At 34.0% G+C, this 62459-nt stretch overlaps 5 protein-coding genes and 1 non-coding gene across 6 annotated transcripts; 2 read left to right on the top strand and 4 right to left on the bottom strand.

Annotated features, from left to right (window-relative positions):
* The first annotated feature begins 2385 nt into the window (after positions 1 to 2385).
* Positions 2386 to 3345, top strand: LOC130947596 (dehydrin DHN3-like). Its single transcript, XM_057876298.1, has one exon. It carries the CDS (start codon positions 2506 to 2508, stop codon positions 3061 to 3063), a length of 558 nt encoding a protein of 185 aa, XP_057732281.1. The 5' UTR covers positions 2386 to 2505; the 3' UTR covers positions 3064 to 3345.
* A 5176-nt stretch (positions 3346 to 8521) lies between these two features.
* On the top strand, positions 8522 to 9578 carry LOC130949051 (protein ALP1-like). The gene is made up of 3 exons (XM_057877882.1): positions 8522 to 8750; positions 8836 to 9058; positions 9142 to 9578. The coding sequence occupies exons 1-3, from the start codon at positions 8535 to 8537 to the stop codon at positions 9576 to 9578; spliced, it is 876 nt and encodes a 291-aa protein (XP_057733865.1). The 5' UTR covers positions 8522 to 8534.
* A 10483-nt stretch (positions 9579 to 20061) lies between these two features.
* On the bottom strand, positions 20062 to 20169 carry LOC130953202 (small nucleolar RNA R71). The gene has a single exon (XR_009075375.1). It is a non-coding gene; the product is annotated as a small nucleolar RNA R71 (small nucleolar RNA).
* Positions 20170 to 35058: 14889 nt separating this feature from the next.
* On the bottom strand, positions 35059 to 36200 carry LOC130951732 (heavy metal-associated isoprenylated plant protein 36-like). The gene is made up of 3 exons (XM_057880440.1): positions 35933 to 36200; positions 35761 to 35842; positions 35059 to 35401 (listed from the first exon to the last, which is right to left on the bottom strand). Exons 1-3 carry the CDS (start codon positions 35942 to 35944, stop codon positions 35157 to 35159), a joined length of 339 nt encoding a protein of 112 aa, XP_057736423.1. The 5' UTR covers positions 35945 to 36200; the 3' UTR covers positions 35059 to 35156.
* A 2191-nt stretch (positions 36201 to 38391) lies between these two features.
* LOC130950583 (uncharacterized) lies at positions 38392 to 39223 on the bottom strand. Its single transcript, XM_057879118.1, has one exon. It carries the CDS (start codon positions 39117 to 39119, stop codon positions 38553 to 38555), a length of 567 nt encoding a protein of 188 aa, XP_057735101.1. The 5' UTR covers positions 39120 to 39223; the 3' UTR covers positions 38392 to 38552.
* A 13506-nt stretch (positions 39224 to 52729) lies between these two features.
* On the bottom strand, positions 52730 to 53852 carry LOC130951734 (uncharacterized). The gene has a single exon (XM_057880442.1). It carries the CDS (start codon positions 53650 to 53652, stop codon positions 52981 to 52983), a length of 672 nt encoding a protein of 223 aa, XP_057736425.1. The 5' UTR covers positions 53653 to 53852; the 3' UTR covers positions 52730 to 52980.
* Positions 53853 to 62459: the final 8607 nt, after the last annotated feature.

Here is a 62459-nt window from a genome sequence, read left to right as displayed (position 1 = left end):
ACTAGTTTGAACATCTGGGTTGTAAGAGTTAATGTTAAATATTAACCTCTTTTAAAATAATATACAATATATTAGAATACATAATAGTATTTATTTTTATAAATATATATATCTATAATAGTGTATGTTTAAAATTCTAAATACTAGCTTCAGTTATTCAAATTATACTTATAAATTATAATATTTAGGACAAATTATTTAAATAAATTAAAATATAACTAAAATTATTCAATTATAATTTTTTGTAACTCTTTTTTTTATTAAATCGCTACATTCTATAACGATTTACAAAACATAAAAAAAATTGCGATAATTTAGTACAAATTAGGAAGAGAAGCTGATTAACTAAAAACCGTTACAGCAGTTTCTAAAAGAAAATAAATATGCATAAATTATTGAAGGTGCATTGACAAAATAAAATATGTTAATTCTTTAATTTAGAACTTATTTAAAATTAAGTTAAATATGTAACTTTGTAAAAATAAAAAATTATGTCATCCTCCCTTTAAAAAATGGCACTCAATTTATACTTTATATTTGTCCTCCATTGCTATATATAGAAAATTTAGCTATGTATAATCCACTGCTCCTTTTCACAGATTTCATAAACCCTTATTTTTGCATAAATTCTTATACCTCCAGCGGTTTATACATGTTTATTCTCCTTTAAAAATTGTTACACTCTGTGCGGTTTCTAATCAACCAGCTTGTCTCCTTAATCACCTGTAACGATTTACATAGAATTATAAAAAAATTACTTAGATAAAAAGTTGTAAAAGAAATTATAATTGAATAATTTTGATTACATTTCAAATTATTTAAATAACTTATCCTAATATTTATATACATATTGATGACTAGATATATTTTATTATATTAGATATTAACTTGAAATAATTATACAAATTAAAATAAATGATGTAAATATTGAATAAATACAGTCTAATAATGTATAAAGAATAATAATTTCAATAGTTAATTTTATTTTTATATAATAACATATATATATATATTTAAAATGTGCTCTAAAAATTAGTATAAAAAAATTACCATTTGAAAATAATTTATTAAAATATACAAATTAAGTAATTATTTTAAATTTTATATACTTATTTTTTTAATTAATTAAATATTTATAACATTAATAAAAGAAAAAATATTAACCATTTAATTTGTGTAATGTATAAAATTTTTTTGTTATTCATGTATAAGCCCTTTTGCAAATAATTTAAGAAAACAAAGAATAAAATAAATTTACGGAATAGTATGCACGAAAGATGAAAAATATACTAAAAAATATTTTGAATAATTAATTTTACTTATTTATAAAAGTTGATTTATTTTTTTTTAAATTTAGTTAAAATGTGTTTAAAAGTTATCACTTGATTTCTATATATACTAACTAAATTAATTCTTTCAATAAATATATATTAACTTTTTTATAAATAAATTATACATAATATAATAAAATAGATTAAATATAAGACTCGTGCGTAATATAAATTATACATTAAGAATTTAATAATATAGGTAAATGTCACTTAGTTAGTGTTTGTTATTTGTGTAATTTAAATATAAACTATTTTTATTACAGTTTTAGTTTTTTTTAAAGTATATGAGAGTAACAGTATAATAATATTTATTAAAAATATATAATAATTAAGTGAAATTCATTAATATAGACTAAAAAAATAAAATTATTTTAGTTTCTATAAATAAAAAATAAAATAATCTTATACAATATATAATAAATTTTTATTACAAATTTTTTTAAATTAAAAATAATAACTATTAATATTAATAGATGGATACCAACAAATATTTAAAGGAGAATAAAATAATATTTGGGACACTAGCTGTGCATCAAAAGAAAAAAATCTTCTATCTCGGTGAGACAGATGTCTGAGTATCGCTTGTTCAATGTACCCATCCCCCTTACAAGTGACACAAAATCCAAAGTCCACTGACTATTTAACACCATGAAATGACATTTATACCCCAATATCCCTCCCTATGCATTTCATGACTCATAACTAACCAAGCAAAGCATGATTCAAAAAGTCTAACGCTTCAGCCTTATCCATTTCCATTTCTCTATTTCTGCTTTCTCTTTTGAGTTCTGAGTTTTGGATATTCAGCTCAATCCCCGAAATACCCTCCCTTACCCTTTTATCCTCAACCGTCAACACACAAAAAACCGCCGCGTCACCACCTCCATTGATAACGACAACAAGCTTTCGGTCACATGCCCCAACACGTGTCCTCTACGTGGCACTTCAAGCATTTAACCACTTGTATGTACGTGTCACACCGCTCCAAATTCCAAAATTGCTCTAACCGACTTTCAGATTTACTTACCAGATTTTTTTCTTTCCATGTTCACCTTTTCTCTATATAAACGCCATGCACACCAACGCTTCGAATCATATCCAAAATTGCAGTTTTCAACAATAGCAGAAAAAAAAACAAGCATTTACATTTTCGTTTCGTTATCAATCTGTAACAATGTCTCAGGAATATCGTGATCAAGCTCGTGGAAGAACCGACGAGTATGGCAACACTATGAGGCAAACTGATGAGTACGGAAACCCAGTTCAACAAGGTGGAGGCACCACCGGTTATGGCACCACAACTGAATCCGGCAAGATGTACGGCAGTGGTGGTGGCGCTCATGGCCATGGAACGGGCCTTGGAGGGGACACTACTGGCATGGCCACCGGGGGTTACGGAACCGCCGGCATGGGCACCGGTATGGGCACCGGTATGGGTACCGGTGGTGGTTATGGAACCACCGGTACCGGTGAATATGGAAGCACTGGCACTGGTGCTGCTGGTGGATATGGCACCACCGGTGGATCTTATGGAACCACCGGTGGAGGCGAGTATGCAAGCAGTGGAGGAATGGGTGGAACGACAGGGATGGGGTACGGAAGCACCGAGACCGGGCAAGGAGGGCATCATGGTCAACATGATCAGTCTCATGGAGGTGAGAAGAAAGGGATAATGGATAAGATCAAGGAGAAGCTCCCTGGTGGTCATGGTGGTGGACACCATGACAGTTAGATCTATATATATTATACATGCATACACATACGTGTATATCATGCATGCATATGTTAGCATGTTGCTTTTTCAAGTTATGTAATAATAATTTGATGCATGTGTAAGCTACGAGTGATGGATGTTATGTAAATAGTGTGTAGGTGTTATACATGCATTCAGTGGGATATATGAATGTAGGCCCTCAGTTTGTAGTAGGTGCTCTACTTCATTATGTTTGTGCTTTTTTATATGTATGAATGAATGTGATATGCAGTTAATAATAATAAATTATAGTTTAATTTCTGTTCTTTTTGTCTCTTAATCGGCTTCTACTTGGGCAGAATAAGTCTTACTTAATTCACAAAGTAATTAATCAATCAGGATGCAATACGATTTATTCGAGAAACTAACGGTATTGTTACACCGTGAATTTGGCCTTAATTATTAGTAAGATTGAACTTTCGTACCTTACGTTGGCAAGTATCTGTTGAGTGAGCACTCTGCATCAACACACTGTTAAAGTCTCATAGCGCCCACTTCCGTGCTTCCATAATAATGGTCAGTCTACAGTTTTTTGTTTACAAATACATCCATTCCAAATGTATGATAATGTGTTTTGTTCTGGATACACAAAAGGTATCCTTTTAATTTTAATATTTTTTTTTACTGTCTGAAAAATATGGCTGTCCATCACGGTATCACCTTATTCCATCCATCTTATTGTGTAATATCGGTTCTCAACAGACAATCGATACTTGTCGCTATTTTGAGCTTTGATTTGTTAATAAGAGAGTTATTTGTTGATTCATAATTATTCTTTAATCAACAAGAAAAACAGACTCGGGTGCAGTGTAAGCGTGAAACTTACATATTCTTTCAATTTTAATTATTATTGATTGAAAAAGTATAAGAAGTCAAGTAGTCAACAGAAGCCTTATGTTTTTTTTAGAGGTGGGCAATTAGCTACATAAAACTGCTAGATCAGGGAGGCTACATTAAACAAACAATAGGGGCCAATAGTTTTATTAGCCAAATATTTTTAGTCATTTTATTTTTTCAGTAGTATTAGAAAGAATAATTTAAAAATATTTTACTTAACTTAATATTTATAATTTTAATATTTAATATTAAAAAATATATATTTATTATATTTATTTTAAAAATAATTAATAAATAACAAATAACAATTTTAAATTGAACCGATTTTTATTATCTTTTAAATAAATATTTTAGAGAAAGTATGAGGAGCCAATGGAATATTTGTACAATATGTACAATGGAGGTTTAAGGAGTATTAGAGATATAATTATTAGGGTGTGTGTGGTTGGAGGTAATACAAGTGTATTCCCAGGAATGTTGAGATGGGAATATCTTATTCCCATGTTTGGTTCAAGAGTTAAAAATTTATTCCTGGGTATATTTTATTTCCTGGAATCAAAATCCCACCCATTTCATTCCCATCTTCCCCATGGTTATCTTTAATTCCAATGGGAATGGAATGTATATCACAATGCAAAAATACTAAAATGTCCTTCAACTCTAACCCTCTTTCTTCAGATTTTTCACTCATTTCACAAAAAACTAAACCCTAGCAGAGCAACTCCTCCATGAAAACGAAATTCTAGCCAAAATTTTCCCCAAATTCATGGAGGCTCCACCGACGTCGGCGCCGCCTCGCCGCTGATCTGGATTCGCACAACTACCGAGCTCCTTATTCTAGAAGGAAGATTCACTATCAACTGTTCGCGTTCGTGTTCATCATCACATCTCACCTCCGTTCGTGTTCGCGTTTGTGTTCGTGCTCGTGCTCGCGTCTGGTCTCTCTCCTTCGTCTGAGCTCGGTTGCTCGCGCATCTCTCACCTCCGTCTCTGCTCGAGTTGTGCTTCCTGTTCGTGTCGTCTCCCTCACCCCTCTCCCTCCTCGCATCTTCCTGTTTCTGGTGATCTTTTTCAAGCACAGGTTTGTTCTAGGTTTGAAATATTGAAATTAGAATGTACTTGGAATTGAAATTGTAATGTGTTTTATTGTTTCAATGAAATTGGAATTGAAACAATTTTCTAGATCCATTTCAATTCGTCTAAATAATTGTTCTAGGTTTGTTCTAGATTTTTTCAACCTTATGTATGTACTTGGAATTGGAATGTGATTTCAGTTTTTAATTTGTTTGGAATTGGAATGTGATTTGAGTTTCAATTCTGACCTCTTTGATTATAGTATCCTTAATTCTCTTGTTACACATTTCATATAAAATACCAGTGATGAATTGTTGATAGATAAAACACAGTTATGAATTGAATTGAAACTTGATATATGCTCTGTGCCTGTTGTTTGGCTGCATTATCTAAGGAATATTTTGTTTGGCTGCATTATCTAAGGAATATTTTGTATGACTGCATTATCTAAGGTCTGTGCCTGTTGTTAGGATGCTTTAAAATTTACTTCAATTTCTTTATCAAGTTGAAAAGATCTAATGCTGGGGAAGCTAGACTAGATCCTCCTTGTTCTAGCTTTCCAAATGATTAATAGTTGAATTAGTTCGATAATTTGTTATTATTTTTTTGTTCTATTTTTATTTACATTGTGTTTCATGTCATAGATAGCTTGGTTCTCTCATTTATTTGTATAGCACTTGCTGCTATAGAATTCTTTCTGATGGAATACTTATAATTTAATCCTACAAGAAGGTACAGAATTAGATGTTGAAACTAATTGGGTTATGAGTATGATAAGAGGCCTAAAGAAATGATAGGGTCATGGGTTATCAGTACTTTTGTGCTGTTATGCTGCGGGTTGGTATTGGAATTTGTTAATATCTCACTTTTTCGGTTATGGTTTACTCTCTTGTGAATGTAGATGGAGTGTACTCCCTTTTTTATGCATTCGATGGAATTTTCTTTTCCTAGGTTAAGGCTGTGTATGACTGCATTATCTAAGGAATATTTTGATGCTGCATTAACTTAGTGTTGACAACTTGACATGAAGGCCATATTTCATGTTATATAGTATATCTTTGTAGTTTCTTTTGTAAAATATTGTTTTGTTTGAAATTGATTTTGTGAACATGAGCTGGAGCAAAAGCTTGTTTTGTATTAGATTTTATGTTAAGAAACTTGCAATTGATTTTGGTTAATAAGTATCATGCATTTGAAACTTACCATGAAACTAGTTTTCCAAAATAGAGCTACATTTTATGGCCTCTTTACACTTCTCAAGCAGGGATTTAGATGCAAATGTTTGATTGAAATTAATTAAAACAAAATTAGTTTAAGAATCATGTCACCTACTCTAAATGGGAGTTTATGATTGACCATAAAACCAAACAAGCAATAAATATGCTTCAATTGAACGAACGGTTTTAAACAAAATCTGATGCATTTAGCTTCTATTATGTCTGTTCTGTTCTCTTCTATAATCAAATGAATTCTCTCATTTGTGTATATCAAAATTCTAGTGTCTTCTTTTTTTACCTTTTCATATCGGTTTAGTGCCTTAGTGGTAACTGATGAGAGCATGAGCAGCTTAATTGCTATTAAAAACTTGATGCTATCTAATTTTGTTCAAATCATGGTTGGTGTGCTTTTTGAAATGTTTTTATGAAACTGCGCATAAAAATCCACAGTCAACCCGGTTTATGTCATATGTTCACTTGCTAAATCTCCATCAATTTTCAATACAGTCTGTTCAAACAGACCACAATAGGATGATCCATGTAGAGGCACTTTGAGATCAATAGCTTCTGTTTGAGAGAGTGCTAGATTATTAACATTTGTGCAACTGTAAATGTTTCTGTTAGAAATATGTAATCAAAAGTGTTTATTAGTTTATCTTGATTAGATTAGCATCATTTACTGATTATTAGGCAAGAAGTTAGTTTATATTATCTTAGATGACTATATTTTTTTTACGTTAGCCATAAATAGCAGAGCATGTGTGTAGTCTAACTCTATTTTAAATTATTCTCAATTAACATGATACTTAGTACTTTATGTATTATTCATATTCTTGAAAATTTGTTGTTCATTCTTCATACTTCACACTTCAGTTGATATAGTTTATCTGAGAAGCAACAGTATTTTCAATTTCCAGGAATATAGACACATATCTTCAAGAAGAATTTCTTTTTTTTATTCATCCAAACCTCAGCCTCATCAGTTTACCATTTTGGCCCGCAGCACTCCTACTTACCCCGGTTGCAGCATCAGTGATAGTGTTGAGAACTTCTTTAAAGACCTTTATCCTTCTATATACCTTTATCCTTCTTGGTGAGTACCGCGTTGAGATTTTAGTTTTTGTAAATTTATATTTTACTCTTCTTTAAGGGGTTCAAAATTTTGTGGCTTTGATTCTGTTCTACTTATTTGTTCACTCAAGATTTTTTAGTATTTCCTAAGAATTATAGTATGAATAACATAAACTCGTGTAATCAGCAACTTCAGGAAAATACAAAATTACTTATTACTCCTATATTCAGAGTATAATATTAAATAACTAATTAACAACTTTCTAATAATAGTAGGTAGTAACCTCAGAGACAGTTGTAATCTGACTTTGAAGTTTACCATAATTGACTAAGTTATATAGGTTTACTAAAAGTTCCGTTGCCTTTATGCTTGTATAGAAATTATTGATTGATATTTCATGTTTGGCCTAATTAATGCTTCTCCTCTTTCTACTTGAACGGATGTTCTCTGTTCATGTACATGATGTTCTGTCCATGCTCCATATTTCATGATTTGATTTGTCAAAATGTGATTTATTTTATGTTGAAGCTTACATTTGCAGCAACATAAAAACTTCTTTTTCATACATTCCATGTTTTATGATTCTGTTTTGTCAAGTTGTAACTTGTCTATTGTTGGAACTTTACTTATATTTGGAGCAACACGGAAATGTCTTTTTCATATGTTCTTATCTTTGGGGGTAAGAATTAAATAAATTGACAGTATTTTTCAGGTTATTCATTTTGTTATCAGCACCAATTTATGTTAGAATGACATGAGATTTCTGAGTGAGTTTTGCCGATCAATGCTCATGTATTATATTGTTTACATTGGTAAGGCTAGTCTATAAATCAAGTGTTTTCATAGACTTCCTCTCCTCCCTCTTTTCGCAGGTTCATAGTGTTTACATAGAATAAATAAATAGTTAAGTCTTCTAGTTAAATATTTTATTTTATTTTTTTTTTGCAGAATGGATCCCAAACAGAAGATAAAAGTTATTGCCTGCTTGATTTTACATTTCGAATTAATGAATGACCTTATGGTTAAGTTGTTGATGATTTGCTATATTTTGATTATATTGCAATTGAAAAAAAAAGAAAAAAAAATGGAATGATAGTTATAGTAGGCAAGTAATAAGAGATGTTAGTGTTGATAGAATTATTTATTTTAGTGATCTAGCATGTATAGAAAACACAAGAATGGATAGATGTGCTTTTCATGTATTGTGTAACATGCTTAAAAGGGTTGGAAGGTTAGAACCAAGTAGGAATATGGGTGTGGAAGAAATGGTTGCCATGTTTTTACATATTATAGCACATGACGTCAAAATTAGAGTAATAAAGAGACAATTTGTGAGATCTGAAGAAACAATTAGTAGGAGGTTTAATGATGTATTGCTTGCTATTTTGAGATGTCATAATCTCTTACTGAAGAAACCTCAACCATTTAGCCAGGATAGAATGGATGAACGATGGAAATGGTTTAAGGTAATTTATTTTGCTAATGTTATTAAATCTCATATGGTTGGTGTTCTTTAGGATTGAGTTAATTGATCTTTATTTTGGATTTTAGGATTGCCTAGGAGCCTTAGATGGTACTCATATCAAAGTCAATGTCCTTGAGGCTGACAAGCCTAGATATCGAAACAGAAAAGGTGACATAACAACCAATGTGCTTGGAGTGGTTGCTCCCGATATGCAATTTATCTACGTACTGGCGGGTTGGGAGGGTTCAGCTGCGGATTCTAGGGTATTGCGAGATGCACTATTTCGCAATGGGTTTAGTGTTCCCCAAGGTATTTTATTGAGACTTTAATATGTTATCAAAGTAACCATTTGATCTTTCATTAATTTTGTTCAATTGTGTATGTCACACTAGGTCATTATTACTTATGTGATGCTGGATATATGAATTGTGAAGGATTTTTGGCACCTTATAGAGGACAAAAATATCATTTGAGTGAGTTTAATCCACATAATCAACCTAGTACAGCTCAAGAGTTTTTTAATATGAAACACTCACAAGCTAGGAATGTCATTGAAAGGGCATTTGGAGTATTGAAAGCAAGATGGGGAAGATCATTTTATCCTATTAAGACTCAAGGAAGAATTATAACTGCTTGTTGCCTTTTGCATAATCATATTAGAAGAGTGATGGTTGTGGATCCTATTGATGAGATAGAAGATCAAAATATACTTGGAGTAGATGGTGAGACGATCCACCATATTGAAACGAGTGATGTTTGGGGTAGATGGAGAGATCAACTTGCACAAGAAATGTGGAACCAATGGAGGAGAAGACATCACGCTCGATAATTGTAATAATTTTTCTCTGTGTGAGGTTGTTTGTCGTAACATTGATTTCATTTTGTTTGTGTTTGTGTTCTTGTCTAAGAGTTGTGCATGTATGCTTATTAGTGCAAGTAATTTTTTACTTTTGAGACTTCTTTGTAACTTTCATTTGGGTAATAGTAATGTTTTTTTAGTGAATTTAATTGTGATAATGTTAATTTTAATTAAATATATTTGTTATTAGGGGTATTTTAGTAAATTTGAAAAGATTAGAATCGATAATAATTTTAATTAAATATATTTTTATTAAGAGTATTTTAGTAAATTTTTTATTAGAAGTATTTTTGTAAATTCAAAATGTAAAAAAAGTAATAATTTTAATTAAACATATTATTAAGTGAAATTTAGAATCAATAATAATTTAAGTAAAGATATTTGATATTGGGGGTATTTTGATAAATTTAAAAAAAATAGAATCAATAATAATTTTATTTGAACATATTTAATATTAAGGGTATTTTAGTAAATTTAAAAAAATTAGAATCAATAAATAATTTTAGCTAAAGTATTTGATATTAGGGGTATTTTAGTAAATTCAAAAAAAATTAGAATCAATAATAATTTTAGCTAAACATATTTATTATTAGGAGTATTTTAGTAAATTTATTATTAGAGATATTTTGTAAATTAAAAAAACAGTGTAAAAAATAATATTTAATAGCTTTATATTTAATTTTTAGTCATTAATAATTTAATTTGAATGAGTAAGGATAATTTTGACATATTACATAATATGACCAAGAAATTTAAACTCAACCAAACAAAAATTTATTCATTCCTAGGATTATTACATAACATTCCAAGACATTAAATTTTATAAACAAACATAGGTATCTTCTATTCCAAGTAATCTTATTCCTAGGTATTATATTCCTAGGAATAACATTCCTAGTAATAAAATTTAATCTTTGAACCACACACACCCTTAGGGATTTATTAGGAATAATAACCATCCGAATACTAGGTAATAATAATAACCATTCGAATACTAGGTAATAAATGTTATCTTTTTTCATCAAGATATTTATTATCCCTAGTATTCGGATGATTATTCTAGATAATATGGGAGATGTTCATTTTGTAATTCATAGCCTATTGTATAAATAAGCCATTGTCTCCCCAATGAAATTCATATTTTTATTATTTTTATATTATTAAAAGTTAAAATTTAATATTTAAAATTTAAATTATAGAGTTTAAAATATAGTGTTGGCTTAATATTAATCAAAATTAATTGTGTGTCATATAATATTGCTCACATTAAAATCATCGTATGGGAGATTTTTTCTGATGATAATAAAAAACTATTCAACAAAAGTTGAACAAGTGAGGAATGGGGTTAAATTTAAAAACAACTTTGTTATTAGATATACTTTAAAATTATAAAAATATTATTCTTACACTAAAATTAATCAGTAAAATTTGTGATCAATATATTTATGTATAAATACATATTTAATTTAATTTATTTTTATTGTATATTTATATTTAAATATGTATTTTATACTGATAACTGACTTTAGTGATTGATTTTGGTATACACATAGCATAATCGTTAAAATTAACTACTAAAATTAGTCATTAATATAAAATACATATTAAAATATAAAATACACTTTAAAATATTTGAAAGTGAATATTACAAAGACATCTAAAATTAAAAATAATAGAACACTCAAAATTTGAATAAAAAAATTTAACGTGAAATAAAATTAAATTCAATTTATAGATTTAAGGTTTAAAATTTAAAATTTAACTCAGGATAAGGTGGTAGAGAAGGATGTAAAAATCGGAATAATCGCTTTAATAAAATAATAATTGAATAGTTTGGAATAAGTTTGAAAACTTAGAAATAATAATTATAAAATATAAAGGTGAAATTTGAATTCAATGAATTTTTTTAAGTGGAAAGATGTATCTTTTATGGAGAATTTTTTGTAAAAATGCGTATCGTCACTTAAGCTGGCAGTACCGGTTCTAGTCTGACGGGTAGCGCGCATTGAGAAAAATAAGATTTTAAAAATTGAATTTATTATTTTGAAAGGTCAAAAATAATTTAGAATTGAAAACCGGGTACTAATCTTAAAAGTTTTGTCCCAAAGTGAATCAAACAGACCTAAAACGCTAACGGGTTTGATCGGATCCAAACCGAATCCAAAGCCTAACATATATATGTATGTTTAATGAGATTTAAGCTCATTTTTTGGCCCTAAACTAAGAAGGGTGCATAGCTTTGAGAGAGAAGGAAGCAAAAGGATTGGTCACTATTCACAACTACCTTTTGGTGACCATAACTTGAGTTACGGAGTTTCGATTGACGAGCCGTTTGCGGTCACGCAAAACTCTCGTCAATCTCTTTTTTTCTATCTAAGCAAAGTTGATAACAACTTAAAACTCACACTCTAGTTTCTGCCTTAATGAAATCCGCAATTTTACGTTTGGTTTTTGAGTAGATTTTGTGGTTTTGTTTGTTTAGGGTTGATCTAGCATTGGAATATTGTTGGATTTTTCCCATAATCTCGTTGGGTAAGGTAAAGTCTCACTGAACCTTTGTGTTTAGTTATTTTTGTAAACCCTAGGTTTGATGTTGGTATGTTGTATGATGTTAGATTTAGTTTTGGTATTTGTTGGAGTTGGTTTGAGGCTTTTGGATTGAGTTTGGTGTTTTGAGTTGCGTGAGTATCAGCCAAGGTATGATTTTGGTTTCTTTTATATAATATGTAATGTTTCTAGACACTTAAACTAGTTGACCTTAAGATAGGATTGAATGATGGTTGTGTATAATTAATTATATGAGAAATTATGTTTGATGATGAAGAGGATGCATGGAATGTTAGAATGTGTGATATATGAAATATGATGAATATATGATAAATATTGATGTTGAATATGATTTTGATGGGTGGTGATTAATATTGAGGATGATATTGGGTTTTAAATATTGTGGTTGGTGTTAATATTAAATGGTGGTGAATGAGGTTAATCAAGAGTTAAATTGCATGAAAATTGATAAGGTTGAGATATTGATTTATGAATTGGGAATTTTTGTTGAATTATGGTGGAAAGATTGAGTTAAATGGGTGTTAAGTTGATTGAAGTGCAATGAAACGGTAAAGTGTAGTATGTGGTAGTGTTTTGTATTGAATTGGGTATGCTTTGGTTTGGTTTGGTTACGGAATTTGGAAATTGAGAACTTTGATGTTTTGTGTAAAACTTATTTTTTTTGTGAAATTGATGGATCATAACTTGAGCCTCTATTTTTTAAATTGGTTGGAAATTATTTTAATTAAAGATTATTTCAAGAGCTTTAAAATGATATAAAGTTTAAAGAAAAATGAGTTTTCTAGAAGAAGTTATGAACGTTTAAAGTTTGGTGTTTAAAACTGAAAATTCTGCAACTTGACATTTTTCTACAATCTGAGGTACATGCGTACGCGGGCACCCCCATACGCGGGTGTGCGCCTCTGCCAGGCATTCTTGTATACACGGCCTATTCATGCGTACTCGGGATGGGCCAAAACTTGGTGTATGCATACGCACAGAGGGACGTATGTACACACAAACGTTGTTTTACCTGGTGTATGTACGCACATATGGGCGTGCATACGCACAGTCCTTATTTTGCTGAAAAATAGTTTTTTTTTTTCACTTTTCAAGTGTTCTCTAATTTTCTAAACTTCTTTATCTACTGTTTAAGATTGCTAACTAGTAATTAGGCCTTAAGACAAATAGAGATAGGTTAGTGAATTAAATTAGTAAATTATGTATGAATTTAGAAGACGGTGACTTAGGTCTAGTATATCAGTTGGATGGAGTTGACGTGCGAAATGATGAAGAACCGGATTGATGATGAACTTGTGATATTGAGGCTGGATGATGGGATTAACTATGTGATTGTTATATGCATTGTTCTCCGTTGTAGAGGCTGTGGCAGTCTCCTACCTATGTTCGGATGTGAGGGCTGTGGCAGTCTCCCACTTATCGAGGTAGCGGTGCCGGCATAGGGTCTATAGTAGTTTCCGGCCTACGTTGAGATATGAGGATTGAATCTGGGCTTCCTACTCACATCTCTCTCTGGTTGCAAGGTGGTAGGGCACTCTCCCTCAAAACGTTTCCATCTGAATGGAAAATGTGGTAGGGCACTCATCCCTCGAAATTATTCCTCCTGAGTATGCGCAACAGAGAGACTAATCTGGGAGTTGCCGACCGGATTTTGTGTTGGGTTTGGCACTATAATCGACATGTGATATCACAGCCAATATGACAAGCATTCATCATATGCATCTCTTATGTACTTGTTTGCTTTAATTACTTGCAATTTGCCTAAATGTATAATATGCCTACTTGCTTCTTAAAGTACTTGCTATACATGAATATTACCTGTGTATTACTTGTTTGAATAAACTTGTGATTATCTGGTGCTGAGGAGGTCAGATAGGAGGCGGCGATGGAATCGCACGGAGGTTAGATTGGTGAAGGCTGTGGAATATAGTGGTGTGATTAGTATTAGTTAGAAATCCTCTAAGTTTAGATAACCCTGTTTATGGTTTATGATTTCAGTTATTTATTTTATTAAACTTGAATATGCGTATCGATGTGAAATTTTAGAATTGTCTTTGGCATTCTGGAACCTTATATCTTACATATTGGGCACTATTACCATATTGAGAACCTCCGTTTCTCATACCATGTGTCGTTGTTTTTAAGATGTAGGTCGCAACACACCTCAGTGAGTTTGTGGATATGGTGACAGAGTGGAGGATGATCTTTCTTATGTTTTATTTTACTTTATTTTTGTTGTAGTATTTTTTCACTTTTTGTATATTTAACGTTGTTGCCTTAGAAGCTTTATTTCTAAAAAATTTTGAGAGATAGGTTGTTGCTGTTTTAAACTTTCAAAACTCTTTTGTATTTCAATTTGATTAGCCAGCCTAAACTCTGCAGGCTGTGACTAGTCCTCTTTTTGGTATATATATATATATATATATATATATATATATATATATATATATATATATATATATATCTTATTAATTTAATTATTACCTTGTGTATCCTGCAGCTATCTACAAGATTTTATATGTATTATGTCTTGTTCTATTCGTACCTACGCTATTAGTCAATTGTATGAACGCTTAGTGCTTTGTAATTTCGCTTTATGTGATTTTGAGTTTTATTCCTTCTTCGAACTTCTAGTTATATAAATTCTTGGATATATATTATATATTATAAGTTTTAGAATTGTCATGACACTTTGTTATCCTTCACTTTACGGTTAGAGATAAGGTTTAAGGTAATGGGATGTTACAAATGAAGTACTTGCCCTCACAAATATTTAAAAAATATATATGTAAATATATATGTTTGTCTCTTTGTTAAATTGTGTTTGTTCCAAAAATAAAATATAAATTTTTTTCTTGAGCTTTATGTTATTAAAAAATTATTTTGTTAAACTTAACATATAATAATAATTGTTTTGTTAAATTTGATCTAGTATAAAAATAAAATAATTAATCTACTCAATAAAAAATAATAAATAGTGATAATTAACTTTACGGTACTAGCTAATTAATTAATAATCAAATCGAAGTTTAATTTTTTAATTAAATATGATTTTAATTATTAATGATATTTTTAAAAATTAGTTAAAACTAAAAACATATTACATATGTATTAATATATTAATATTTTTTATTAAAATAGTCCTTTTGTACTAATTATTTTGGTTAAAAATTATTTATACCGTAAATTCTATAACAAATGGACTTTATAATTGAGCAGGAGATAACGAATAATTAAATAATTGTTATAGAAAATATATAAAAAAATAACATTTATTCGTGTTAAAAATAAAGAAAACAATTACAAATTATCTTTTTACTATTTTAGATTAATATAATTTTTATAAGCTAATCAATTTATTAGAAATTTAATATTGATGGTTATCAGTGGCTAAGAGAAGAGGGGTTGAATCTTAACTCTTTTTTGTTGAGAGTTACTTTCTGCCCTTTGAAATAGCTTCAAGAGATTTTTCTTCTTTTTGTCTCGTAACTAGTCAAGAGACATTTTCTTTTTGTCTCGTAACCAGTCAGGAGATATTTTTCAATTTTGTCTCTTATGCAACAGAATCAGAAATGGAGTAGAAGAGAGAGAAAGAATCACACCAAGAAGTATGCTAGTTCAGCTGCTAAGTGCAATACAGCCTACATTCAGTCTCCATCACGGCAATGATGAAATTTCACTATAATCATCTTGATTACATACACCAATTCTCTCTAAGTGTAATGCAGCCTACATTCAGTCTCCATCACAACAATGATGAAATTTCACTATAATTGTTCATACCCTGGGTCAAGCTGTCCGACCCAGGATGTTTAGCGACAAGCCGACCGACCTCTTCAGGTCAGACTATCCGACCTCTTCTCAAAGAGCTCGGCCAAATCGCCAAAGGAGCCCAAAGCAGGCCCAAAACGAAGGAACACAGCCCAATCTAAAGGCAGCCAAAGCCCAGAAAGATAAAGGCGGTTTCCCTTGAAGATAAGATGACCTCACTTAAAGATAAGATAAAGATAAGATAAGATAAGATAACTAACTTATCTTATCCACAGGAGGCCATATCTCACCATTATAAATACACTGGAGCACCCAGGTATAACTGATGAGCGGATAATTTGTACGCTTTTTGGCATTGTTTTTAGTATGTTTTTAGTATGATCTAGTTAGTTTTTAGTATATTTTTATTAGTTTTTAGTTAAAATTCACTTTTCTGGACTTTACTATGAGTTTGTGTGTTTTTCTGTGATTTCAGGTATTTTCTGGCTGAAATTGAGGGACCTGAGCAAAAATCTGATCCAGAGACTGAAAAGGACTGCAGATGCTGTTGGATTCTGACCTCCCTGCACTCGAAGTGGATTTTATGGAGCTACAGAAGCCCAATTGGCGCGCTCTCAACGGCGTTGGAAAGTAGACATCCTGGGCTTTCCAGCAATATATGATAGTCCATACTTTGCCCAAGATTTGATGGCCCAAACCGGCGTTCAAAGTCACCCTCAGAATTCCCAGCGTTAAACGCCGGAACTGGCACAAGAATGGGAGTTAAACGCCCAAACTGGCACCAAAGCTGGCGTTTAACTCCAAGAAGGGTCTCTACACGAAAATGCTTCAATGCTCAGCCCAAGCACACACCAAGTGGGCCCGGAAGTGGATTTTTATGTCATTTACTCATTCCTAAGCTACTAGTTCTCTATAAATAGGACCTTTTACTATTGTATTATCATCTTTCAATCTTAGGAGCTTTTTGATCATGCTTTGATGATTGAACCCTCTTTGGGGGAGGCTGGCCATTCGGCCATGCCTAGACCTTGTTCTTATGTATTTTCAACGGTGGAGTTTCTACACACCATAGATTAAGGTGTGGAGCTCTGCTGTACCTCGAGTATTAATGCAATTACTATTATTCTTCTATTCAATTCCGCTTGTTCTTTGTCCAAGATATCACTTGTTCTTCAACTTGATGAATGTGATGATCCGTGACACTCATCATCATTCTCACTTATGAACAAAGTGACTGACAACCACTTCTGTTCTACAAGCAACAAGGCTCTAGTGAATATCTCTTTGATTCCTGATACACGATGCATGGTTGATCGCCTGACAACCGAGTGCTCGCCTGACAAACGAGCCAGCCATTCCGTGAGATCAGAGTCCTCGTGGTATAGGCTAGAACTGATGGCGGCATTCAAGAGAATCCGGAAGGTCTAACCTTGTCTGTGGTGTTCTGAGTAGGATTCAATGATTGAATGACTGTGACGTGCTTCAAACTCCTAGCAGGCGGGGCGTTAGTGACAGACGCAAAAGAATCACTGGATTCTATTCCGGCCTGACCGAGAACCGACAGATGATTAGCCATATGCTGTGACAGAGCATAGGAACGTTTTCACTGAGAGGATGTGAGGTAGCCACTGACAACGGTGAAACCCTTGCATAAGCTTGCCATGGAAAGGAGTAAGAAGGATTGGATGAAGACAGTAGGAAAGCAGAGAGACGGAAGGGAAGGCATCTTCATACGCTTATCTGAAGTTCCTACCAATGAATTACATAAGTACCTCTATCTTTATCTTTATGCTTTATTCGTATATCACTATACCCATTTGAGTCTGCTGACTAAGATTTACAAGGTGACCATAGCTTGCTTCATACCAACAATCTCCGTGGGATCGACCCTTACTCGCGTAAGGTTTATTACTTGGACGACCCAGTGCACTTGCTGGTTAGTTGTGCAAAGTTGTGTTTATGCCATGGTATTGAGCACCAAGTTCTTGGGGCCATTACTAGGGATTATTTGAGTTGTGAAAAGTAGTAATCACAATTTCGCACACCAAGTTTTTGGCGCCGTTGCCGGGGATTGTTCGAGTATGGACAACTGACGGTTCATCTTGTTGCTTAGATTAGGTATTTTTCTTCAGAGTTCTTAAGAATGAATTCTAGTGTTTCAAGGTGATGTTCTTATCATCACCAAAGCTGATTGATTTTCATCAATTTAGCTCTTGAATGCAATGTCCTGCTGAAGCTTGGCTGGCCATGTCTAATTCCTTTAGACTGAAGCTTTAGACTAACATTGCATGATTCCTGGAATTCTCATTAAGAATTTTGATACCTTTATTTTCTTTTCCATATAATTTTCGAAAAAGCACAAAAAAATTACAAAATTATAAAAACCAAAAATATTTTATGTTTCTTGTCTGAGTCTAGTGTCTCATCTTAAGTTTGGTGTCAATTGCATGCATTCATTCATGTGTCTTAAGGATCTTCAAGTAATTCTTGATTATTTCTTACTCTGATCTTTAAATTCTCTTGACTTGAGTGTTTTGTGTGTCTCATATACATTCTCATTAGTGTCAGTAGTATACAAACTGCTAAGTTTGGTGTCTTGCATGCATTGTTATTTGATTTTAGTTGCATTTTGATTATTAAAAATTCAAAAATATTTTTAATTTGTGTCTTCTCAAGTCAATAATACAGGGAATTGAAGATTCAGAACATACAGCAGAGGAATTGCACAGAAAAAGCTGGGCGTTCAAAACGCCCAGTGAAGAAGGACAGACTGGCGTTTAAACGCCAGCCAGGGTACCTGGTTGGGCGTTTAACGCCCAAAATGGTATAGTTTTGGGCGTTAAACGCCAGAATGTGCACCATTCTGGGCGTTTAACGCCAGGATGGCACAAGGGGGAGGATTTTGTTTTCAAATCAATTTTTTTTTTCAAGTTTTCAAAGTTTTTCAAAATCAAATCTTTTTCAAATCATATCTTTTCAATCATATGTTTTCAAAATTGATTTCTTTCTATTTTCAAAGATACTTGCTACCGATTAATGATTTGACTCAACATTTCAAGTATGTTGCCTTTTCTGTTGAGAAAGGTTTAATGTTTGGATCATATCTTTTCTTGATAGCCAAGTCACTATTTTTTTTTTTAAAATCAAATCTTTTTAAAATGTTTTTCAATTCATATCTTCTCAATCACATTTTTTTCTAAAAACCAATCATATCTTCTTAACCTCATCTTTTTCAAAATAGTTTTCAATCAAATCTTTTTGATTTCTAATCTCAAATCTTTTGCAAAAATCACTTGATTTCTTTCCCACTTTTATTTTCGAAAATCAATTAGTGTTTTTCAAAATGTTTTCAAAGTCATTTACTTAATTTTCGAAAATTACTTCCTTTCTTCTAACATCCTTCTATTTATGGACTAACACTATTCCTTAATGAAAAATTCGAACTCCTTCTTCTTTGATAAGTTCGAATTTTCTACTTCTGTCTTCTACTTTTCTTTTCTTCTGACACCTCAAGGAATCTCTATACTGTGACATAGAGGATTCCATATTTTCTTGTTCTCTTCTCTTTCATATGAGCAGGAGCAGAGACAAAGGCATTCTTGTTGAAGCTGATCCTGAACCTGAAAGGACCCTGAAGCGAAAGCTAAGAGAAGCTAAGGCACAATTCTCTATAGAGGACCTAACAGAAATCTTCAAAGAAGAAGAAGACATGGCAGCCGAAAACAACAACAATGCAAACAATGCAAGGAAGGTGCTGGGTGACTTTACTGCACCTACTCCCGATTTTTATGGGAGAAGCATCTCTATCCCTGCCATTGGAGCAAACAACTTTGAGCTTAAGCCTCAATTAGTTTCTCTAATGCAACAGAATTGCAAGTTCCATGGACTTCCATTGGAAGATCCTCATCAGTTTTTAGCTGAATTCTTGCAAATCTGTGACACTGTCAAGACTAATGGGGTTGACCTTGAGGTCTATAGACTTATGCTATTCCCTTTTGCTGTAAGAGATAGAGCTAGGACATGGTTGGATTCACAACCCAAAGAAAGCCTGGACTCATGGGAAAAGCTAGTCAATGCCTTCTTGGCAAAGTTCTTTCCACCTCAAAAATTGAGTAAGCTTAGAGTGGAAGTCCAAACCTTTAGACAAAAGGATGGAAAATCCCTCTATGAAGCTTGGGAAAGATACAAACAATTGATCAGAAAATGTCCTTCTGACATGCTTTCTGAATGGAGCATCATAGGTATTTTCTTTGATGGTCTCTCTGAACTGTCCAAGATGTCTTTGGATAGCTCTGCTGGAGGATCTCTTCATTTGAAGAAGACGCCTACAGAAGCTCAAGAGCTTATTGAAATGGTTGCAAATAACCAATTCATGTACACTTCTGAAAGGAATCCTGTGAACAATGGGACTAATCAGAAGAAAGGAGTTCTTGAGATTGATACTCTGAATGCCATATTGGCTCAGAATAAAATATTGACTCAACAAGTCAATTTGATTTCTCAAAGTCTGTCTGGAATGCAAAATGCACCAAGCAGTACTAAGGATGCTTCATCTGAAGAAGAAGCGTATGATCCTGAGAACCCTTCAATGGAAGAGGTGAATTACCTAGGAGAACCCTATGGAAACACCTATAATTCTTCATGGAGAAATCATCCAAATTTCTCATGGAAGGATCAACAAAGACCTCAACAAGGTTTCAACAACAATAATGGTGGAAGAAACAGGTTTAGCAATGGCAAGCCTTTTCCATCATCTTCTCAGCAACAGACAGAGAATTCTAAGCAGAACCCCTCTGACTTAGCAACTATGGTCTCTGATCTAATCAAAACCACTCAAAGTTTCATGACTGAAACAAGGTCCTCCATTAGGAATTTGGAGGCACAAGTGGGACAGCTGAGCAAGAAAGTTACTGAACTCCCTCCTAGTACTCTCCCAAGCAATACAGAAGAAAATCCAAAAGGAGAGTACAAGGCCATCAACATGGCCGAATTTGGAGAGGAAGGAGAGGAAGTGAACGCCACTGAGGAAGACCTCATTGGGCGTGCACTGACCTCCATTGAGTTCCCCAATGAGGAACCATGGGAATCTGAAGCTCAAAATGAGACCATAGAGATTCCATTGGACTTACTTCTGCCTTTCATGAGCTCTGATGAGTATTCTTCCTCTGAAGAGGATGAGTATGTCACTGAAGAGTAAGTTGCTAAATACCTTGGAGCAATTATGAAGCTAAATGACAAGTTATTTGGAAATGAGACTTGGGAGAATGAACCTCCTTTGCTCACCAAAGAACTGGATGACTTGTCTAGGCAAAAATTACCTCAAAAGAGACAAGATCCTGGGAAGTTTTCAATACCTTGTACCATAGACACCATGACCTTCAAGAAGGCTCTGTGTGACTTAGGGTCAAGTGTAAACCTCATGCCTCTCTCTGTAATGGAGAAGCTAGGGATCTTTGAGGTGCAAGCTGCAAGAATCTCATTAGAGATGGCAGACAACTCAAGAAAACAAGCTCATGGACTTGTAGAGGATGTTTTGGTGAAGATTGAAGACCATTACATCCCTGCTGATTTCATAGTCCTAGAGACTGGGAAGTGCATGGATGAAACCATCATCCTTGGCAGACCCTTCCTAGCCACAGCAAAGGCTGTGATTGATGTTGATAGAGGCGAACTGATCATTCAAGTGAATGAAGAATCCTTTGTGTTTAAGGCTCAAGGATATCTCTCTGTCACCATGGAGAGGAAGCATGAAGAGCTTCTCTCAAATCAGAGTCAAACAGAGCCCCCACAGTCAAACTCTAAGTTTGGTGTTGGGAGGCCACAACCAAACTCTAAGTTTGGTGTTGAACCCCCACATTCAAACTCTAAGTTTGGTGTTGGGAGGTTCCAACATTGCTCTGAGAAAATGTGAGGCTCCATGAGAGCCATCTGTCAAGCTACTGACATTAAAAAAGCGCTTGTTGGGAGGCAACCCAATGTTATATTTTACATATTTTCCTTTGTTATTTTATTTTATTTTGTAGGTTGATGATCATGAGAAGTCACAAAATCAATTGAAAAAGCAAAAACAGAATGAAAAACAGGAAGAAAAACAGCACACCCTGGAGGAAGAACTTACTGGCGTTTAAACGCCAGTAAGGCTAGCAGGTGGGCGTTTAACGCCCAGTCTGGCACCATTCTGGGCGTTTAACGCCAGAAAGGGGCACCAGACTGGCGTTAAACGCCAGAAAAGGGCAAGAACCTGGCGTTAAACGCCAGAAATGGGCACCAGCCCGGCGTTTAACGCCAGAATTGGCTCAAAACGTGATTTTGCATGCCATTTGGTGCAGGGATGACTTTTCCTTGACACCACAGGATCTGTGGACCCCACAGGATCCCCACCAACCCCACCACTCTCTCTCTTCTTCACTCATTCACCAATCACCTCAACACCTCTTCACCAAAAACCCTTCACCTATCAAATCCCATCTTCCTCTTCACCACTCACATCCATCCTTCATAAAACCCCACCTACCTCACCATTCAAATTCAAACCACTTTCCCACCCAAACCCACCCTCACTTGACCGAACCTTACCCTTCCCCCTCCCCTATATATACCCTTCTTCACCCCTTCATTTTCATACAACCTAAACACCACTTCTCCCCCTCTTTGGCCGAACACAAAAGCCATTCCCTTCTTCCTCATTTCTTCTTCTTCTACTCTCTTCTTTCTTCTTTTGCTCGAGGACGAGCAAACCTTTTAAGTTTGGTGTGGTAAAAGCGTTGCTTTTTCGTTTTTCCATAACCATTTATGGCATCCAAGGCCGGAGAAACCTCTAGAAAGAGGAAAGGGAAGGCAAAAGCTTCTACCTCCGAGTCATGGGAGATGGAGAGATTCATCTCAAGGGTGCATCAAGACCACTTCTATGAAGTTGTGGCCTTGAAGAAGGTGATCCCCGAGGTCCCTTTTTCACTCAAAAAGGGTGAATATCCGGAGATCCGACATGAGATCCAAAGAAGAGGTTGGGAAGTTCTTACCAACCCCATTCAACAAGTCGGAATCTTAATGGTTCAAGAGTTCTATGCCAATGCATGGATCACCAAGAACCATGATCAAAGTGTGAACCCGGTTCCAAAGAATTATCTTACTATGGTTCGGGGGAAATACTTGGATTTTAGTCCGGAAAATGTAAGGTTGGCATTCAACTTGCCCATGATGCAAGGAGATGAACATCCTTACACTAGAAGGGTCAACTTTGATCAAAGGTTGGACCAAGTCCTCACTGACATTTGTGAAGAGGGCGCCCAATGGAAGAGAGATTCAAGAGGGAAGCCGGTTCAATTGAGAAGGCATGACCTCAAACCCATGGCTAGAGGATGGTTGGAGTTTATCCAACGCTCAATCATTCCCACTAGCAACCGGTCCGAAGTTACTCTAGACCGGGCCATCATGATTCATAGCATCATGATTGGAGAAGAAGTGGAAGTTCATGAGGTTATAGCCCAAGAACTCTATAAGGTGGCGGACAAGTCCTCTACCTTAGCAAGGTTAGCCTTTCCTCATCTCATTTGTCACCTCTGTTATTCAGTTGGAGTTGACATAGAGGGAGACATCCCCATTGATGAGGATAAGCCCATCACTAAGAAAAGGATGGAGCACACAAGAGACCCCTCTCATCATGAGATCCCTGAAATGCCTCAAGGGATGCACTTTCATCCACAAAACTATTGGGAGCAACTAAACACCTCCCTAGGAGAACTGAGTTCCAACATGAGACAACTAAGGGTGGAGCATCAAGAACACTCCATCATCCTCCATGAAATTAGAGAAGATCAAAGAATCATGAGAGAGGAGCAACAAAGACAAGGAAGAGACATTGAGAAGCTCAAGCACTCCATAGGATCTTCAAGAGGAAGAAAGAGCCGCCATCACTAAGGTGGACCCGTTCTTTAATCTCCTTGTCCTTTATTTCCTGTTTTTTTCGAAAATTAATGCTTATGTTTGTCCATGTTTGTGTCTTGTGATCATTAGTGTCTTAGTGTCTATGCCTTAAAGTTATGAATTTCCTATGAATCCATCACCTTTCTTAAATAAACAAATGTTCTTAAATTGAAAAAGAAAAAGAATTGCATGAATTTTGAATTTTATAGCAGTTTAATTATTTTGATGTGGTAGCATTACTTTTGTCTTCTGAATGTATGCTTAAACAGTGCATATGTCTTTTGAATTTGTGGTTCATGAATGTTGGCTCTTGAAAGAATGATGAAAAAGGAGACATGTTACTGAGGATCTGAAAAATCATTAAAAATGATTCTTGAAGCAAGAAAAAGCAGTGAATACAAAAAAAAACCAAAAAAAAAAGAGAAAAGGAAAGAGAAAAAGAAAGAAAAAGAAAGAATAAAGTTGTGATCCAAGGCAAAAAGAGTGTGCTTAAGAACCCTTGACACCTCTAGTTGGGGACTCTAGCAAAGCTGAGTCACAATCTGAAAAGGTTCACCCAATTATGTGTCTGTGGCATGTATGTATCCGGTGGTAATACTGGAAGACAGAGTGCTTTGGGCCACGGCCAAGACTCATAAAGTAGCTGTGTTCAAGAATCATCATACTTAACTAGGAGAATCAATAACACTATCTGGATTCTGAGTTCCTAAAGAAGCCAATCATTCTGAGTTGCAAAGGATAGAGTGAGATGCCAAAACTGTTCAGAGGCAAAAAGCTAAAAGCCCCGCTCATCTAATTAATACTGATCTTCATAGATGTTTTTGGAATTCATTGCATATTCTCTTCTTTTTATCTTATTTGATTTTTAGTTGCTTGGGGACAAGCAACAATTTAAGTTTGGTGTTGTGATGAGCGGATAATTTGTACGCTTTTTGGCATTGTTTTTAGTATGTTTTTAGTATGATCTAGTTAGTTTTTAGTATATTTTTATTAGTTTTTAGTTAAAATTCACTTTTCTGGACTTTACTATGAGTTTGTGTTTTTCTGTGATTTCAGGTATTTTCTGGCTGAAATTGAGGGACCTGAGCAAAAATCTGATCCAGAGACTGAAAAGGACTGCAGATGCTGTTGGATTCTGACCTCCCTGCACTCGAAGTGGATTTTATGGAGCTACAGAAGCCCAATTGGCGCGCTCTCAACGGCGTTGGAAAGTAGACATCCTGGGCTTTCCAGCAATATATGATAGTCCATACTTTGCCCAAGATTTGATGGCCCAAACCGGCGTTCAAAGTCACCCTCAGAATTCCCAGCGTTAAACGCCGGAACTGGCACAAGAATGGGAGTTAAACGCCCAAACTGGCACCAAAGCTGGCATTTAACTCCAAGAAGGGTCTCTACACGAAAATGCTTCAATGCTCAGCCCAAGCACACACCAAGTGGGCCCGGAAGTGGATTTTTATGTCATTTACTCATTCCTAAGCTACTAGTTCTCTATAAATAGGACCTTTTACTATTGTATTATCATCTTTCAATCTTAGGAGCTTTTTGATCATGCTTTGATGATTGAACCCTCTTTGGGGGAGGCTGGCCATTCGGCCATGCCTAGACCTTGTTCTTATGTATTTTCAACGGTGGAGTTTCTACACACCATAGATTAAGGTGTGGAGCTCTGCTGTACCTCGAGTATTAATGCAATTACTATTGTTCTTCTATTCAATTCCGCTTGTTCTTTGTCCAAGATATCACTTGTTCTTCAACTTGATGAATGTGATGATCCGTGACACTCATCATCATTCTCACTTATGAACAAAGTGACTGACAACCACTTCTGTTCTACAAGCAACAAGGCTCTAGTGAATATCTCTTTGATTCCTGATACACGATGCATGGTTGATCGCCTGACAACCGAGTGCTCGCCTGACAAACGAGCCAGCCATTCCGTGAGATCAGAGTCCTCGTGGTATAGGCTAGAACTGATGGCGGCATTCAAGAGAATCCGGAAGGTCTAACCTTGTCTGTGGTGTTCTGAGTAGGATTCAATGATTGAATGACTGTGACGTGCTTCAAACTCCTAGCAGGCGGGGCGTTAGTGACAGACGCAAAAGAATCACTGGATTCTATTCCGGCCTGACCGAGAACCGACAGATGATTAGCCATATGCTGTGACAGAGCATAGGAACGTTTTCACTGAGAGGATGGGAGGTAGCCACTGACAACGGTGAAACCCTTGCATAAGCTTGCCATGGAAAGGAGTAAGAAGGATTGGATGAAGACAGTAGGAAAGCAGAGAGACGGAAGGGAAGGCATCTTCATACGCTTATCTGAAGTTCCTACCAATGAATTACATAAGTACCTCTATCTTTATCTTTATGCTTTATTCGTATATCACTATACCCATTTGAGTCTGCCTGACTAAGATTTACAAGGTGACCATAGCTTGCTTCATACCAACAATCTCCGTGGGATCGACCCTTACTCGCGTAAGGTTTATTACTTGGACGACCCAGTGCACTTGCTGGTTAGTTGTGCAAAGTTGTGTTTATGCCATGGTATTGAGCACCAAGTTCTTGGGGCCATTACTAGGGATTATTTGAGTTGTGAAAAGTAGTGATCACAATTTCGCACACCAATAATTCATACTCTGATTCTACATAAAACCTGTTTAATACCCATGCTAACTTAAGCATCGGAGTCTCTTGCAGGTACCCCCCACCCTCCGGTGACGAAGGATCAACAGTTCAGCCAGTCCAACAAGTCGGACACAACAGTTCCGACCAGTACAGAAGATCTCGTCCGAGATCGATCTACAGTTTCAGGTAACCCTCGGAACATTGGCGCCGTTGCCGGGGAACCTGGAAGTCATCCCATCACCATGGCGGACAACCATGACAACGACCACGATTCTGATCCAGAAAACAGGACGTCGCATAAAAACGCGGACGCCACCCCCAAAAGCACACCCCAAAACAGGGGAGATAAGCAACCTCCAAACACAGAAATCATGGAAGCACTACAAGCTCAACAAAACTGCCTCCAACAACTCAAAAAAGAAGTCGAGCATCAACGGGAAGCCAAGAAAGACCTTCGAAGGGAAACTAGGCGACGCCACAAAGATAGCCCCCACAAAGATAGCCAACGAAGATAGTCCCCACAAAGATCAAGACCCATTCACCAAAGAGATCATGAAAGCTAAAGGTCCCAAGGGACTTCAAAGCTCCCAACATGACTCCGTACGACGGCACATCAGATCCAAGCTATCATCTTAGCAATTTCAAAAGCAGGATGTATCCCACGGAGGCCTCAGATGCAATCTGTTATTCTCCATCCAGAAGGACAAAGCCAAACACGCATCAAGCCTATTAAGGATCAAGCAAGGAGATCGAGAGAGCCTTCGCAACTACATGGAAAGATTCAACAAAACATGTCTGGACATACAAAGTCTGCCAACAGAAGCAGCTATCAGGGGTCTCATCAATGGTCTATGAGAAGGACCTTTTAGCCACTCAATATCCAAGAAGCACCCAAACATCTCGGAACGAGGTACAGGAACGGGCAGAGAAGTACATCAACATGGAGGAAAACTCTCGACTAGGAGAGATCTCAAAAACCGAACATTCCTACTCCTCTCGGGATACGGATAAAGAGTCCAAGAAAAAAGAAGATCAACATGGAGAGAAGCCTAGAAAATACCACAATTACACCCCCTTCGGGTGTCTGTTGTGGATATCTACCGAGAAATAGGCAACACTGAGAAGATCCCATCAACTCGCCCAATCAAAAACCAAAGAGGTCGGACGCGTTGAAGGTCCACCTCACACCAAAGAGGTCGGACAAAGTTGAAGGTCCACCTCACACCAAAGTGGTCGGACGCGTTGAAGGTCCACCTCACACCAAAGAGGTCGGACAAGTCGAAGGTCTACCTCACACCAAAGAGGTCGGACAAGTCGAAGGTCAGCCTCACACTAAAGAGGTCGGACAAGTCGAACGTCTCACACCAAAGAGGTCGAACGAGTTGAATGTCCACCTCACACCCCTGAGAGACATGTTCATGGAGGATTCGCAGGAGGAAGGATCTCTAAATCATCCCGCAAAAGACACCTCAAAGAGGTATATTAAGGAAGGGAGAGAGGTTTGAATAGGACTACGGGGTGCAAATAAGCCTTCCGGGATTTTAAAAATTCTTGGGGCAACCACCCGTTCTTACCCAACCAAGGGAAAGTGAAAAGCTCATATTATACCTCGTAGTGGGAAGTCTGGCAATAGCCTCATCACTTGTTAAAGAAGACAAAAGTGGGCAAACAATCCGTCTACTTCATCATCAATGCTCTACAAGGGGCCGAACTAAACTATCAAAAGATAGAAAAGTTCGCCTACGCCCTCATATTCTCTTCTCGACAACTCCGCCCATATTTTCAAGCTCACACTATTAGAGTTCGGACCAACCAGCCCATAAAAGGAATCCTACAGAAAACAGACTTAACTGGAAGAATCTTACAGCGGGCAATCAAGTTATCCGAATTCGATCTTCGACATGAAGCTCGGATAGCCATCAAATCATAGTATCTGGCCGACTTCATTACAGAGTACACTGACACCCCGGGAACTCCTACAAAATGGAAACTCTACATGGATGACTCTTCAAACAAAACCGGGAGTGGTGCATGTGTAATTATAGAAAAGCAATCAGGGAAGCCAAATCAAAGCCAAATGACCAAGCTGAAAACGAGGCACTACTGGCTGGTTTAAGGCTAGCTAAGAAGGTAGGAGATTACCATATCCAGTGACTCACAAGTAGTTACCTCACAAATAGAAGGGAGCAACCAAGCTGAGGATCCCACCACAAAAAATACCTCGGGTAATTCGGGGGATCCTGGACAAAATCAGAGAACAGCTCGGACAATTCAGGGGACCCTGGACAAAAATAGAAAACAGCTCGGACAATTCGGGGAATATGAAGTCCGACACATACCTCGAGAGCAGAATGCCTGAGCTGATGCATTTTCAAAAATTAGCCAACACCAAACCAGGGGGCAATAACAGAAGCCTCATACAGGCCACATTACAAGACCACAACAAAGGAAGGAAAACAAACCATCTCCTCAGAGTCCGGCGACACCAGCTCATAATTCTTCTCCTCATCCCTATCCCTACAAATTCAGAGGAACCTCCTAAGTTGCACACAGTACTCAGGACATAGGTCAGCCATGGGGTTATTACCAAACAACTCGGACAAATAAAGGAAACAACTCGGACAATAACAGCAAAACATCAAGTGTCAGATACAGCAGTAAAAAGAAAATCCCAGGACTCACACGAAAGTCCAGGGGCACCCTTTGGAGGCAACAACAGGGCAAGAACACAGAGAAGAGAAGCCGACAATCTCTCAAACAAAAGGTCAGAACAAAAGCAAGAACTTTTGTACAAAAGGAGTCAGGCAACGATGAAAAGAAACAGGAACAGCAGCCAAATCTTAAGCAAAGCACACTTTCTCCTCAAAGGCGAATACGCAAACTTTTTGCAGAAAGAACCAAAGTTCTTCAGATAAAAAAAGAGAGCTTGGGCTGAAGAGCTCCCACAAGTCCTATGGGCATATCGGACAACTCCACACTTCAACACAGGGGAATCACCCTTCTGGTTGACTCGCGGAATGGAGGCAATGATCCCAATAGAGATCGAAGAAGGATCCCCCAGAATGATCATCTACAATAAAGAGATCAACTCCCAAATCCAAAGGGAAATAGCTCGACCTACTCCCAGAAGTCCGAAAAATAGCTCAGATCAGGGAAGAATCGTTAAAACATCGCATGGCTTTAAGGTACAAACGAAAGGTAGTGCAGAGAAGCATCGCCAATAATGACCTCATCCCAATCCAAAATGATATTAGAACAAGTCGACCGGGAGAAGAGAAGCTAGCAGCCAATTGGAAAGGATCATACCAAGTTGTTCAGAAGAACTGGAGAAAGGTTACTACAAAGTGTCCAACCTCGAGGGGCAAGAGCTACCAAGGTCATGGCATGCCTGCAAAGGGCACCAGGCCAAAATCCAAAAAGATTGCCCGACCTAGAAAGGTAAGTACTAACATGTACACACTCTTATCTTCATTTTATTAAAAAATTGCAGATTCCCTAAAAAGTTTTCTACCAAGACGCCCGACTACGGCAGGTCGGCAAGGTGAACACCAGATTCACCGCCCGATCACGACAAAGTCGGCAAGATGAACACCAAATTCATCGTCCGATTACAAAGCGACAAGTCGGCAAAGTGAAAACCAACTTCACCGCCCGACCACGATGAAAACTGAATTCATCATTTGATTTCGACAAAGTGAAAACAAAATTCACTGCTATACCAAGACGCATTAATCTGAAATGCAAATTTCACTGCCGGATCACGACAAGGTCGGCGGGGTGAAAACCAAATTCACCGCCCGATCATGATAAAAGTCGGGAAAGATGAAACCAGAATTCATCGCCCGATTTCGACAGGGTCGGCAAAAAAGTGAAAGCAGAGTTCATCGCCCGATTATAAAGCAACAGATCGGCAGAAAGTGAAAAACAATTTCACTGCACGATCACGATAAAGACAACCGTCCGATAAAGGTGAAAACGCGATTCACCCAAAGGACGATCTAGAGATGACAACCACTTTCTACAAATCGGCAAAGATGAATACAGAATAATGTAAGAAGTTATCGAAAGTGATCTAAAAAAGAACCTGACGAGGTCTTACGGATTGCTAAAATAATAACTTAAGGACTGGTCGAACGTTAAGAAGTCGAACCAAGTTAACCCAAGTTATAAGTAAACCCTGGAAAGAGGTCTGGCCAATCCTATTAAAGAGGATTACTTTAACTTAGAAGGGCCTGACATAACAAAGTCAGCCCAAAACAAAAAGTTATACAAGTAGTCTCTGAAAGAGATCTAACAAAGATCCAAGAAAGAGGACTACAAAAAATAACTTAAAGGAGACCGACGTAACCAAGTCGGACTCCTACCACTAAAAAGTTATACAAGTAGTACCTGAAAGAGATCTGACAAAGATCCAAGAAAGAGGACTACAAAAAATAACTTAAAGGAGACCGACATAACCAAGTCGGACTCCTACTACCAAAGAGTTATAAAAGTAATCCCTGAAAGAGACCTGACAAAGGTCCATGAAAGAGGATTACGAAATAACTTAGAAGAGATCGACATAAAGAAGTCGGTCTCCTACAACGGACAAGTTATAAAAGTAATCCCTGAAAGAGACCTAACAAAGGTCCAAGAAAGAGGATTACAGAAATAACTTAGAAGGACCCGACATGACAAAGTCGGCTCAAGCGACAAAAGTTATAAAAGTAATCACTAAAAGAGACTTGAACAAAGTCCAAGAAAGAGGATTACAGACGTAACTCAGAAGAGACCCACAAGAAGAAATCAGACCAACAAAAGCAACAGCTTGGACCGACAAGAAGAAGTCGGACCAACAAAAGCAACAGCTTGGACTGACAAGAAGAAATCGGACCAACGAAAGCTACAGCTTGGACCGATAAGAAGAAATCAGACCAACGAAAAACGTGCGCTAAAACGGACATAGCTTTGCCCAAAAAGCCACGGCTCTACGACAAGGCTATCAAAAACTGTTCAGAATGACTAAAAAGTGTTCTACAAAAACACTAAAAAGTCGTCGGACAAATTAGTCCCAAGAACCACCTCGACCAAACAGAAAGTGGACAAAACCAGAAGAGATCAAAAGAAGTCGGACAACGAAGTACCGACACTCTGCAAAAGATCCACAAACGGGACAAAGACATCTCACAACGGCCAGAGGAAGGCCAGAAATGCTTTGCTAAAAAGTACAAAGCCTTGAAAAAAGACACTACTTAAAAGGCAAAAGCACAAATCAAAACGGCGCTATAAAGTCATCTAAACAGACTATAAAAAGGTTTCCCATTGGAACAGTTGTTGGATTATGACTGAAAAGCCCGAGCAATGAAGGCAAACAAATCAGAAGAAGACTAAAAAACCCCCTCAACAAACTAAAAAGGGGCAATACCAGACTCGCACAAACGAGAAAATACTCAAGATCGACCGAAGTCAAGATACTTGAGCACGACTTCCCCAAAGAGATCAAATCTCTAAAAAGCACGATCTCACGGAAAGATCGAACTCAAGCAAGGGCAAAGTCATACAGGTCGACGTCAGCTAAAGAAGAGGCGCAAGTACGACTTCAAAAAAAGAATAAGCCAAAAGGTTGGGAAACAACTTAAGGCTCAAATGTGCTTAGCCAAAAGGGATATAACTCCACTCAAAGAAGGCACAATCTCAAACATGGCTACGAACGTCATCCGAGACTAAAAAAGGTTCTACATAAAGAACACTAAAAAAGTCATTGGACAAATCACTAAAAGTCCGGATATCAAGCCGCAAGGACAACTTCGCCAAAGCAGAGGGTTGTCAACACAAACTTAAAGCAAGGCGTGATCCAGAAGGCAAGGGTAGAAAACCCACGCTACCACTCAAAAGAGGTTGGACTGTGAAGTACCAAATCTCTAGAAAATCTACAAAGATTGCAAAGCAGTGAAGAAACAAGCCAGACAGATGCTTGAGCATGACTTCCAAAGAGATCGAAGCTCTGAAAAGCACGATCTCACGGAAAGATCGAACTCAAGCATGGGCACTGTTCATACCCTGGGTCAAGCTGTCCGACCCAGGATGTTTAGCAACAAGCCGACCGACCTCTTCAGGTCAGATTATCCGACCTCTTCTCAAAGAGCTCGGCCAAATCACCAAAGGAGCCCAAAACAGGCCCAAAACGAAGGAACACAGCCCAATCTAAAGGCAGCCAAAGCCCAGAAAGATAAAGGCGGTTCCCTTGAAGATAAGATGACCTCACTTAAAGATAAGATAATGATAAGATAAGATAAGATAACTAACTTATCTTATCCACAGGAGGCCACATCTCACCATTATAAATACACTGGAGCACCCAGGTATAACTCATACTCTGATTCTACATAAAACCTGTTTAATACCCATGCTAACTTAAGCATCGGAGTCTCTTGCAGGTACCCCCCACCCTCCGGTGACGAAGGATCAGCAGTTCAGCCAGTCCAACAAGTCGGACACAACAGCTCTGACCAGTACAGAAGATCTCGTCCGAGATTGACCTACAGTTTCAGGTAACCCTCGGAACAATAATCATCTTGATTACATACACCAATTATCTCTAAGAACTACCCTTTCTATTCGGGACAAGTTCAGAATCTATCCCCAATCCTGAACTTGACTTGGTCACCTACCAAGCTTTCAACTGCAAAGTGCTAACCCAACTTGTTGCAAGGGGAGTCCCATAAAATCATGATACACAACACAGATGTACAAAGGACCTCTAAGACACCTATGACTTTTTCTTTAATTTTGTACACTTTGTCTTTTTTCTCTCACTGATTTTTTCTTACAAACCTCAAATTATTTGCCTTTTTCACCATGAGACATAGACAGACAAAACTAAAGAAAATACAAAATTAAACCCATTGAAGGAGAAGAACTTTTGTTAGCTTAGGTAGCTATGAGAACTCTGTGCTTACTCTCCTTATCTCAAGCCTTGGCCGTTCACCCTTAATATAGAAGGGGAAGCTTCCAAGGTTGAAACGGTTCAATCGAGCCAACTTCTTCTTCTTCAATATCGAAACTGGTTTAGACAGAGAGAGGAGAGAGGGAAATCGAAATCAAAACCAACATGCAATTACCTCTCTCTCTCATCCCTTCTCATCAAACTTCATCAATCTGAGCCTTCCATCTTGACTTGGTCCCCAAGAAGGATTTTTGACCCTTGATCTTTGACAGTTCCATCTGCTTCACTTTTGCTTCCTCCTCCACGTAACTACAGTGGTTACCTTCTGTGATGGATGAACGAAAAGTAGAAATGAGCCATACCACAGTGATCTTCTTCTCTGATCGAATTGGATTGCTACCATTTTTGGCATGGTGATTTTGAGGCTTCTTCTCCACTTCTTACTTTTAGTGGAAAAGATCTTAGCCACGCCATACTGTAGATCTTCTTTTTGTAAGGGTTATGATCACCTTGGCCGCTTGCTTCTTTATAGCTTCTGTTCTTCTTTCTCTGATAGCTTGCATCTTCTTCTTTTTCTGTCAGTGAAGTGACCAAAATTAAAAAAAAAGAGAGGAAAGAGAAGAGAGAGAAAGCTTTTAATGCAATGAATAGAGTTAAACAAATTAAAACCCATTCCTTATCCCTATACATAGTAACGTGTGGAATAATAAAAGCTATTAAATCAATTTTGAATTTTCTCTCTCCTATTACCAATGCAATTAAATCAAGTTAATTGAATTTAAATTTCATTTCTTAGTGGGAGTAGGTAACCGAACTCAATCATGCTCAATTTCATTCTTTCTTCTTTCAATTCGGACCAACCAAATGTTGGGGCAATTGGAAGCCTTGTTTTGAGCTTTGCTGATTAATTTCTTGATCCAATTATCTTGCTAACCAAATAATTATTTTAGCCATTTGTCAATTGAAATTTGTACAAGACTGAATATCACATTAGGCTTGTCGTAATTTTCGATCCAACAACAGAATCTGCAAATTCCAACAAAATTATTAAGCTGCTAATTTATAATAACCATAAAATTAATTTAACAATTTTGTAATTAATTATTTTTAATAATGTTTGATCATCATATTAATTTTAAGTTTTTCAAATTCAACAAATATATATATATATATAGAGTATCCGCTTTTATTTCTAATTTTTTTAATATATATATAAATAGTTTTAATTTTAAATTATAAATATATTTATACTTAAATTAAATCTTTGTATATTTTTACCCTTATTATTAAATTTTTCCGGGTCTGATATTGACTAACGGTAATGGGGTGAAACTGTGGTATTAGGAGAAGGAAAAAAAAAAGAGTAAGAAATAAAAGAGTAATTTTATCTTTTAAAAAAAAGGTAGTAAGTCATTTGGTTTTGTTCTGTTAGCTCTCTAGGCTTGTAATAGGACAAGAGATTTTTTTAGAAAGTTGTAATAACTAATAAGACACATTAAATTTTGATTTGAAGCGACATAATATCGTATCCCCTGTTTCTGTTAATTAGAACAAGGCCTAATTAATTCAAGATGCTAAAAGAAAAACAAACTCTGTAAATCTTAGGACCATAGTACATACAAACACATGAAAGTGACTCATGAAAAAAATCTAGTTAAAGATGAGAAGATCAATAAATGTACACTTCAGAGAGTAGTTGTGGGTTAAATATGACGCAGAAATTAATCATTCTCAAACCAAACACGTTTCAATTTGATGCTGGTGGGTGGCTAAGAGAGTCCAGTTATTATTATTGGTCATTGATTTATGGTCTTCCGTTAGTTCAGCATCCTTGTCCTCACTAAATTCTTGTATGTCCAAAATCTCAACCCTACGATTAGTCTTCTTTCTTATCATGATAGCCACATCTTGTGGTATGAACCTTCCTCCCACAATTACCCTTGTCTGCTTCTTCTCTAGGAGATGGATTTCCAACTCTGCCACAATAATATTCAAACAAATAAACAACATAATTCTCAACTTCACAACTATTTGGTGCCAAGAAGTAGTGCATATAGTCATTAACATATGGTTAAGTTTATATCATGAGAAAAATATATAGTTATATTACTAACTTTTTTGTCTTAAATTTGTCAAACAAAACCATTTTTTAATGCTGAGGATATTCTTAGAGAAATGCCTTTTCGTTTGTAATATTGGAACTAAAAATAGTGCCACCTTATTCTACTATTAAAATTTTAGTAAAAAATTCTAGATGTTGAGTAATTTTCATATGATTAAGAAGGATCCTCATCACGATGAGAAAATAGAAAGAAGATAATGAATTGTGTCTAACCTGGCACATCAAGAAGGACTCTCTTAACTTTTCTATAACAACCGCTACAATCGATGTTGATCCTCATCACCATGCAAAAGTACTGCATGAACAACACAAAGGATTTAGAGATGGTAATAAATTAATTAATTAATATAAACAGTTTCAGAAACGATGGTGACTTAAGTCTTGCCTTCACTGTCATGAAATCACTAGGAGAAGAACAAAGAAAGAGAAAGAGAAAAAGAGAGAAACAAAGGATAAAGTCACAGATGATGAAAAATGGTACAAGAAAAAGACTATCTTAAAAGGAAATAAAGAGAACTTTGAAGGGCCAAAAAGGGTTTATGATGAGCTGGTTTGCATTTCAATTTGAAGACTCTGATTCTCCATTTAGTGACAGAACCTGATTCTGTTTTCTAGTAGAACATATTATTCTTGGTTTCTTTGTGCCTATTTTAGTTTTTAGTGCATGGCAATTGAACAGTGAACTTTTTATTAAAAGAAAATAAAAAATAGCATCTCTTTAATCTTGATACTTAAATGAAGCAAAAAAAGTTGCACTCTTGCCATATGAAATTCGTTGTTTCAGATATGCCTTTGGAATATATTTCACAGAAAATAAAAGAAACAAACATGTATCTAAAGTTGTTCAAGGGAGGGGGACTTTGTCCTTGTAACCCTGTTGTCACATGAGTATATTAAATTCTAGTATTATATTGCTTCTGATCCAAGGTAAATGTATATGATCCTAGCTAGATAGATCATAGTTTTTTGGACAACATATAGTTAACACTCATAGATAGGTGTAAAATAAAATGGTCCATATATCCAAGTTTTATGTGTGTAGGTATAGTTATACTGATTTATGTACGCATGCGTGTGTATAAAAACAGATGAAATGTCAAAAGTTCAGTGTGATATAAAAATATTATTGGTCCTCTAAAAGTTTTTGTATATATATCGTATAAGAATAGTTTTACATATAATATCACCTGATATTCAAAAATGTTATATGTATCTAAAAATTCAGCCACTAAATTAGTCATTAGTATTTATTATAAACACGAATGATTGATTTATTGACTAATTTTTTGTGTTTGCTTAGTATGATTGTTTCATATATCAGGAGGGATCAGCATAATGCACCCCTTCAACAAGCTGTATTTTACGGGTCACCAATTATCCAAATGTTCTTGGATAAGTAAAAAAAAGAATGATTTATAAGAACTTGGAAAATTTTAGTTCCTGAAACATGTTCATGTGCAAAATGAAGATTTTATTTTTGCTAATGACGTTAGTTGATTATTGAATATGAATGACTGAGTCGGACTACAAATCGTTCAACTATTATAAAATTTTTGTAACAAGTTATTGACACTTAGCATTGTTAATTTTATTATGTCTATCACCATCAAGTACATCATGTTTGTTATGTGGGAAAGTGGGGAAATGGGATGCAATAGCATGATTTGGGATGGTGGATAAACAAGAAGTACATGTTCAATGAAACTCACACAGCAAGCATGTAATAACTCACACAGAAAGATTGACATTTTTTTTCTATTTAGAAGCCATGGAAAATATTACTCACTGCACCTCACAACCTGAAAACATAACACAATGGCTACACAGAAATATTGTCCTCTTGTCTCTATTTTCTGTCACATTATTTTCTTGCTCCTGATTTCCCATCCACCCACCACACTTTCCCAAGATCCAAGCTCTTCTAACCCGACCATAGCGCAATGCACATCAACCCTCCTTCCTCTCATCCCTTGCGCACCGTTCGTGCAGGGTACTTCTAAGTCTCCTGTGCAAGCATGCTGCGGCAACCTCAGGCAACTCTACAGCCAAGAGCCTCACTGTCTCTGCCTTCTGCTAAATGACACTACCATGAGCTCTTTCCCCATTAACAGGACGCTTGCTCTAGAGCTGCCGGCACTTTGTGCCCTTCAAGTTGACATCTCCACCTGCCCAGGTTACCTTCATATTTAAGTGAATCCTATATTATATATATGGTAATTGACAGTGATGATATTCATTGATCAATTTTTGCACTTTTTTTGTTGTAGGGGAACAACTCCAAGTGCCTGTTCCTGCAACTTCGCCGGCTTCTTCAATGTCCTTCAGGGCAAAGAACAGCTCTAATGTTGCTGGTATACAATCACTTTTATTCCCAACATTCACTTCACTTTGATAACAATTTCCTTTGGCAATATTCAAGATGTTGAATCATGCTCTAAATTGCTCCTTCCTTTGTACTTGTAGCTTCTCCTGCAGTTTTAGTTGCACCAAGATCAAGTATGATGGGATTCCAATTTGGAAGTAGCCAGAGCACCAGCTTAAAGGCAAATAACAGCGGCAGGGCTGGTGACTTTGTCAATTCTATTGCTCACAGCATTTCAAGGAGTGTTAGAGCTGATGACTTTAGCAATGTTGTTACTATTAATTAAAATTAAGATTGAAATAATGTATTTAATTCATGTAGGATTCACTTGAAGAGACCTGACACTAGGTTTTATTATTTCATGTTAAATATGTCATTAATCTATGTTATCTTTTTGTCTATGTATTAAAATATGTAGTTTGTTCACTTGTTCTTGGTGTTATATAGCCTTCATGCTTTCCTAAAAAAGAGAAGTTTATAAATTTTCACATACAACCGCTGAATTTGATTTGTCTTAGAATTGATATTCTTACAAAAAGTTTATAGGCAGTTTGAATTCTTAAACCCATGTGAATAAAAGCATTATCTTACAAACCAAACTCAGCTGAGAAAAGTATGTTTGCAGCCAGTATATATGAATGTACTAGTTCAAACTTGGAGCCACTTCTGTTGGATTGGATTCAAATATGTCGGAGTCAGATGCCTCAGGTCCTTCTAAAAGTTCTCTAGACTGAACAGATTCCTTGTATGCAGGAGTCTCTTTGAAATCTGTTGCTCCTTCATTGTAGGTTGCCACAGCAATCCCACAAGCAATTAACGCAAAAACAACGCCGAAAGCCCACATATACTCAACAAAGAAGCCAAGCCAGTCCCACTGAGGCCCTTCCCAGAAGTCCTTCTCCTCTCCCGGTAGATCCGGCAAGAAGTAACCGTCATCGACATCGTCAACGGCTGAGTCTTCAATCTCGCCCGTCGGTTGCGGGTCCTGATCCTGATCCTTGGTCGTCGTGCTGCCACGTCGGCCTTTGCCAGAACGAGGGGAAAATTTCTTGGTTGCAGAAACCACGTGAAGGCTTCCTCTACATCTTTTAGTTGCTGTAGCTGATGGTGTTATGCGGAAGGTGAGGTGAGGAGGGTGAGGGAGGGAGGTATTGCATAGGATTCTGGCGCCGCCGCTGCCACTGATGGAAGTGGCTACGGTGAAGGCCATTGGGAAGGGATGAGATGATGTGGGAAGAAAGGAGGAGCTGGTCCGAGTTGTGTGGTGTGTGGATAAGAGAAATTAGAACGTTTGCCAAAGCAATAATGTTTCTAAATTTCCATCATGGATTTGTCTTTGGTGGGCAAAGTTCGTGCTGGTCCTTGAAGGACCTGATAAGAAATTCCAAATACGTGGATGAAAATGGATCGGTATAGAAAAAATTATTTCTGCTAAGCCCATTATTTTGTGTAATTGCAAATCAATTTGTTTTTGTGACGACAAACGAGTTTGGTAAAGGAAAATAATAAAAATATATTTGGACCTAGAGTTTTAAATAATGCCTGGGGGGCTAAACAGGATATGAAGTGCCGCGGTGCAAAGAAAATGTATACTCGGGGTTAGATTTTCATTTGTATTTGAGCCGAATATTTTGGCCCACAAACAAAGCATTTTTTTAATCACAAGCCTTTTTGTTTTAATATTTATTTCTTTATTTTTTTTTTTCAAATTTAAAAGTGAGACTCGAACTCCAACTTTTTAAAAAAGTATAAAAAAATTATGTCATTTGAACTATAACTCGTTAACATTTCTTTATTATTATTATTATTATTATCATAAATTGTATCCATCATTATAATACTATTAATACAATATATTTAATTTTAATACCAAAAATAATACATTTAATTTAATAGTATACCCGTCACTTCTATAACCACCTCGAAAATACGCGAAAATTGCATTTCAGTTTTAAAACAATTCAAATAGTAAGCATGCACTTTTTTTTCCTAGTTTTTAAATGGAAAACATTTCATGGTTTTACAGAATAGCATTTTCCATTTTCCATTTTCCATTTCCAAGCGATTCAAAATATTCACCACTGCAACAAATTTTTTTGAGTTAAACTCTGTATTTCAACTAGCGGCCAAAAAAAATCTGGAGCATTATCAAATTTTGTTTATGAATGAGACTGGTAAAGAAAGAATACAGGCCATCTAAGTGCTTATATATATGTGGTTTCAGTTTCGGATGTGATAATAATTCATTTTTGTATAATTAAACTATTTTAGATGTATTATAAAGATTTGATGTAATATTTTAAATATATTTAAGACACATTTAAAATAATAAATAACAAATATAATGATTTCAAAACACATCTAAAAATTATTGAAAGATTTTTTTTTGTAAAACTAAGTAAATAAATGGGAGGAACACATCTGTTTATGTGAAATAAAAGTTTTGGTAAGATTTGGATATGAAGTTTTATTGCTTAGGAGTTAAAATTTTAGAATTTGGAGTTTGTTTTTTTTTTAATTTAAAAGAATAATACATAGAATTTAGAGTTTTTTCTTATGAAGAAAATTTATTTCTGTCAAAATAAAATAGAAAAAAAAACCTCCAAAAGATAGCAGCCTTAGTGATGAGTATATGTGACTTTAAAATTATTTAAATAAAGTTATGAAACGTTTTTAAGTGATAAAAATTTGAGAAGATCAAAATATAGAAACATCTGCTCTTAGAACCTCTTCTACACATATTCATCCTATAAATTCTACACTTAGGATGAACAAAAGAAGATAGTTTATATTCTAAATATTTGTTATATGGATTACAATCATGTAAGCGGAGAAATATTAGTTAGTAGATTGTTACTTGTTAGTGACATGTATTTGACTTAACATATTCTTGTACATGCCTTCATATAAATAAGGCTATTCACACTTGACCTTTGTATGTGAAAATGAAAGAAACACAGTTCAAGTTACACTTATACTTTTTCTTTTCGTAATGTTGTTATCTTGATTTCTTTTTCACTTTATCTCTTTTACTCATTGTGAATCTAAAAGTTTTAAACCATTTTAGATCCTTCACTAGAGTCACTCCAAGCTGCATTGTGAAGTTGAAATACTTCCTTGGATTGGGAATCAGGTCAAGAACAACTTGTGATTAAGAGTGGCAATGGATAGAGTAGGTTAGAGTTTGGAGTCAACCCTAATTCTATCCGCGGGTTGAAATTTTTATATAAATTCAATTTTATCCTACTTTCAGGTTGAGAATATCTCAACCCCAATCTTACCCGCTCTTAACCTGTAGGTATCTGATCCTATTCGTGGGTTACAAAAAAAATGCAACATTATTATATAAGTTTATGATAATTTAAAATAAAAATGACTTTTACGTAAAAAAAAAGAATTAAATTATTAATTAATGATCTTCTTTTAGTGGCTAAAAATCTTTTGCATTTAGTAAGAGGTCTTTGATTCAACATCCGCTTGAAACATATTTTTATATAAGTATATAAAATATTAAAATATACATATATAAGGTGCGGATTGATCGGGTAGAGTTGAAACTCAATCCACACTCTACCCTACCTGCACTCTACCCTACCCCCTGCAGATCGGGTAGAGTTGAAATTCAACCTACACCCTATCTTACTCGCACTCTACTCTACTCGTTGCGGATCGAATTGATAACCCTATCCGACCGAATGAAATTGAATTGGGTACCCGCAGATAGAGTGCATCTTACCACCCCTACCTGTGATATGTAACACCCTAACTTTTAGCACCTCATGATCGTACTAAAAGTCTGAGTGCTACTTACTTCTAAATCTTTTTATTATATACTACATTTATTTAATATTGAGCCTTCGCGAATACGAACCGAAACTTTAATTAAGAAAACAAAAAGAGACTTTATTTTACGCCACTAAATCACAAAAGTATATATATTCACATAGTATTAAATATATAAACTTATTTTAAGATTCCCAAAAACAAATCCTACCCCTCTAAAAACTCTAACTAACAAGGCGAGGGGAAAACAAATCCTAACAACTCAACTTATAATCATATTCCTCTGTGCTCCCGTAACTTGACAATGAGCCTTTGCACCTGTAGCTGAAAAGGGGTGGAGATAGGGGGTAAGAACCGGAAAGTTCTTAGTAGGGTCGGGGTTAGAAGTTAAGTTCATTTTGCCATTATTAACCAACCGCAACTAACAACAAAACACCTATAAGCATGAATAATAAAAGAATTCAGAAGTCAATCAGTCACGCAGCACACACACACAATCACAGAGTTACACAGCACAGAGATATGCGCAAACAAGCATGATGCATGTCTATTCCTATCGCAAGTAATGAGCTCATTTGTCGGTTTCGACCCGCACTCGACGCAATCCGACCCGCAAGTCAGATAAGGCATTCCAGCGGCATAACCTCTGCAAGTTTCCACTTCTTGCAGGCGCTGATTCTCCAGCTGAAGTATGCCGAACATGACCTCTGCAAGTACTTGCAGGCACTGATTCTCCAGCTGAAGCATGTGCCACTTTCTCCTGGAAGCCGTTCCATACACACGGGCGTCCCCGCACAATCATTCAAAAACAAAGCCCACGGCTTAACACTTTCACATCGGCACCATAACTATTTACTTTCCGTCACCCTCTCGTGACCTTTCAATCATTCTCATAAGTACACGTGCCGATTTATCTTCTCTTTTTCTTTTAAAACTAAAACCACATTTTTATGCCATTCTCCAAAATCTTTAAAACAATTAATAATCCAACCGACTCCAACAGCAAAAATATTTCTTTAATAATTCAAAATCAGTTAATATATTTCTTAAAGCTTTTGAAAATTCTATTTTTTATTCCCAAAATAATCAAAACATCCCAACTAGTTGTTCATACATAACTGAATCAAAATCTCAAGCAAACAACAATAATTCAACAATAATTTAACATAAACTCATTCAAATTCACGCAATAATCAGCTAAATCAACATTCACTTATCAAACTCACATTTAATTATTATAAAGTTACCAAACCCTACCTCTATACGAAATCAAACTAACGGGACCTCCGGAAAAGTTTTCTGACCGAACTGCTGAAGAAGAAAATGTTAAAAATCGTCTGTGCCTCCTAAAACTCCAATTGACCGAACTCAAGGGAAAGAGGAGTTATGTCACCGTCAACTTTCACCGATCAAAAGTGACGCCAATACGTAGAGGAGGAGGATACGAACACTTTCATCGGATTAGATTTTTCATTGGATTTACGAATTTCAAGAAATTGAAGCCGAAGGCTCAACAATGCCACGGTTTTTTCCTTCCCTCGCTCACGGCTTTCTCTCTCTTTCTCTGTGCTTTCTTTTCTTCTCTTCCAACTTTAGTTTGGTTATGAGATGAGCAAAGATATTAGGTGGTGATTTGTGTGGAGTTAAGCTTTATTAGGTGTCATTGTTCTATATATACATACATGCATTCAAGGCCACGTTTCCATTTATTTCTTTTTCTCCCTTAATGGTTTCGGCCAATTCTTTTCCCTTGTGCCCTTATGAAAACTGAGTAATTACTAATGCTAATCATAAAGTTTATTGGCAATTTAATTGTTAAATATCAAGGATAATGAATAAATGAAAGCATGTGTCATTATTAATATATGCATATATGCACGTTCCCCTTAATGGTTTTGACTATAATAAATAAATAAATAAATAACAATTCTTTTATTTTTTTTTAAATATCTTATTACAATAATAAAAATAATTTAAAAATTTTAATAGATTTTAAACTCAAGATATCATAAAATTTAATTTAATTACTTTTAAAAAAATAATTTTTCTTTAAATACAATAATAAATTATGTATAACTAATTATATAATTTTTTCAAAAATTCGGGGTGTTATATCCCACCCACCTTATAAAAATTTTCGTCCTCGAAAATTGATATAAGATAGAAGAGATTCATACTATCTTTCTTTTTAAACTTGTCAAAGAAAACAGAAAGATTTAATATGTTCAGTTTTTAAACATAAGGAAAATAATTTCACATAAAAATGATTGAAAATGTGTAGTGTGGTGCAGAAGTTGTATGAGAGGTTTAATGCAAGTTAAACTTAGAATCCGAAGACTTGCAATTTTAACAAAAAAAAAATTCAAAATCCAGAAAGAAAATGGTTGAATATCACAGATGATGGTTACAAGAATTTGAAAGAATGAGTAGAATCAAAATCAAACATGAGTGCACAAAATAGAAAATCCGTCCGGAAGAGAGTTAAATTGTACCCTAAGAAGAAATCTGAGAAAAGAACTTGGACAAGAACAATGAAAGAAAAGGTAGTAGAATAAGTCGAAGCAAATTCAAGCTGAATTACCAGGTTCACAAAGATTTCAGCGATTCACTTTGATGCATCAAACAAGTTCAAAATTACATCAAAGAATATACGAGTTGAGAAGAAGAGTTTAAATAACACAAGGTAGATATCTAAGAAATTGAAGAGGACATATGCAATTAGGATCAAATGAGAAAGCATATGAATAAGGAACAAGGTTGAAAAATAATTAGTTAACTTTTCAAGAAAGAAATCTCGAATAAGAAACTCTCGGCAAACCATGAAAGAATAGATACGTAACCGATTAGAATCAAGAAATTAACTCCTAACGTTCCCAAAATCCACGATTCACGTTACCTATTACTTCTATCTCGTCTATGATAATCCATTAGTGTTTTCATATACATGAATCATTAGTATTAAGTTGGCCAGACCTATTACCATGAGAGATGCAACGGTTGACTAACAGAATTAATCAATAGACAATCATGCATTTGAAATTCAAACTCTTGTCAGTGGGACAAGTCCTACTGCATGACAGACACTCAGAGTATGCAGTAAAGCATAGTCAATCCAGTTCCAAGGCTCTAATGGGAACGAACTGCTCTGATACCATAATGTAACACCCTAACTTTTAGCACCTCATGATCGTACTAAAAGTCTGAGTGCTACTTACCTCTAAACCTTTTTATTATATACTACCTTTATTTAATATTGAGCCTTCGCGAATACGAACCAAAACTTTAATTAAGAAAACGAAAAGAGACTTTATTTTACGCCACTAAATCACAAAAGTATATATATTCACATAGTATTAAATACATAAACTTATTTCAATATTCCCAAAAACAAATCCTACCCCTCTAAAAACTCTAACTAACAAGGTGAGGGGAAAACAAATCCTAACAACTCAACTTATAAACATATTCCTCTGTGCTCCCGTAACTTGACAATGAGCCTTTGCACCTGTAGCTGAAAAGGGGTGGAGATAGGGGGTAAGAACCAGAAAGTTTTTAGTAGGGTCGGGGTTAGAAGTTAAGTTCATTTTGCCATTATTAACCAACTGCAACTAACAACAAAACACTTATAAGCATGAATAATAAAAGAACTCAGAAGTCAATCAGTCATGCAGCACACACACACAATCACAGAGTTACACAGCACAGAGATATGCGCAAACAAGCATGATGCATGTCTATTTCTATCGCAGGTAATGAGCTCATTTGTCGGTTTCGACCCGCACCCGACGCAATCCGACCCGCAAGTCAGATAAGGCATTCCAACGGCATAACCTCTGCAAGTTTTCACTTCTTGCAGGCGCTGATTCTCCAGCTGAAGTATGCCGAACATGACCTCTGCAAGTACTTGCATGCGCTGATTCTCCAGCTGAAACATGTGCCACTTTCTCCTGGAAGCCGTTCCATACACACGGGCGTCCCCGCACAATCATTCAAAAACAAAGCCCACGGCTTAACACTTTCACATCGGCACCATAACTATTTACTTTCCGTCACCCTCTCGTGACCTTTCAATCATTCTCATAAGTACACGTGCCGATTTATCTTCTCTTTTTCTTTTAAAACTAAAACCACATCTTTATGCCATTCTCCAAAATCTTTAAAACAATTAATAATCCAACCGACTCCAGCAGCAAAAATATTTCTTTAATAATTCAAAATCAGTTAATATATTTCTTAAAGCTTTTGAAAACTCCATTTCTTATTCCCAAAATAATCAAAACATCCCAGCTAGTTGTTCATACATAACTGAATCAAAATCTCAAGCAAACAACAATAATTCAACAATAATTTAATATAAACTCATTCAAATTCACGCAATAATCAGCTAAATCAACATTCACTTATCAAACTCACATTTAATTATTATAAAGTTACCAAACCCTACCTCCATACGAAATCAAACTAACGGGACCTCCGGAAAAGTTTTCTGACCGAACTGCTGAAGAAGAAAATGTTAAGAATCGTCTGTGCCTCCTAAAACTCTAATTGACCGAACTCAAGGGAAAGAGGAGTTATGTCACCGTCAACTTCCACCGATCAAAAGTGACGCCAATACGTAGAGGAGGAGGATACAAACACTTTCATCGGATTAGATTTTTCATTGGATTTACGAATCTTAAGAAATTGAAGCCGAAGACTCAACAATGCCACGGTTTCTTCCTTCCCTCGCTCACGGCTTTCTCTCTCTTTCTCTGTGCTTTCTTTTCTTCTCTTCCAACTTCAGTTTGGTTATGAGATGAGCAAAGATATTATGTGGTGATTTGTGTGGAGTTAAGCTTTGTTAGGTGTCATTGTTCTATATATACATATATGCATTCAAGGCCACGTTTCCATTTATTTCTTTTTCTCCCTTAATGGTTTCGGCCAATTCTTTTCCCTTGTGCCCTTATGAAAACTGAGTAATTACTAATGCTAATCATAAAGTTCATTGGCAATTTAATTGTTAAATATCAAGGATAATGAATAAATGAAAGCATATGTCATTATTAATATATGCATATATGCACGTTCTCCTTAATAGTTTTGACTATAATAAATAAATAAATAAATAACAATTCTTTTATTTTTTTTTAAATATCTTATTACAATAATAAAAATAATTTTAAAATTTTAATAGATTTTAAACTCAAGATATCATAAAATTTAATTTAATTACTTTTAGAAAAATAATTTTTCTTTAAATACAATAATAAATTATGTATAACTAATTATATAATTTTTTCAAAAATTCGGGGTGTTATATGATATGTTTAATCTAGATATACATTTTCTCTTTGCTGCTCAATCATATTGTCCTCATTCTCTTTAAGGTCCAAGTGCCTCTCCTACAATCAAGAGAGGTAAATCTCAATATTTCGGGAGCAAAAAAAATGTTAGAATTTTACATGGTAAATTAGATGATTAGAGAACTGCTTGAGACAAGGTACATCTCATCAAGGAAATGGCAAGTAGGGAACAAGTGCTTTTTCGACAAGTACTTTATCAAATTTTTTTAAGGGTAACCTCTACTTATAGACAATAGAGTATTAATTTTGATTTTTACAAAAAGCGCATTAGAATGGATAAACAAAATAAAATCGGTCTCACTTTAGAGAAATAATATTATTTTAATTAAAAAAATTTTTATTTATGTAAATAAATTGATAAAATAATTAAAAATAATATAAAATTTAAATTAAATTAAAACTAAATATTGGAATAACAAAGGATAAAGAATCAATATTAGAATTATTCTAATTTATTAGAAACTATTTATACCATGATTCAAAATTATGGTCCAAATAAACAATTATAAAGGATAAAAAAAGTCCAACAAATTCACACGGATTGGGTTAGCTTACTACACGGATCAGCTTACCCGACTTACTTAGGATGTAAGTTTCTCAAACTATACTCAACCCGATTTACATGACAAGTAAAGACATCATGTCAAACTACCACTCTAAATATAAATTTTCAATTCATCTATTGTTACAAGTTTATCTATTCTTACATCGTGGGATAACTTCTCAAATATTAAGGAAGAAACCACCTATTACTGCAAGAGGAGAAACTCAAAAAGTGATGGTCAAGTCTTCACTTTCTCTTATAAATATCCCACCAAATTCAAGTATTTTTCAATCTCAATTCTCATCAAGTTGTCTAAATTTATTGCTAACTGAAACATCAGAATTTCTTATAGGTATCCCTCACCATCATTCATTTAAAAACGTCGGATAACTTCGCCCCTTTGATGAAACAAAGTCCCAACCTTTATCTTAAGTAGCTTGGACCTAATCTCTAGGTCCAAATTAGCTTGGTTTCAGGTAATCCATCAGAACCTTGGCATCCTTAATGGAGAACTGATAGTCGACCCTCAACCATGACGAACGTTCACTCAGAAGTCAGACGCACTATATTAGATTTAAAATCATAAAATGGAGGATATAATAATAACAATCGAGTACTTTATATACCTCAACACTCAAAAAGAAGTAAAGGTATCATCGAGAAAAGAGATAGAGGAGGAGTAAGGAGAACGAAGGATAAGTTTTCAAATTCACATTTTCGAAGTATTGAGAACTAAAAATGCTGCAGAGATCATGGAATTGGTTCATGGTCATCATGGCCGACTCAAGCAATTGAAGGTTGAACTGGAGCAGCATGTGAGTTAAAACGACAACCTCGGAAAGAGACATGAACTCGCCGAGAGCTTGAAGAAAAGTTGAAGAAGTTGGAATTCGACCTCTTTAACAAAAGACGCTATGAAGATCATGAGTCGACTCCCTTCAAGAATTGAGGACCCTTTTTTAGAATAAATTTTGTGGGCTAAGGTTCCTAGAAACTTCAAGAGCCTGTATATAGATCTCTATGATGGTACTACAGACCTGCGACACCACTTAAGTAACTTTAAAAGTCGCATGTACTTGGCGGATGCATCAGATACAACTCGGTGCAAGGCATGGTCCAAATAAACATTTACAAGGGATCCAGAAAAGACCAACAACAAATCCACACAGATTGGCCCGACCTACTCGAGACACAAGTTTCTCAAACCATGTCGGACTTGACTTGCATAACAAGCAAAGGTGTTGTCAAACCACCACTCTAGATACTCATTTTCGACTCATCTATTATTACATCGTGGGATAACTTTCCAAATATTAAGGAAGAAATGACCCATTACTAAAAGAGGAGAAACTCAGGAATGATGATCAAGTCTTCACCTCCTCCTATAAATACTTTACTAAATTCAGGTATTTCTCAATCCTTATTCTCATAAACCTATCTAAAACTCTTGCTAATTTAGGTATCAGAGTCTCTTGTTGGCACTCCTCACCATCTTCTATTCTAAGGCTGCACACGACTCTGATCAAATAGGATATAATCAAAATCTCTATCCAATCTACACTAAACTCATTAGATTGGATTGGATCCAATATTTGCACCTTTTACGCTCGGATCTGATCTGCACATTTGAGAATCAAATATCACATATATCCGATCAAAAAAAAAATAAAAATATACTTTAAAATTTGAAAATTAAAAAATATTAATATATGACTCTAAAATAAATAAAAAAAACATAACAAAGAAACATCTAGAATTTTTTTAAAAAAAATTAATACAGCAGATCATATTAAATCACTAACAATTTCACAAGAACTAAACACTAAATAAACTAAACCCTAATAGCATTTAAATTTTAAAAAATTAATACAACAAGAGAGGCACAACTCAAGAAATTACACAACACAATTTATTCTTATTTAACTTTTTTTAAAATAAAATTCCTTGTCAAACCATCAAAACTAAGGAAGTGGATGGAAAAAAATAGAATTGGAGCAGTCAAGTAGAAGAAAAATTAAAATAGAAACAAAAGTAAAAACGTGACTAAAATGCCTAATAGAAGCAAAATAATTATGAGGACAAGATTGACACAGAACAGAGGCAAAGACGAGGAACAAATCTCGAGAGACGAGGTAGATAAGAATCACGATGAAAGTCTGAATGTGACTGTCAATCGACAAAGATAGTAGTGCGACCGTCAACCCAAGAAAAGAAGAGCGCGGCCGAACGACGCTGAAGAAGAGAAGAGAAAACAACGATGCGGCGAGGAAAAGAGAAAACGGCTACGAGACAAGGAAACGTTGGCAATGTGAGATGGAAAATCGATGAGATCTGAGAAGAGGTGAACAACAGCGATAATAGTATGTGATACGTAGATTAGAGATTGAGATATCTGAAAAGTGAAAAGATGGAGAAAGAAAAAAGAAAAATGTGGATTGCTAAAATAAAATGTTTAGTGTTAGGGCTTTTTATTTCTAAGGTTAGCTATATATATTATTTAATTATATATTTATTTATTAACTGTACGGATCTGTGGATCGAATCCTAAAATATAGATAAGATATCCGCAATTTGATTCTTTTATAGTACAGATCAGATCGTATCTAATCTAATAAAGTGTGAATCGAATAATATGCATAATTTGCAAATCAGATAGATATCAATACTACAAATTTATAGATATTATCCTATTTATGTTCAATCTTAATCCATTCAAGTCACCAAAAAAAAAATCTTAATCCATTCAAAGACATCAAATAACTTCACTTCTCTAGTAAAATAAAGCTGCAGCCTTCATCCAAAATAGTTTAGACTTCATGCCAAGATCTAAATTAACTTGGTTTCAGGTAATCCCATGAAAACAGGAACTATTTGAGGATTTTAATATTTTTGAATTTTGAATCTAGTGTTCAACCAGAAATACCAATATCTGGAGGGATCAAAATTAAATTTTAAAAGTATCCGTGCACCAAAATCGAATCTTAGATACATTTTTTTTTTCGATGTCACCTAGATACATTGTTAACAAAAGATAAATATGCGTTCATTTCTTTAATTCAACATATATTTTGGCCAAAAACATTTTTTATGTCAAATAATCATTAATCCCTTAAGAAAAATTAATTAACATATATATTTTATGAACGCATATTAAGATTATTATTTAAGAAGTTAATATAAATTTAAATTTTTGATATATTTATTAAAATAAAAAATTAAAAAAATTTGCCTTTGACGGTAAAAAATTCAAAACTCTTAACTGAATTGGCAGACAAACGCTGTTTTTTTTTTCAGATATAGGACAAATAATAATTACCACATGCCTATCCCTGTGTAACTACAGCCTTTATTTCTGGTTTCCCAGGTGATATATATATTTACAGGTCTCTGTAACTCCATTTTACAATGGATCATTTTAATATGTCTATTAGTAATTATAATAGTTATAACATTTTAAAAAATATTGTTAATATTAAAATAATATTTTTTTATTATTTACTAAGATTTTTTAAAAAATATTATCAAAATTTAAAAAAATATATATAATTTTAATTTTTAAAATACATATATAATCACCGTAATTAGTTTAAACATAAGCATATTACAATTTACCTTTTACCGTAAGTAAATTCTTTAATTAAGATTTTTTCTGTGTAAATAAAAAAAACCTCAAATTAGTTTATCAAATTTTGAGTCAAATTCTTTCAAAGATACAATCCTAAAAAAAAAATTTACAAATAACTAATAGTCTGTCACCGATAACATTAGATATTTTAAAAATAATTATCATTTTTTAGTATTTTGATCTATTTAATCTCCGACTCACTATTTGATCTATTTTTCTCATTAATTATAAAAAAATTAATCTTTAGTTATTTTTATTCCATATCACAAATAAAAAACTAGATTAAAATAGATAAAATATTAATAAACGTCCAACTGTGTCTAGTTTTTTTAAAATGACTTTGTAAAATGTAATTTCACATCAACAATTTTATGTGGCATATTTTCATTTTGTTTCACACAACTTGTGTTGTGTACTCTTCTAAAATAAAAAGAATAATGCACATTAATATACATTAATAGAGTAAAATATATTGTATCCCTAATTTTTATTAAACATTTTAAAAATATCTATAAATTTTAATTTGTTTTAATTTTATTTTCAATATTTTATTATTTACATCAACTTTTATCTTTATCATCAAATTTTTTCTAGTCAAAATATGGATAAATCTTTTTTCTCATTTTACCCTTCGGACTTCCGATCCATGTTTTATACCGCCGACCTTTGACGTTTGGCTCTTTATCGACACCGCCATCACCGTCGCCTCGACGAAGGAGTGGAATCATAGAACGAATTTTCCCTGCCACTATCGCCTCCATCTAAATTTGTTGAATCTGCGCACCTTCTTCACTGTGTTTATTGTTTGTTTGTTATGGTGATTGTTGAGGGGTGGGGTGCCAGTTTTAGTGACTTCTGTGAGGTTTAGGGTGAGATTAAATGGTGGCAGCGGCGGTGGTGTGGGGAAGGCGGGATTATTTTCGTGACGGGAGTTGGTAGTGACGGTGGTGGTGTAGGGAAAAGAGTTGCAAACTTGCAATATAGGATACTTTTGGTGGTGATAGATGGAGGGAATTTCACCGGTGGAGTGAGGATAGTTGTGGTGGAATGAGATGTTAGTGGTGGCGGTGATAAAGTTAGACAAGAGGAGGTGGAAATAGGGGGACATGGGGTTATAATTGAGATAAAATTAAGAATAAATATAAAGCTACAATAAATTAAATTTTAAAAATAACATTTTCAAATTCTGATAAAACAAAAATAAATTATATATATAAATAAATAAATTTAATTTCTAAATATAAAATATTTTATAAAATTGTATAATTATAAAAATATAATTTTTATTGACATGATATAAAGTATTACATAATTAAATTCATATATAAAATTATTTTATATTGTTATTAAAATCATATTCTTGTAAATATAAAAAATCATCTTTGCTCAATACTTTTATCTATTAAAATAATTTCTATGAATCTGAACTTTTTATTTATTCTAATTTATTTCAGGTGTATTTTTGTTTACTTATTTTTTAAAAAAAAATAAAGATACCGTAAGGAAAGCATAAATGATAAACCTGCTTGCTGCACATTTGGGTCCACTTTCTTTCAATTGAATCCATCAGACCATTTAAAAGCAGTTACTAATAATTAGTAATAAACAACATTAAATCTAAACCTACATCCTAATCTTTTTCACATCTAGTCATCTGCCACCTAAAACATTTGTATTCAGTCCATTTTTACCATTCTATTCTCACATTAACCCCAACATTTCCCAAGGTATACACGTTTCTTCCCCACCGAAACGCTTTCCCCTACGAAACGCCCTACATAGCTTGTAAGGACTCCGAACGCCACAAAATATCCGCTGGATCCGAATATTCAAACAAACCGTCCGACGCCGTAAAACCTCCGGCGCCGCCATCGCTACCACTGCACTCCGTCGTAAACCCGGCTCCAAATCCGAAGACATCATCTTCCAAACCCATGAAACCGGTGAGGTCCACTACATCCGAAGCGGCGCGACCAGGTTCATCGGTTTTGGAGTCGGTTGCTACTGTAGACGGCGGTAACCCAAGCTCGTCGTCGGATGCTTCTAGAAGGTAACCCAAGTTAGGTTGCAACTCACCAGACTCGAGTTCCGGATTTTGACCCGGATCCGAACCCGCGGCGAGAATCTCCTCCTCAAAGCTCTTTATCACCGAGTCAAGACCTTGCATCGCCGAGTCACGCTCGGGAACGATGTACGTATCATCGAGAATGTTAAGAAGGTCCCCTTGTATGCCACAGGACGAGTCACGCACCGAGTCCTCCGAGTTCAGGAACGAATCGCCCGAGTTGACCCGGGTGAGTTGAGACTCGGACGAGTCAACACCGGAATCGACACGAACAGACTCAGAATCGGACGGGTCCACCCGGAGGACCTTCGACTCGGGCGAGCCGGCCTCCGAGTTTTCATCACAACTGACTCGCTTTCTCTTTTCCTTGCAATCCTCCATACAAAATAGTTACAGAATGGCAAAGAAAATGTTCTCTTTCTTTCCCTTTTTTTTTTAATTTTCCTTTCTTTTCAGTTGTTCGGATAGAGGGAAAGTGTTTTTTAAAACGAGATAGATAATGAGAGAAAGAAGGGGTTTGGGTTGTAGTGGGAAAAAGAGTGTGAAATAATTTATCCAGGAGAGAGAAAGAGAAAGAGTGTTTGTGTGAGAGGAAAGAGAAAGGGTTGGAGGGTATATATATAGTGGTTGGAAAAGTGGGATAGGGTTTGTCTACTTTGATTCATAATGCCAGAAAGTGACAGGCGCGTGCATATCGCCAAAAAAATTAATCACGGACGCCTCGTTCTCCTTTCTTACTTTTTTATTTTTTCTTTTTTTTCATTCTTTTCTTTTCTTCCAAATATCTAAAAAAGCTGCATACAACCTAACAGAATAATACTAATAAATTTAATTTTATTCTTTTTTTCAATTTTTTATTGGTTATTGTTGGTAAACGGTGGTAATTGAGAAATTTAGAATTGTTTTTCACGGTGGTGTGTACCGTCATTTATTGAATTTCCCTTTTTTCCGTGCAAGATCCGTTGGCCATTATTGAAGGGAAAGAGGATTTCTTTTCGCTCTTTTTTGGTTTCTCTTTTCTGGCAATTAACTATATTTGAATGGGTGCGTGGAGTCCGTGGATGTGGACGTGGTGTGGGTGTGGAATTAGGACCCACGGCACGTACCTAGGATAGAAAAATCATGTGCTTTCCTTTTTTTTTAATAAATTTAATTTTAATGTACTGGCTAAGACAGTTTTATATATATATTTAATTAAATAAAAATAAATAATAAATAAATTTTTTATTTTTTGTTTTTAAAACAAATAAATTATGTATTAATTAAAAGTATACAAATGTTTTTTACTTTTTAAAATAAGAAACAGCTAAATTCTTCAAAAAAATTAATTTGTCTTTATATATTATGGATATTTAAATATTATATATTTTATAATATTAAAAATAATTTTGTATTTTTAATTAGTCACACATTTATATATTTTCGAATTAAAAAGTTAGAGACATATTTATCTTTTTTCTCATCAATATAATATTACAACATAAAAATAATTATTATTTTCATCAATATTAAAAATACAAAATAATCAAAAAAAATAAATATGATTATACGACTGTATAAAATATTTTAACTATTAATATATTAAAATTAAATACTTTTTAAGTTAAAAACAAAGATAATAAATTAATTTTTAGTTTTTAATAGAGAATTAAATTTTAATACTGTTACGGTAAATTATTTTTATACGTATATTTAATTAAATAATAATACATTAATAAAAATAATTATTTTTTAGATTGATTGTATAAATTGTTGTAAAAAAATAAATGTGATTATGTTATTATCTAAAATATTTTATAATATAAATGTAAGGTTAATGGTCAAATTAATTCTTAAAAGATGGATCATCTTTTAATTTTATCAAAAATTTTTATCAATCAAATTAGATCTTAAAGATTATAAATTAATCATTTTTGTCCCTCCGTCACTTAATTAATAATTTTCGTTAACGATTAATGATATAAAATGTTAATTGATAGTATATATGACACCTAACATATCAAATTAGATGTTCAACAAATATCTTTATAAAAATTTATCAATTTAGTCTATTTTTTGAATTAAAACAAATCTTATTCCTAATATAACCGAACGACACTAAATTGATAGATTTTCATAAATATATTTATTTAATATTTTATTGGATATGCTATATATCATGTATGATGTGAGTTAACATTCTATATCATCAATAATTGATGAAAATTAATAAGTGAGTGACTGAAGAATAAAATTGATTAATTTATAATGTTCGAATGAGGCTGATTTTTTTTGTTATGGAAGAGGTGAAGGTGTTGTGCCAGGTTATGGATGATGGAGGTGCTACACCAATTTGTGGGACAGCTTTTTGCTCAAATTTGGTGTTAAGAAATCGGACACTCCGAGTTCTTTGTTTTTAAGTTTTTGGAAGCAAATCGGAGGGTCTGTTTTGCATTGAGGGAGGATCTAAAATTCACATAAAGTAAACCGGACCCTGCGATTTCTCCATGATCAAAATTTTTTTTGACGATTTACATGAAATCGGATGGTCCGTTTTCTCTGTTAATTTGCTTTTTGAATTAAGTTCAAGAAGTCGCTGGGTTCGAGTTGTGCCTGACACCACAACAATGTTAAGCACCAATCTTTCCCATATCCAAGTCCAGCACCAGCTTTACCTCCATAATCAAATTAAAAAGTGTTCGAATGACCAATTTGATTGATAAAATCTTGGATAAAATATATATTTTGTCTTTGAATATTGTCAAAACTTTAAAAAATACCCTAAAGATTTATTTTAATTTGTTTCAATTTTGCTCCAAAAATTTTGATTTGCGTCAAATACACCCCTAACAGTTAAATTTTCAGAAAGTTCAAGACCAATATAATAATAATATATGACAGTTATGTCTAGTTTGTTTGTGTTAAAGATTGTTCTTATGAAATTATTTTCGAATTGGTCTTACATTTTTTGAAAAGTTACCTGCCAAAGTTATATTTTGGTCTCTAACCTTTCTCTGCCCCACCAGTGACTACCTCGATTTGGGTGCCTCAGATGTCCTCGGGTGCCAACTCCTCATACGGACTAGATCTCCAGCTTGAAGTGATAGTTCTATCTCACTGTACTCTATAGAACGGGAATAGACACTGATGGACTGGATTGTATGAGTGGTAGGATGATTATGCATATGAGATTACTATTCAACTGTCGGTGATCCTGTGACATGGTGGGGCCAGACACATATGTGATCCACCGAATTTACGCACCTCCCTAACTATTTTAAATATAGTTGAATTAAAATCTAACTAAAATAATAACAACGAAGAAGACAACGAATCAAAAATAATACTCACCAATATTCTAGATTTTGTCAGAGGGCGACACGGAGACTCCAAGGACAACCATCTATAAATTGCCAGCAACGTAGTAGTACCTTAACCGATCTAACTGGATTACTCGATAATCGGCACTTCTCTGAATGCTATAACTTTTTACACCTTGCAGTATTGTCTCTCTACTTTTGAATCTGTGACCAATCCGAAATTCCACACCATCATCGATGTTGTAATCGTCGACCCCCATATTCGAATACAGAATTTTTTTTGCGCATCACATCCAAATCTAATATATGGTAGTGGCTGGGTACAGATGATAACTCTGAAATTTGATGCGGAGCAGACAAAAGGTATCGAACTGATCCACCAAAAGGAGTCTCAGGTATGAACTCATCGTCATCGTCGTCGTAAGAGGAACTACTTTGTGACTATCAGCAACATACTCTTCGTCGAATTTCTCATCCTCAACATCCATGTCTTGCATTGAACTAGCACAGTGCAACTGTCGTGGTGCGAGCAGAGGGTCACCCGGAATAAAGTTCGCGCCGCCTGCACCACCACTACCAACATCACGAACCTCCGCAAAAAACTCCATCACTTGTACAACCATAATTCTGCCGTGCACATAAACATTAGGCGCACATGTTCATCGCCATCTAGTTAGAATAGACGAAAGCGAAATACACCATTTTTCATTGGTGCTAGCATCTATATCCAACTCTACCAACCTTTTTCTCTCTCCACCGCCAACGTGCGTCAATATCATACTCTTTAACTTGGACAATGAAATTTTTGCTAAATTTTTTGAAGAAAAACAAAAGAGAAAGAAGAATTGAGAGATTTTTGAAGACTACCAATGGTTTCCTAATCTTTTTATAAGAGATTGATTTTTGTCGTATTCTATCTCGTTTACTGTGTAAACAATTTTTAATCCTAAGTATCTCGTTTACACTATAAACAAATATGAGTAAATAGCTATTTCTCACGTTTCACGTTTGTAAACGTGATATGTTGCCATATGGCCATACTTATCTTGTTTACAATACATTGTAAACAAGATAAGTCACTTAATGAAAATCTGTAAATACCCTCAAATTAATGTATATTCGTACTTAAAATATTTAAGGATAAGTAATGTTTTTATCCTTAAGGTTTAAGGGCAAAAATCAAATTCGTCCCTAACCTTATTTTAATTTAAAATCATCCTCAACATTTTATTTAGTACTAAAATCGTCCTTTTCACACTTTTCGGACAAAAATACCCTTATATTTTTTCTTACCCTAACCCCCCCCCCCCCCAATTCACCAACACTATTGTCACCATCCTTATTCCCATCAACTACCAGCTATTTTCCTTCCCACATTTATCCATTTCAATCCATCAACAACACAACATAACATAACATTTAAATTAAAAAAAAAAATCCATCATCGGCAACATAACATTCAAATTTAAAAATAGTATCAACAACATCACTCTTTGCAATCCAATTTTTTGAACTCATCAACAACATCATATTAATTCATATTTTTTTAAAGTAAAAAAGAAAAAATTAAAACAAAGAGACAACAGAGATGCAGTAACTCCATCAACAACAACACAACACAACATAACATTCGAATTCAAAAAATTCATCATTAATAACATACATTTAAATTCTAGAATAGTACGAACAACATCATTTATTGCAATCCAATTCTTCAAATTCAACATCATAATGATTCATTTTTTTTTTAAAGAAAGAAAAAACCTTAAAACAGAGAGATAAGAGAGATATAGTGAATTAAGTGAGAGAGGAGGAAAAGAAGGGAGCATTGGGCGTGACGGTGAAGGAATCTGCAGCCACTACCACTGATTCAGTCACCAGAAAAAGAGTTTGAGAGAGAGAGAGAGAGAGAGAGAGAGAGAGAGAGAGAGAGAGAGAGAGAGAGAGAGAGAGAGAGAGAGAGAGAGAGAGAGAGAGAGAGAGAGAGAGAGAGAGAGAGAGAGAGAGAGAGAGAGAGAGAGAGAGAGAGAGAGAGAGAGAGAGAGAGCTCAAAACTGCAGCCACCATCACCGAAACTGCCGCCGCAACTGCTCTTGGAAATTGCCGCATGAAAAGGGAGGAAAAGGAGATATGGAACCATCACCATTGTTGCTTCTACTCCCTCTTTTTGTTTACTGCGTCGAATTTAACATAGCCATAATCGAAGAAACTGTCAATGGAGGAGTTCTTGTAAACGCGAACAGAGATGAGACTCTTAAACTCCGAGTGCTATCCGTCAGAGATGTCGGGGTGAGGTCAACGATGTAAAGCGATATGGCCACTGTCGAAGAAACTCCATTGATCAAAGAAAAGGAAAGTGTGTGAGCGAGAATGGAAGAAGAGTATGACAGTGGAGATGAAGAACAAAGTATTGGGTCAGAAAGGGGAGCAAATAGGGTTAGTGAGAAGGGTAAAATGGTCAAAAGAACGATTTTAATACTAAATAAAATGTTAAGTAGATTTTAAATTCAAAATAAATGTAGGGACGAATTTGATTTTAACTTTAAACGATAGGGACTAAAATAGTACTTATCCCAAATATTTATTTAAAATAATATTCTTATCCCAAAACATTTAAAATGACATTAATATTATTCTGCCGTCAAATCTTTCTCTAACACTTAACAAAATTGACGTATTATTAATAATGTTTTTGTTAAAACTACATTTGCTCAAGTCCTTTCTTCCACCTTCACCCTCTCAACAAGACTAAATCTTATTTTTCTAGTCTTTTCTTTTTCTTTTTCGAATTCATCTTAAAAAATTAATAGTATAAAAAAAAATAAGTAAAAAAATGGAATTTAAATTTATTGAGAAGATAAAAATAAGAAAAAGACATAATTTTAACAAAAATATTATTAACAGTATATTAATTCTGTTAATTGTTAGTGAAAAATTTAGTGAGAGATTTAATTATAAAATAATATTAATATTATTTTAAAGATTTTAAAATAAAAATAAAATAATTAAAATGTTAAAAACTAAAATTTAATTCACCATAAATATTAAAGACTAAAATAATATTTTATCTTACATTATATCAGTTTATAATGACGTGATCAACCACTTAATAAAAAAAAAGACGACAAAATTAATATGATATATTGTCAATCTAGGATGTACCTGTGGCGCGAGTATTTCTTTCGCGTCTCTCGTTTTGGTTTAACAAAATATCTCAAATCGCTCTATCTTTATTTAATTATCTTCTATGAAAAGTATAAACATGCAGGTATGTATGAACATTATTATTAAAAAATGATATAATCTAACATCATTTAACAAAATTTAACGTAATAACATAATATAATTAAGAGTAGATTATATTTTTTTTTCTTCACGTTTGATAAAAATTTCAAAAATATTTTTAAATTTTATTTTGTTTTAATTTTATTTTAACTTTGTTTTAAAAAAATTTTATTTGTATCAAATATATCTTTGACGATTAATTTTTTAAAATATTTAAGATCAATTTAACAATAATTTCATAAAAATAATCCTCCATACAAGTAAATTAAACATAATTTTTAAATATTATTATTAGATTAATCTTAAATTTTTTTAAAACTTTAGCCATTAAAAATATGTTTGATGTAAATAAAAAATTTTTGAGATAAAATTAAAATAAACTAAAATTTAAAAACATTTTAAAAATTTTTACCAAATTTCAAAAACAAAAAATATACTTTATCTTTTAGTTAAAATTCGACGCAAATTGATAACATCTCCATTAATTATATTAATTATTATATATTATTCTTTTAAATAAAATAATTCAGTATATATATAAAAGTTTAAATATATGTATTATATGCAGGGATGACAACGGAATCCATAAGCATTTGTATCCATAGAAAAACCCAAACATAGGAACTTGAATAGCCAAAAGGATTTTTTTTAAAAATAAAATAAAAAAAATTTATATTTCTTCAAATACTATTTTTAAATTTTAATTTCTTAAATATAATTTTTTTTGTTTAGAGTAAGTTTGCTGCATCCCTAACAAATTTTATAAAAATGATAGAGTTTGTCTTATCGTAATAAATTTCCTTCAAATATTTTAAACTCTACGTTTTTAATCCATTTTAATCAATTATCATTACCTTCAAATAGTATATAGATTTACAAACAGTATATAGAATACATCAAAATACATAAGCATAGTTTCTTGAAAGATTTTTTTTAATTATAAATAAAAAAAAGTCATATTTAACAATGACAACCATTATCATTGTCTCTAGAAATACACAGAAACAGTAGAATAAGCTATATTTAACAAGAATTTTTTAATTATAAGTCATATTTTATTTTAAAATAAATTTTAAAAAATATAAATAAATTTTTTAAAAATAAAATACGATTTATAATTAAAAAAATTCTTGTTAAATATGACTTATTCCGGTGTACATGTGTATTTTTGGAGACGATGATAATAGTTGCTATTGTTAAATATGGCTTATTTTTTAATTTATAATTAAAAAATTCTTGAAAAAGTCATATTTATTGTTTGTGTATTTTTGTATATTCTTATATACTTGTTGTAGATCTATATACTATTTGAAATTAATGATAATAAATTAAAAATATGAGGTTTAAAATATTTGAAGAGAATTTGTAAGAGTAAAACAACAAAAAATCGTATTTAAAAAATTAAAATTTAAAAACAATGTTAAAAAAATATAAATTTTTTATTTCATTTTTAAAAAAATCCATAGCAAAAATCATCTGTTGAAGGTGGGAGTAGGGATAAAGTTTTTCTTATGGAGAATTTAAAAGTAGGAATGCTATCCTCAATCTCATAGGAATCTCTGCGTCGAATATATATATATATATATATATATATATATATATATATATATATATATATAATATATATATATATATATATATATTAAATCAAAGTAGCAAAAAGAAGAGAGTTTGTCATACAACAAAACTTTTTGGTGACCGTCATACAACAAGACTTAAATAGTAGTCATAATTTTTTATAATAAAGATATTAATATTTGAATATTTTTAAATAAGAATTATTCAGTTTCTACAATGCTCTTTTTAGTTTTATAATTATATTACAAACTTTATATAACATTTGAAAATATTAATTTATTTATTTTAATTATAATAAAATTAACATAATTTTAACTAAAATGAATAATATTCGTCAAATAGAACCCTCTATAGCCATATTTTCTGTAAGAAGCTAGGATGAAAATGAATATTTTATATCATTAAAAATGGAAATTAGAGAAAAAAAATTAAAATGTTAAAAATGTCAATATTTTTTATTGAACAGAAATATTATAAAATATGATCGACGATTTGCAGAATTATTGAATTAGAAGATTAGATTAAATTAGATTTGCAGTCACATAAGATCGAATAACAAAATTTATATTTATATTCTCATATCTAATGTTTAAATCTGTATATTTGTAAAATACATAAAAATATATGTATCTCTTCTAAAATTCAAAAATTCTTATTCTCTTTCTCTTTTATTTTTTGAATTTTTAGATATATTTTTTATTTTTTATTTCTTTAATAATAGAATATATCTAACATTCGATTCAAAGATTAAAAAATTAGATATTGAATCCTATTTGATAATTTTAATTTGGATTAAATTCAAATTTTAATTATATTCAATCTAATTTGCATTCACCTTTAATAATGATGCATATTTATAGAGCATATATATTTCAATAATCAATATTATGCACAAGAAATTTGACATAAATTATATCACATATTCTAATATACAAAATAGAAAATTATAGTTGTAATATTTACTTAATAGGAAATAGATAAACAAAATATTTATATTCTATTCCTTTTTTATTTTCTTTTCAAACT

The sequence above is a fragment of the Arachis stenosperma genome, chromosome 9 (assembly GCF_014773155.1).
Source record: "Arachis stenosperma cultivar V10309 chromosome 9, arast.V10309.gnm1.PFL2, whole genome shotgun sequence".
In the NCBI taxonomy this organism is placed as follows: Eukaryota; Viridiplantae; Streptophyta; class Magnoliopsida; order Fabales; family Fabaceae; genus Arachis; species Arachis stenosperma.
This window is presented reverse-complemented; position numbering and strand designations above follow the sequence as displayed.

Coding starts and splice junctions, on each gene's coding strand:
- LOC130947596 (XM_057876298.1), top strand. CDS start 2,506: ATGTCTCAGGAATATCGTGATCAAGCTCGTGGAAGAACCGACGAGTAT.
- LOC130949051 (XM_057877882.1), top strand. CDS start 8,535: ATGGGTGTGGAAGAAATGGTTGCCATGTTTTTACATATTATAGCACAT. Junction 8,751..8,835: donor AACGATGGAAATGGTTTAAG/GTAATTTATTTT, acceptor TTTGGATTTTAG/GATTGCCTAGGAGCCTTAGA. Junction 9,059..9,141: donor TGGGTTTAGTGTTCCCCAAG/GTATTTTATTGA, acceptor ATGTCACACTAG/GTCATTATTACTTATGTGAT.
- LOC130951732 (XM_057880440.1), bottom strand. Junction 35,402..35,760: donor AGTCCTTCTTGATGTGCCAG/GTTAGACACAAT, acceptor TTATTGTGGCAG/AGTTGGAAATCCATCTCCTA.
- LOC130950583 (XM_057879118.1), bottom strand. CDS start 39,119: ATGGCCTTCACCGTAGCCACTTCCATCAGTGGCAGCGGCGGCGCCAGA.
- LOC130951734 (XM_057880442.1), bottom strand. CDS start 53,652: ATGGAGGATTGCAAGGAAAAGAGAAAGCGAGTCAGTTGTGATGAAAAC.